This window comes from Lacerta agilis, chromosome 6 (assembly GCF_009819535.1).
Source record: "Lacerta agilis isolate rLacAgi1 chromosome 6, rLacAgi1.pri, whole genome shotgun sequence".
NCBI lineage: Eukaryota > Metazoa > Chordata > Lepidosauria > Squamata > Lacertidae > Lacerta > Lacerta agilis.
Genome location: NC_046317.1, coordinates 60,600,883 through 60,656,593, shown reverse-complemented (window position 1 = coordinate 60,656,593; position 55,711 = coordinate 60,600,883). Strand labels below are relative to the sequence as shown.

At 44.8% G+C, this 55,711-nt stretch overlaps 1 protein-coding gene across 4 annotated transcripts; it reads left to right on the top strand.

Moving 5' to 3' along the window:
- The first annotated feature begins 21,030 nt into the window (after nt 1-21,030).
- PPM1J (protein phosphatase, Mg2+/Mn2+ dependent 1J) lies at nt 21,031-48,028 on the top strand. 4 transcript variants are annotated; one of them, XM_033152966.1, is made up of 10 exons: nt 21,031-21,057; nt 30,384-30,510; nt 31,057-31,380; nt 33,784-33,896; nt 38,017-38,101; nt 41,618-41,736; nt 42,433-42,496; nt 43,585-43,692; nt 45,095-45,246; nt 46,223-46,370. In XM_033152966.1, the coding sequence occupies exons 3-10, from the start codon at nt 31,126-31,128 to the stop codon at nt 46,368-46,370; spliced, it is 1,044 nt and encodes a 347-aa protein (XP_033008857.1). In that variant the 5' UTR covers nt 21,031-21,057; nt 30,384-30,510; nt 31,057-31,125. The 4 variants fall into 4 exon arrangements, with proteins under 4 accessions (XP_033008857.1, XP_033008855.1, XP_033008854.1 ...); XM_033152964.1 differs by lacking the exon at nt 21,031-21,057 and adding an exon at nt 22,437-22,736 and having other exon boundaries at nt 46,223-48,028; XM_033152963.1 differs by lacking the exon at nt 21,031-21,057 and adding an exon at nt 28,022-28,224.
- Nucleotides 48,029-55,711: the final 7,683 nt, after the last annotated feature.

The window sequence follows — 55,711 nt, the reverse complement described above, 5'->3', positions numbered from 1 at the left end:
TTAGGTTCTTGTGCACTTTGATTGTATATATAGTTGCTGAGAACACAGACTGGGCTGGGCTGTTTTAATTTCATTAGTTCTTCCGTATTTCTAGAGGAAATCAATAATGACGCTGCTTGCTTCTGCCACCCCTGCTTTCCTCCCCTGATGTGCAGAAGCATCAGTCTTTGCATCCATGCACAGTTGAAGCAAAGATTCTCTATTGTTATCAATTCACAGCAGCACTGTTTGTTTTTGGTAAAGCTGATGCCCCGAGCAATTTTTTTTTTTAATCCTAATTTGCTTGGCCTTATCACTGGGGCCAGTTGCAGGAGCAGAGAATTCAATTAGTTCAACACAGCTGGAAGCTTGGTGCATCTCGGACTCAGGAAAGGCGACTGTGTTGCGAGTTCTTTTCAAACTGGAACTTTGTGGCTTTTCATGCTGGCATCGCAGGGGGTTGTATCAGCAGTAATTATCTGGATCTGCCTCTGTGTATTTTCATGCTAGTACTTTGACACTGCTTTGCTGTAGGAGGTGTACAGGAAATGCAGTCATCAGAACTTGTGAAAGCTCTCTAGCTCCCTCCCTCCCTCACACACCAGCAGCGAGGGAAGGAAGTCAGGTAAGGTAAGGTAAGTTAGAAGGCATGGTTACTAACCATGATGGTTATGCTCCGAATACCAGTTGCTGGGAACCATGGGAAGGGAGTGTGCTCTCATGCTCAGATTCTGTTTGCAGGTTTCCCACAGGCATCTGCTTGGTCACGGTGAGAACAGGGTGCTGGCCTCAATAGGCTACTGGCGCAATCCAGCTGACTCTCCATAGGCATGTGTATAGGTTTAGAACACATTAGATAGTTTCAGAACAGGCAGAAAAAGCACTCTGAGATAGTTGGACACCTTGTAAGTGCAGGGTTTTCTCTCTGATTCTGGTGCCAGAGAGCACACCTGCTGCTAATGCCCTCCAGTGATGTACTATCTGTATATTTGTGAACCAAGCAAATATTACAGAAACACCCAAGTCCCTAGATTTTTGTCATATGAAGAAAGCCAAACCAGCTTCTGCCTGCATCTATCTTCTGGAAGTGGTAGTGTGGTGACTGGATCCATTGACAGCTGTAAGGGAGGGTGGATTCATCTTCTGCAGGCAGAAGCTGCAGGTCAATTCCAGCCTCTTTCTTCTGTGTCTGTCTCTGTCTCCGTCCAAGCTCTATGGCCACCTTCCGTGGAGAGAGATCTGTGGGTGTGGGGGACTGCTTTTGTGGCACACCATCAGCCCTCAAAATCTGCCCTGCTTGGCAAGGTCAGCTTGGCATGGGTCTTTTTATCTGCAGGTAAAATATCTTTTTGGGGCTTGTTGACCAATCTTGTTGCCATTGCTTTGTTAGCTTTTTACCACTTTACCTCTTCCTTGTCCTTATCTGTTTGTCTTGTCATTTCAACACCCATCCACCCACCCTTCTTCCTTCATTGAAATAAGTGAGTAAATGAATAATTCCTGAGTGCAGACCCTAATGGAATGTGCTGGGCATACCTATGACAGCAACCAATACCTGCCATCTATCTTAGTTGTAGCAGGAGTGCCTAGCCAAATAGTGAATCCAGCAATGCTCTGGCCAGCCTGACAGTGAACATGTCACTGTGGCTTTCCACAGATGTGTTGGCATCAGGCCTTTCCTATTTCTGCTGTTGTTACAATACAATAACTGCAAATGCTGCCTCTGAGCAAAGAAAGCATTAAATAGGGCAAATAAATAGGGATCAAGAGAGGCTCCCAGCACTACAGGCGCCGGAACACTGATTGCAACTCACCAAACTCGGAGCAATTCTCACTCCTGGTTGCCTCATTAAAAAGCATTTCGGAGCCCAGCAGTCATCCCGGCTGCCTGATTACATTTGCACATATGCAGGGCTGTTAAAAAAAAGGAAAATATTTAGAGAACGCACTGGTTTGGCGCCTTTTGCAGTCTTGCATTTTAATCAGCATTCCCGTGCAGCCCCTGGGTGCTTTGCAGAGTTGGATGTGGCAGCTCTTCACTACGAGAGACGGGCTTGTGAGAATTAGTGTTCTGATTCAACCAGCCTGTGTGCCGGGCATCTACGGATTGGCTTAGGGAAGGGCGGGGTAAGAGATGATCATTACTGGGAAGCAAAGAAGAGTGCACTGCTGCTTGGATTCCAAAGCACATGGTTAATTAAACTTCAAGGCATATGCCTTGCCATTAGAGAACCCACCAGGAGCCTGAACCTCAGTCCCACATCAGAGGCTGCAATCAGTGGCAACATTTAGGAACAGGCCATGAAGCACAGCAGCTGAGACCGCAGGCCAGGAAGGTGGGTTTAACATCTGAGAGAGAAAGTTAGATGCTTGTTAAAGGGCAAGGGGGGGGGGAAAGGCAACTGGACATTTGATCCCTCCACTTGTCTAATAATACTAAAATGTATAAGACAATGTAACCATGTCCTGCTAGTTTGCCTAGTGCTTCACCAACAGCAAGCAGTTGTGTGGGACGAAGCACCTTGCATTAAACAGGTGAGTGCTGAAAAATGGCACCTGCACATTTACTTCCATCCTCTAAACTGGGTGTGAGGACCCTTTGGCCCTCCAGATGTTGCTGAACTGCAACTTCCATCAGCCCCAGCAAGCATGTCCACCAGCCAAGGATGATGGGAGCTGCTGCAGTTCAGCAATATCTAGAGAGCTAGTCCATCTGTGGACTAAGATGGCCTTACCTGCCACTATCATCCTCATCTCCCTCCCTGCCCCACGCTGATCATTGCAATGTACAAATGGTGCACAAATGTCTCAGGGAACCAACTGCTTGGTGGTTTAGCAAGAGATTCTCTGTGCAACAGTTTCTACTCAGGAGGAAAGACACTTTGTTCCTGCACTGTTTAAACGGTACATTGTTCTTATTTTATTGTTCTCCACCTTGGGAACTTGCTTTTTAGTTGAAAAGCAGGCTATAAATACACATGCACATGCATGCATGCCTCTCAGCCTAGCCTGGCTCACAGGGTTGTTAGGAGGACAAATGCAGGGTGGGGTGGGGGTAGAACCTGAGTGAAGGTTGAATATATGTGTGGAATTCCATGTTGCACTATTATGACTGTTCCATAGCACAAACATTTCTGCTTTCCAGAGAGTAATCTCTCCTCTCCTTCCCCTTCCCATGTTTCTGGGGGTTCCCCTGATCCCCCAGAGGTGATGGGGGGTGGAGATGGATTGAGGAGAAGGGAGGAAAGCCCCATTGTGCTAGCAGGACTTGTTGCCCTGGCTCCTGCTAGTGCAACAATTGAGTTGAAACCAGCCCAAAATGTGTCAACACACACACACACACAAATTACCAGTACATACAAATGCAGCCCATCTTACACTCTAAGGAGAGCACTGCTGGGTCACACCAATGGTCCTGTTTCCCCCGGTTGCATTTGGGAAGCCCACAAGCAGAGCACAAGCACAATAGCAACTGTCCTGCTCAAGTCCCCCAGCGACTGGTATTCAGAGAAGTGTGCTGTCTCAGATCTTGGGGGGTAATATAAATCTCATGATCATGACTAGCAGCTAATAACTCTTTTAAAACCACCCAAGTTAGTAGCCATCACTACATGCGGCGCCAGCCAATTCCTCAAACTCAGTAAGTACATTGGATGACCCTGAGTTCTAACATTACAAAAGTGGGGAGGAGACAGGACATCCCTCTGTCTACTTCCTCCAGCAGTGCCTTGCACTTCTTGTTCATCTATATGAGTGTTGCATCTAAAGTATGATGTGATGTGGAAGATGTACTTTGGACAAGTCAGAGGCATTCCTGGTTTTCACAGTATAAGCATCCCTCTCAGCATGTGCTGCCTATTGTGGCAGGAGAAGATGGCTAAATGGCTTAAGGCTGTCTTGTGTTTCTCCATTTATTTATTTAATCACATTATCAGGGAAAGCCCCTTCAGCTCCTTATTGTATTTGGCTACTCTGGTGCTGGAGGAGACTCTTGAGAGTCCCATGGACTGCAAGAAGATCAAACCTATCCATTCTCAAGGAAATCGGCCCTGAGTGCTCACTAGAAGGACAGATCCTGAAGTTGAGGCTCCAGTACTTTGGCCACCTCATGAGAAGAGAAGACTCCCTGGAAAAGACCCTGATGTTGGGAAAGATGGAGGGCACAAGGAGAAGGGGACAACAGAGGATGAGATGGTTGGACAGTGTTCTCGAAGCTACTAACATGAGTTTGGCCAAACTGCGGGAGACAGTGAAGGATAGGCGTGCCTGGTGTGCTCTGGTCCATGGGGTCACGAAGAGTCGGACACGATCTGAACGACTGAACAACAGCAACAACTCTGGTCAGATGATGTTTCCGCTCTCAATCTAGCAGCTCACCAAATATTTTCCAAGAAGTAGACCACATACACAAGCCCCTTCTCAGATCATGAGAACATCCAAAGTCCCAAGTTATTATTCTTATTCTTATTTGCTTTTGATTGCTTGAATTTGTCTATCACTCCTTTCCCTCACTCTTCAGAGAGATCTTCTGTCCCATTCAGTTTGCAACTTCATCTCACATCCACAGAAATAGGCTGCGGGTGGATTTCCTCCCACTGCGTGCACAAAAATTCACAAATGCAATACTCCCAAGGCTGTTCGTCTAATAGTAGAATATTGCTTAGTCTCCATCAAATGATTCCCAAATCCCAAATAGGTAAGGATATTTGGAATAAATAGCCTCACCCTTCATTCCCTTCAGATCTCTTTGGCTGCCTGATCCTACTTCCAATAACTGCTTCTGACAGCTGTAATCTAAACCATCCTGCCCTGTTTTGCTCTGGGACCCCACTTTGGGTCTGCAGGGGACCATCCAAGTAAATTGCAAAGCAGAACAAGCTAAACAATACAAATATCTGTCATCACATAGCTCAGATATCCACCTTGCCAGGAACAGCTCTCTATTGTCAGTGGAAGTAAAGGTAATATAGCAACAGACTAATATAGGCTGACTAAATGCCCCAAGGCGTCACAAAGTGCATTTAAGTCCGTGCTTCGTGGCATACTGAGAGGCCAAATGACCACTGGTCTTCACGTGGGCATTGCTGAAAATCTAGCTAGAGAGCACCATGGCAGCAGCTGAGCAAGTTACAACAAATAACAAACAGAGTTATGGGCATCCCATAATAACTAGTGGGCTTATTAAAGTCCTCGTCAAAACTTGTCAGCCCTGGAATGCATAGTTTCCCCCAATGTACACAGTGCTATATGCAATCTTGCCTAATGTACATATTGTTATCACTCCACCCCAGTCTCCAAGTGCTGAGAGACTCTGGGGGTTCTGGGTGCTTTTCTGGGGTTCGGTTCCCTTGGAATGAAGGAGAGGGGGATGCCTACTCCCTTTCCTAGAGAGCACCATCACTTAGCTCATTCTTTGAGATGCCGATGAGCTCTCAACTGGCCAGCTAAAGCCATTACTTTAGAAATACCCTTTAACTGCATACTTGCTCCTACAAGGTTTTATTTACAATCAAGCAATATTATAGAATTGTAGAGTGGGAAGGAATGCCAAGAGTAATCTAATCCAATCCTGTGCAATGTAGGAACCTCAACACAAGTCGCCCAACCAATTTGAAATCATACCGGACCCTGCTTAGTTTTGCAAATGTGCTAGCGGTTTTACTGCTGCACCACTAAGATTCATACGAATAACAGAGATAAATAGGTGGTTAGGCGCATAGATGGCATCATATATGGAAAGGCAGGGGAAGGAATTCGGAATTTTATGGACACAAAAATTAGGTTCTGATTTGCTCCCTATCAGTCAGTTCCCTCCCTGCTATTCACTAGAGAGCTAGGTCGTGGTTGCTTTAAAAATCAATCTCTTGTTGCCGACCCTTCCTGCTCAAAGGCTCCTAAATTACCAGCATGTTAATCATTGATGAACGTGGCGCCATCTGCTGGGAACGTTGATTCATTGATGCTACAAAAGTTCTGGAACAGAATTGTCAAAGACATATTCAAAATATCATGGAGCTCAAGGGTGGTTCTACTGGGAATTCTGGGTGCAGAAATAATCACCAAGATTAGATACTAACTTTTACATGTGCCCCCCCCCACAACTGCTTTGCAGTGGCTAGAACTCAAAATGCACTTAAATGGAAAAGCAATGGTCTGCTTTCATCTTCAGGTAGGTATAGAAAGCATCGGGAATATTTACTAGGAGTAATATATCGACTGAGCTAAAAGTGATACCCAGCCATAAATGTAACCACACTTTCATGCCCTGTGCAATTGTCATGCAATTTAAAAATATCTCAAAACATATGTGTTAAAATATAATAAGAGTTTTGTTACCATGTCAGCATTCGAGGGATGAATGGAATAGAAAGAGTTTGCAGAAAGAATGAGGAGCAATGAAATATTTAAGAATGTATTTGAGAGTTGATATAAGAGATTGTAAGGGATTGTAAGCATTCATATTAATTATAGCTTAAGCAAAGGGGTTTGTCAGGAAGTCGGTTTAGGGGATTTGGAATTTATGGTATGGGATGATTAAACAGGGGAAACCATGTGTGGATTATTATTATTTTTTTGTCTTTTTCTCTTTCTCTTTCTCTTTTTTTTCTTTTTCTTTCTTTTTTCCATTTTTTTCTTTTCTTTTCCTTTTCTTTCTTTCCTTTATTTAGTATTTATTTTCCTTTTTTTTCTTTTTTTTCCTCTCGGTTTTTTTGGTTTTTTTCCCCTTTGTTTGTTTTTGTGCAAAGGTAAGACATAGACAAATATAATATCATTGTAAATAATTTTATTGACACTGAAAGGTTTTTTTTTGTTCATGATTGCTGTTTGATGTATTTGAGATTTTGGAATTTTGTTTGTGGAAACTTTAAAGTATGCAAATTATATATATATATAATCTCAAAACAGGAGTGCCCCCACCAGATTTGAAATGGCAGGCTGGGTTGGGTAGGGGAGTCCCAGGATGTGGTGCTCATTGAGGGCTGCATCACCTCATTCAGGGGCTGATAGCATCAATTCCCTGCCCTGGGCTTGTGCTTTCAGTTGGGGCGCACCAACCTTTCTGAAGGAGCCCAGAGAAGGGCCACCATAGCAGCTCTCTCAGGTGGATGGGAGTCAGTTCAGGAGTAGATGGCCTTTTCTCTCTGATGGCCTGGGCTTCCTGGGACATGAACACACGGCTGACAAGATCATGCTGTGTGTTATTCTGCCCAGTCCCAACAACTAATGGGGGGGGGGACAGGAGGTAGGTACAGAGCAATAGGGAGAGAAACGGGCAAAACAGAGAAGTAGCAGCTTTGTGGGTTCAATTTCTTTGTACCCAGTGAATGGAATAGTCTGCCTTTCCAAGTCAGCCTAAAATTGGGCTTGGAGGTAAAAGGGGCTACCCTTCTATAACAAGCTCTGTGTTGATGCATGGAGGCCATTTTCTTCCCCCCTCCCCTCCTGCACACCTTAATGGAGCATGAATCACCTAGCTTGCGAGGAATCACTCCTCTGTGCAAGCCGTTTGCAGGTGGGTGGGAAGAAAATGGGGGGGGGGCACAGCCATTAAATACAGGTTGAAAATGGAGAGACATCTGCCCAAAAAGAACATAAAGAGAGGGGAAAATGAGTTCCTTGAGGCCCTTTGACTCCGTTCTTCCCCTTTTGAGAGAATGAAAGCTTCAAGTACTTTGGAGTAGGCAGCCTGGAAGGGGGAAATGAGTTAGCTGTTTCAGAGTTGGTGCGCAAAAACCTCTTGCTAGTTACAGGCCAGGGGTTGCTTGCCCGTGAGGGGTGGACTTGCCACGGGCAGTCTGGGGGCACCTACCACAGTGTGGATTGAGTGGATCTGAAAGGAACTGCCTATTTTCCTTGTGGCAAATGGGCCGGGTGACTGATTTGTCCCAAACAGGAAGCAGCCATTCAGAGCACACAGGGTGGACACTGGTCAACACAAAGAGGTCTGCTCTGCATTGCCCTGTGAAAGTGGGAGATGCACGCTCTGAAAACATAGGGCACATCCCCGTCATACCTTTGAAGCACTTGACTTCCACACAAGAACCCTGGGAAATGCAACTTATTCCCAGTACTAATATAGCATACTATATTTCCCAGCATTCTTTGGGGGATTTGTGTGCTTTGAAGTGCGATGTGATTCTGACCATACATCCCAGTTTTGTAGTTACTTCCATTACCTCAAGTTCTCCCTAGTTTTGAAGCTAGAGGTATTTTGACGTTGCTGGGTACTTCAAGTGCAAGGAAGTGACCTTCCTCAAATAATTCCTCCTAGCCACCGGCTGGAGTCTTATTATGTTACTTCCATGGTCCTCACTTACAAATCTGTGCCATGGTGCCCAAGGCCATCAACTTCAGCCTTCTGGTTTTAACAATTTTATTTCACTAAAGAGGAGAAAGAAATAGGTTCCACTTAAAAGAAATTAGGCTCATATGGTTCTTTTTTCAGCACCTGATTGATGGACAGCATTATTCTAACACGCATGGGCATCAGTTCCAGAAAGAAATAGTCAGGCAGAAGGAGAGAGAGAAATGCAATTCCCCAAACTCTCTTTCCAAGCTGAGTTCTCAGAGCACGGGCAAAGGGGCAATGGAGAATCTTGGAGGCTCACTCAATCTAGCATGTAAGCAGGAAACAGTACTTAACACTTGGCTATGCTGGGGAAATCTCTGGAAAAGCTGTAAAGCTGTGGCTTCTCCCTTCTTCCTTGCCAGACAGGAGGAAAGACACGTCCTGTCTCTTCAAGCAGCAGCAACATGCAAAAGTTCTTGTGTTTGCTCACTTTGGGGGTTGTGGATAAAGAGAAGCTTCCTTGCCATGGAAAGAATTGGCCCCTGACAAATGAGTTTCCAAGTGTTGTTTTTTGTTTGTTTTATTTTTAAGGAGGAAAGGGGTTAGGGTTCACTCTGTGATAGTTACTTGCTTGAAAGTCAAAGAAATACATGCAGAAAATATATTTTTGGCTTCAATAGTTATAATCAAGTGTTTTGGCATTCTTTAGTGTTCCTGTTCTTCTTTGGCTCTCTTCATTGGGTGAATTTCCCTCAAATTAGTGGGAAAGTTGGGTTTTTTAAAAACAAAAAACAAAACAAAAAAACTACCTGGAGATCTGCACACTCTGTTAAAAAAAAAGTGTTATCTATAACACTGGAACTACTTAAGAATTGGATTGTTCCCCCTCCACACAAAAAAATAAAAATAAAAAATGTTGGGAATCTGAGGCGAAATACCCAGGCAGCAGAAGTTGCCCCCAGTTCTAGTCACCACACGGAGATAGCTTAAGGTCCAACAAGTTTACTGTTGCAGGACATAAAAGCTTCAGTAATACAGTTCCGGACATTGATACCGTGTTTCTCCTAAAATAAGACACCATCTTATATTTTTTTTTGCTCAACAAAACACAGTATGGCTTATTTTCAGGGGATGTCTTATTTAACCGTGTCGCATCGGTATGCTGCATAGCCACGCCTCTCCAGGCTGTTTTAATGGGAGGTACCATGTCACTATGGCTTATTTTCGGGTATGGCTTATTTTTGGGGAACGGCTTATATTTCGCAAATGCATAGAAATCCTGCTATGGCTTATTTTATGGCTATGTCTTATTTTAGGAGAAACAGGGTATATACATACAGCTTGTAACCTTTGTAGATACAGATATATACAAAGCACAAAGTATTTCTGTTCCAGCAATTCCAAGACATAACACAGACTTCGACTCACTTCACAAAAACTCAGTGACTGATGATGAGCTGACATGATTCATTCACTTATATAGGCTGTTGCCATAGCTACTGGCTCGGCTGCCCCTGCCCCTGTTGTCTTATCTCATACATGGATAGATTTGTGCCCATGAAAAAAAATTAACCTCCATGTCATGTTCTACAAAACGTCAGGGCCGTATGTTGAAATGTCTTATCCCTGGGTCCATATTCAACAAAACTTCTTTTGTGGTTCCTTAAAATAAAGAGAACAGAAGTCCAGCTATGCACAACTTTGCTTGCCTGAGGCATTGTTAGCAAACGTACAGGAATTCTAGCTTTTACTGTAATAAAATCCCCTGCGGTTTGATTTCAATGCAAAATCCAATTCCTCTGGGGAGGACGGAGGCAGGACAGAGGAATAGGGGAAGCATGAAGATCAGTTCTGGAAGGACGGGGGATGAGACTGACACAAGAGTGCTGACTCACAGAAGACATTTGAAGGGAAATAGGAAATTGGAGCTGACTCAAAGGGGCTTGCAAAAAAGGAGGCAATGGGAGGCATGGGAATGGGGTGGAAGATGAAAGCAGGGCCACAAAAGGGCTTGAAGAATAGGAAGGGATGGTGAGGGTGTTTAGTTTTTGGGTTTTTTGCAATGTGCGGGGGAGGAAGATTGGGTTATCGTGGGGAGGAGTTGTGTGCAAGGGGAGTTGCACAAAAGGAGAGGAGGAGGCATGGATGTGAAGGTGAGAACAAGCAGGGCTGCAGAATAGCAGAGAGAAGTAGCTTCAGAAATGGAGTTGGGAAGGGGAAAAGTGAACTTATTGCTTTGAATACTACCCTGCCACCCCCCAAAAATATTAGGTACTTTTAACTGCTCCAAATTTAGTTATCCAGAACCCATTTATGCTGGGAAAACTTCTTTTCAAAAACTGAAATCTTGATTTCCCGCAACGATTTTTAGGCAACTGTGCTTGACCCAGGTCTAGAGTGGAATAAATAACTGCATCATAGGCATACATTAGAATACAGATCTCCTAGTTATGAAATGTGCCCTTCTGGGTCATTGAAAGACATTTTCAAGGTCATTTAGAAACAGACTGAACAACGCAGGAGGAAATAGATTGAGAACATGGAACCGGGAGAGACAGGTTGTCTACTCCTCAAGGCATTTCTTCAACTTGAAGATCCACACACACACCCCTACCTGATTTTAGTCCTGGAGTGGAGAAAATACTGTGTTAGTGAGATCATCTAAGAACCCACTCAGAATTTATTTCTGGTCCTGAGAATATACTTCCAGTTAGTTAGGTAGACATATCACGCCAGAAACAGTGGCATTCCTCCTTCTGGCCACTAGATGGTAGCATACAGCAAGACTGGAGGTAAAGCTCCCAAAACAACACAGTATCTTAAGGCTTTAGAAACCTGATTGTGCCATCTCACACTAGGCAGTGGCAGTGAGATAACAATATTATGCGTGTTTAACAGCCTCTACTACTAGCTTAACCGCACACATAATAAGGAAGTAGGATACCTTGTGTTCCAAGTCTGAGGACTGCAAGGACAAGAACATGCAGACAGTGGTGCCCCGTGTAACGCTAAAATTTGGCTTGCTCCTCCGCCTCTCATGCTCCATTCTATAGCATTGTTATAGTGTTCCCTGCAGTGTGGCGCCCAGTGCAGCCGACACTGCTCATGCTACCCTAAAATCACCTCTGATGCACATTAACAACAAGAGGGTCCCTCCAGACATCATTTTCATTGTGCATTTCATTGATCATTGTGTATTCATAATGGACTCCAAGAATTCAGCCCCCATCTAGCATGGCCAATGGTGAAGGAACCAATCCTGCCTTATATCCTGCTGTCGGTTTCAAGGAAAAACTCAGCATGAAAGGATAATTCCTAGATGGCGAGATCCACATTTGAGGCAGGTACACTTCTGAAGTTTGCATACCGGATGTGTTCCTTTGGTTTGATCGCACCTTGGGGCTGTTCTATATAAATCTCTTTTGAGATCCGGCCATGCAAAAATGTGGTTTTAATGTCCAATTGTTTGGAAGCTTCTATGCTCAAAAGCAGCCTAACGGTGGTGTAACTGCAAAAGTTTCATTGTAGTCTTCCCTATACTTTTGTGAGCAACCGTTTGCCACAAGTCTTGCTTTGTAGCACTCAGTTTCCCCTTCTGCCTGCTTTACCTTAAACACCCACTGGCTTCCAATTGCCTGCTGCCAAGGGGCAGCTTGGTGAGGGTACCGGTCTGCTTCTGATGCAGTGCATCAATCTCTTCCTGTGCTGCATGCCTCTGCAGGCAAGCTTCAGCAGCTGGCATCTGCTCAATCTCTTCCCAAGTGGAAGGTTCTCAGGATTGCACTGACTTTGTGAGGTGGGGCAATTGCAGGGCTGGAGCACCTTTGCTGAGCATCTGACACCTCACTCTGGAGTCTCATCAGTCTCTTCATCACTCTCCATGCAAGCATCTCTTCATCAGTCTGCTCCCCTCTAGCTCTGCTGCTTCTTGGAATCTGCTCTTCTGCTCTCCTTCCTGTTCGCATCTGTGCTAGGTGGTGTGACAGTAGATATGGACTGTTATACATCAATTCAGGAAAGTTCAAGGGCTTGTGTTTCCTCCTCTGAGTCACCAGAAAAGTCTATGCAGTTCCTCTCTTGTTAGCTTTCCTGTGTTCATCAAAATGAACCACACGTCTTGTGCTGACTTTCCCTGTCATTCAAGTTCATTACTCGTATCCGCTGCTCCCTGGAGCATAGCCAGACATAAGTCTCTTCTGCTCTGGAATCTAATTTCTGACTACTCCTCTTGGGTACATGTAACATGCCAAGCACACGTATGTGACACACGTTAGGTACTCTTCCATGTCAAAGTTTAAATAGTGTATGTGTGGTTCCCTTGCTTGGCAGTCTATTTTGTAGATATATTGCAGTGGCTTTTGGGAGGTCGGAGTCGCTCAACATGCTCCTAGACATTTCCAGAAGAGATTTAATCTTTCAATGCTTTGTTGTGGGATGTGGCTAATAATACTCTTCATATGTGTTATCCTTCCTCACTCAGAGGAATTTCATGCGGTGCAAGATAAGCCCATGTTGGTTCAAGGAAAAATAGGTATAAAAAGGATATTCCTGAATGGCATGAGCCAAGTACATTTTGGTGAGAGAACCCCAGCAGAGATTAAAATCATAAAATATGCAGCAAAGTAAAGTGTGGAAATATAGCTGTTAGACCTTTAAAACATGTCCTTTGCATTCCAAACCTCCCCCTTCTCCCAGCATAGGAAAAGACCGCACTTTCGGTTAAGAGAAAAATTGGTTTACGTAGAAACTCTTCAAAGGTTAGGTTCATGTGCGTTCCATACATCGGCCAGAAAAGTCACACAGTCAGTAAAATGTAGTTTAGTTCCAAAGTGGTGAAAGTTCCTAAACTATTGGTATAGGAACACAGGAGTGGTTGGCAGGAGCCATGCAGTCAGAGCTGGAGCAACCAGCTCAAAACCTCTTCACACACTGAGTGTCTCATGGAGATGGGGTGGGGTCAGGGCGTCTTAGGCAGACCAGCCACCGTGGCGCAGGATCCCTCCGGCACCCCTGACGTGCCGCCTCTCCCTCTGGGGCCACCTCCCTCCCGCGCTGGCTGCCCCTTGGGAGAGGGGCGAGCGGGGATGAGGGGCGTGACACTGGAGCGGCGGGGCTCTGCGCCCTTCCAGCACTCCAGCTGGGGTTCCCTGCGTAGGATGGGAGACGAGGGCAGCCGGCTCGCAGCCGCCCAGGAGCAGCATGGGCAGCAGCAGCTACGCCGGTGGGGCGCGAGCGCCCGTCCGCCTGCCCACCCATGGGGAGGGGGTGCACGGTATGCGGCGGGCTCGCAGGGGTGCCCCTGGGGGGCCGCGCCCTGGCGCACCGCGCCAGTAGCCCCTATGGATAAGACGGGGCTGGGTGGGGTGAACAATTGGCTTGATTTCCTATATCCTTTGGGGGGGGAGTGGACATAAGTAAGCCTGGCAGGACAACTTAGTACCGGTATATAGTATTAACCCCTTCAGACTTAAGCATGTTGGTTATGTGAGGCTGGTTCTCTGACACTACTTTCTGTCTCCCTGACTTCTAATTATAAACCACATCTCCAAAGTGAAGATGAGGAAGGTGTTTCATGCACTGCTCAGTGTTGTCATGGAAACCCAGATATTCACACAGGTCCTAGACACAAAAACGCAGGAACATCGAGAGAAACTCCCAGTTACTAGGAATCCAGATTGCACAGTGAAATGTCCATTGGGAAAATATCACTAGAGTACTGCCTTTTTAAAAATGTGACTCATCCCTTGGGGGGGGGGAGAGAGAGATGGCAATGAAAAGACAAATTAATGGTCATTTCCTTGTGGCCTATAAGGAAGAAATTTACAGCAGAATTGTTAACTGGTGTGCTAAATGCTAGTGACTATCTGAAACCATCCATCTCCTATAAACCAAAAAGAAATATGTTATACAAGGGTGCTAAATTTGCAGCAGTTGCACAGAAGCCAGAAAGGAAGTGTGTTGAAATATCTGTTATAAATCGCCAGCACGTCCATTTGCATCATTTTATTTATGTCTGCCGTTTGGCTGGAAGGAGTTACATAGTAGCTTCTGCTTTTATTGTTATTGTCTTGTTTTAATCTTGCATACGCATGATACTGCAGTGACCTTGCGGATTAAAAGCTATAAATCTGATTTGTAATTCATTGCCATAACACACACATTTGAGAATCCATGAATTCAAAATAAACATGTGCTGTAACAACAAACAGGCAACAAAGCAAATGAAATCACCTCTCCCAGGACAGGCTTTCCTAGGCTTATGAATTTCAAGAGCATGGCTCTTTGTTGGGTGAGTTGCACCCTGAATGAGGATGGATCCAGGCACCAGGCACGCCACCATTTTATTTTGGACTTCGTTTATTTGGGTGTGTTTTCCCTTAAAAAAAGGCAAATGGTGAGGAATTATAATGTGGGGTTGTGGAAGGAACGGAACTTTTTCTTCATAAGGGTGGGAATGTACTGTTGTGGGTAAGTTCTGGGATAGTGTTGTGGAAGAATATAAAAATAATGAACCAAAGTAGGACTAAAGACCCACAATTACTGCTTTTTGTGTGTGTCAAAGCTGCTCAACAGATAGTGGCAAAAAGGTGGCAGCCAGAAGAGCACTGTTTGAAAGCGGAGATTTGAAAACATTGTTATTTACTGTAATAGAGTAACTGTGCAAACGTGAAAAGCTAGAAATGAGGACATATTCTTATTATTTAATAAATTTCTATAGCGCCCTTACCTGAACATCACAGGGCAGTTTACATATGCTTATAGATTTGGCAAATAAATGGCACCCTATTATCGACCTTGTTAATAGAGGAAACTAGCTGGATACCATCAAAGACTCATGGATAGCTATGGTATGATATATTTCAGAAATGAGCTTTGATTTTTTAATTATTGGTTTTATACAATGTTGTTGTTGTTCAGTTGTTCAGTCATGTCCGACTCTTCGTGACCCCATGGACCAGCGCACGCCAGGCACGCCTATCCTTCACTGCCTCTCGCAGTTTGGCCAAACTCATGTTAGTAGCTTCGAGAACACTGTCCACCATCTCATCCTCTGTCGTCCCCTTCTCCTTGTGCCCTCCATCTTTCCCAACACCAGGGTCTTTTCTAGGGAGTCTTCTCTTCTCATGAGGTGGCCAAAGTACTGGAGCCTCAACTTCAGGATCTGTCCTTCTAGTGAGCACTCAGGGCTGATTTCTTTAAGAATGGATAGGTTTGATCTTCTTGTAGTCCATGGGACTCTCAAGAGTCTCCTCCAGCACCATAATTCAAAAGCATCAATTCTTCGGCGATCAGCCTTCTTTATGGTCCAGCTCTCACTTCTTACATTAAACTGGGAAAACCAATACAATACCTTTATTGGCATAAATAAAACAATAAGCATAAAACCATCAGTATATATTAAAATTCTAGAGCATACAATAAAAGAAGGGAAAGGGTTTTAATTTTCAATTTTGGTGTAGTTTTATAATTGTATTATAAAGGTTACAAGCCGCTTTGGTATTTTCTAAATACTGTAAATAAAATAATTAAAAGTGAATCCCATAATGCAGGTGTTGTGCGGTGTGGATGGGTGCAAAAAGTTAGCTCTCAGGTCTTAAAGTGGTGGAAGACTGACAGGCAGACTAGATAATGTATGACATGCGAAGTGCATCGCTTCTAGATAGCCTAAGTGCATATTATGTTCCACAACAGTGCAGCCCTAAAGACTGCACCAACTTTTTCATTACACACAAGGGGCAATTTACAAGGCAAAAACACAAAGCAGCTCTTGAGAATAAATGTTGGCCATCCCTAAGCATTCACAATCCAATCCGTGTTTACTCAGAAGCAAGACCCACTGTTTTCAGTGGGCCTTACTTCCTAGCAAGTGTGTTTAGAATGGTAGTATAGCAGCACAATCATATACATATCCACACAGAGCCAAGTCCCATTTGCTTCAAAAGAGCTTACTCCTAGGGAGCAGAGGATTGTTGCGATCTTCATCTTTTTTTAATGGAACTGAATGTGTACTTCCTGCAGTGAATCTTAAATGAAAGATGCCAGAAGATGGTTGCATAACTGACAGTTGTAGTACTATTAGTCTGATATTTATCATAGATCAAAGAATGTTCAAGTAATTATGATTATCATTGCTGTTGCAATAAATCGCTACTGAGAAGATGATGAGTTGTCTGCAGTAGTAACACAGCTGTAAGAAGAAGTAGCCCTCTGGGCACTGGGACTTTATTATTTTTACTGCTGCTGTCCCTTAGCAATGTTTGGTCATACTTTCTGTCTGTCAGGATGGGTCACCAATGAGGATGAACATGCCCTTTCTCTGGTCTGAGGGTGTGTGCTTTCCAGAGGCTTCCCTTGCAATCGTGGGATGTTAAACAGACACCCTATTAAGCATCCAGAAAATCCAGACTTTCTGCTCTAAAACCCTAACCTCATAGAATCATAGAGTTGGAAGAGACCACAAGGGCCATCCAATCCAACCCCCTGCCAAGCAGGAAACACCACCAAAGCATTCCTGACAGATGGCTGTCAAGCCTCTGCTTAAAGACCTCCAAAGAAGGAGACTCCACCACACTCAGTTTGATTCCAGTCCCTCTTTAGTTTCAGTTGTTTAAGAAAATTAGATTCATTGGTAAAACTGAGAATAATTGTGCACACTAAATAAATGAATGCACATTAACTCAATTTTCACAATTCATTCAGCATGTGTGTGTTTGTGGTGCACACACAGCAGCAGTGATCCTTGAGCCTTTTCTAAGAACTGGGACATGCAGAGTGCTAATGAATCTGCAAGTGCCATTTCTTTCTTAGGATATGCAAGCAATTCCACCTCGTTTCCCTTGTTATGAAAATCCATCTTCTCTATTTTGCAGAAGGACCACTAGAAATGAAAAGTGCAAATTCCATGCACGCTTCATTGGCTAACGTTTTAGTGGGCTGGAGCAACAGCTCAGATCCCTTTTGTAGCCGACTTCTCCTTTTCTTACTGAAGACACTGGCAGTCACGTTCCCCGCAACTTTCCTGTCTACCTCTTTTCTTAACGAGGCGTTTTCATAGCCTTCTCCCATTACCCTGATGGTCCAGCCACCATTGTTTTGTTGTTCTGCAGGGTTTTCACTCCAAGAAAGGTGCTGCTTTAGCACATTTCTCTCTGGGCAAGTACAGCAAGGGCATGAGGAGCACACAATGCTGAAGGATCAGAACTGGGCTTGGTGGGGAAACAAACGCCTCATCATTTTCTTGCCTGCACTCGCAAGAAGGATGCCAATTTGTTCAATAAAAAACTTTGTATGCCTGTTTCACGCTGGCCTGCGCACCTAACAGGCACCAGTTCAAAGCAACTGGCCAGAAACCAGAGCTGCATATGAAAAGAGAATGTGTCCAGTACTCTTCTCACCTTGAATGTATTATTTCCTCTTAGGTCTGGCAAAGAATTGAGTCATTAACAGTGTCCTTACAGTGTGATTAATGGCAATTGAGGAAGCAAACTAAAATGATTTTTAAAAACCTCCAGGCAGGTTCTCTGTGAAGGGAGACAGACACATTTTAAAATACTAGCACAGTATTCTCCAGAACCATAAGAAAGCTTAGGGTGATGGCTACCTTTCTCCATCCTACTCCCTTCCTCCCAGGGTATGGGGCCATGTGCAGCCTTGCTGCAATCTGACAGCAACACAAGAAGGGATACATACACAAGCAAACTATCACCATGTATGTCAGGACCTTAACCACAATTTGAGTGCAGCAGCAAGCACCAGCATTTCACAGTACAAATCCTAGAAGCCCTATTGAGTTCAACAGATCTTGCTTATCTTAGCTGAGACGTCTTATTCCCAGCTAAGTGTATACCGTACTACAGACTTAGCTTTTCAAAACCAACAGCAGGCATGCCCTGATCTCTTGTGCCTTTGGAATCTAATCTTCACCCTGACTGAATTTTGCAGAATTGCTGGGCCTTTCCTTTGGTGTGTTGCCACACACCTTTCCTCCAAGGCTATCAGTGGCTGTCCTGCTTATCCCAACACATATCTGATGCCGGTTAGGTAGACACTAGGTCAGTCACTTATAAGGTGACTTGCCCAGGATCTTCCAATTATTTAATGGCTCAACAGGAATTTCAACCCACACCTCCCTGGTCCACATCCCATATTCTTTCCACACCAGCTCTCACCAGTGAGAAAAGAATGGAAATATTCGCACCTCTCTAAAATGCATTAACCATTAATTCATTGGTCTTTTGTCAATGTTGCTTAGACAAACCAGAGTGATATGCAACTAAGCCAGACTCTGAGCAGAGTCACTGAAAGTGGTGAACATGCCAGTTAGGTCCATTAATTTTAGCTGATCTACTCCAAGTAAAGTTTAATAGAATACCACCCATAGTGATTGTCGTCAACTCTCTGTCTCCACTTCTGGCTTCCAAAACTTGCTTGCTCTACCAAGCCACACTGCTGCTGACTTGGGTTTTGTAACCCCAGCAAAACTTTCTGTGTAGGCAGGAGATTTGTGTGTCATGTTGAGCAAAACCAACTAACAAGGTAGACCTACAAAGAGGACTCAGAAAATACTGCTCCTTTTAGATAAATCAAACAAGTACTCTTTCATGAATTCCTGAGCTACCAAATGACTCAGCTTCACAAGGGGAGCTTGCAATTATCCTTGTTCACTAGACTATCCAAGATCCAGCAGCCAAAGACTCCTCTCATCCCTTGCAGTTCAGCCCTCCAGGTGGAACCCAGAGTCCCTTGTAAAACCAGAACAGAGCAAATATTACACACTCCCAATTAGACAACAACTCTGGCACAGGGGAAACAATAAAGAAAGGTGCTAAGAACACTGTGTGTGAGCGCATGTGCGTGTGTGTCTCTTGGCTAGGCAGTGCAATACTAATGGAGGAGGAGGGTGACAATGTCAGTCTATAGCATGACATCTTTGGGGCCAAGACAATAAGTATTACAGTGGTACCTTGACTTACAAGCGACTCGACTTCCATATTTCAACTTCCGAATAACCTCCGGAAGGGAAAAAATGGCCGCCGCTTCCGAAATTTTCGACTTACGAAGGGAAAGCAGCAGCACGATACCTTGACTTACGAAGTTTTGAATGCAGTTTTTTCGACATACGAATTTTTTTCCCGGTCTGAGATGGCGCCTTTGACTTACGAAGATTTTGACTTACGAGCGCACCTTCAGAACGGATTAATTTCATAAGTTGAGGTACCACTGTATATAGGAAAGGTCAGGGGGGCGGCAACATAAAATGGAACATGATACAGTGGAGTCTGCAGGATAGTCATAAAGGAGTGTAGTAACATGGTGCTGAGAACAAAGGAAAAAACACAGGGTCACTTCAGTAATGTACAACATTTCTGTTTCTAAGGATGCAACCTAAACTCATTTTGAGCATCCTTTGGGATCTGGCTGTCTGAGATGACCAGTAGCTGCTGGGGGCATGTGTGGTGACTCTAAAGCAGCGAAGAACTAGGATGCCCTGTCTGGAGTAATGGTGATTTGGATGGTACAGTAGTGCTTACCAGAGGTGAAGTGGTTGTGGGAGGGAGGCAGGTTCAAGATCTGTTACTATTTCTGCAACAGGGGCCCTGTTTCCAGCATCCTAGAGCTACCTAATCAGCATGAAAGAGGAGCTTTTGGGGAACTTAGAAATCTTCACACCCTTTGTATAGATGGGAGTTAATTGGCACAAGTGAATGTGAGTCAGTCACTAGGGACTGGCTCCTAGACCAGGGGTCAGCAACCTTTTTCAGCCGTGGGCCAGTCCACCATCCCTCAGACCATGTGGTGGGCCAGACTATTTTTTTGGGGGGGGGTGAAAACAAATTCCTATGCCCCACAAATAACCCAGAGATGCATTTTAAATAAAAGCACACATTCTACTCATGTAAAAACACACTGATTTCCAGACTGCCCGTGGGCCGGACTGAGAAGGTGATTGGGCCGCATCCAGCCCCTGAGCCTTAGGTTGCCTATCCCTGCCCTAGAGAGATGCATGTGGGGGGAAATATTTGAGTCATTTTGTTTTGTCCAAACATTTAGGAATAGTGAAAACCCAAGGTACTTCATTGTCAAGAGAATGGTGTGCAAGTTCAGTTACATACAATGGAACTTCAAGAAACATAGAATCATAGAGTTACTTCAAAACCAGATAGTGGAGCACTCCAAATCATTTGTCCATGTACATGCACAAAAATTAGTACTTGTAGAGGAAAGGCAACCCATGGATAATGCATCCCTACTTATAATCATTGTGTAGTCTCAGAAGCGACTATGCCTGTGATATCACGAAGCGGCACTGCACTTCTGAATTTGCTGCCACACTACTGGCGCTCACCTTATTGAAAACTGAGGCAACAAAGGGCTTAGGGAACTTGGATATGGTAGGCTGCAATAGTTCACTGGTGTGTCCGACACAAAAAGAGAATCTCTTCAGAGACCAGCAGCATTCCCCCTCCACATTCCTTGCATTTTTATAACACCCTCTAAATTGAGGTCCTTACACTACAAAAAAAAACTAAAGCAGTATAGCTATGATCATATAGACATCACTTTCCCCTTAAAATTACTGTGGGTTGCCTGAAGATCATCGATGCTGTGTGTACCAATGTAGTAGCATCGAGAGCCCACAAACATTTGGCCCACTAAAGCTCAGTCCATACAATAATAAGCAACGAGGTGCAGCCTCTCTGCGGCGGGCGAGGCTCTCCAAAGCAGCCAAGAGCTATGCCCGGACCGGTGGGGGTGGGAAGGGCGCGCGCAAGAGGGACTCCTCCGAGGTGAGGTGCTAAGGAGTCGCTTTCGCCCCAGAGGCCATTGGGGTGGTGAGGACACCGAAGGACGGGCTCTGAAGACGCCCGGGAAAGGGAGGCCCTTGCTATGCTCGGGCGCCCCGAGAGGATGCTGGAAGCTGGTTGGGGAGGGGGAAGGTGCTCGCTCGGAGATTCCCTGACTTGGCGGCGGAGCTGCTGCAGCCCGAGCCGAGCGGGCGGAGGCGGAGGCGGGGCGGAGCCAGGCAGCGCGCCTCCCTCTCCCGCCTCCCCGAGCCCGCGGCGCCCGGCAGCGGCTCCTGCAGCAGGTTGGGCAGGGTGCGCTCCGCAATGGCGCAACTCGTCGGGGGCCTGGGGGGCGGAGGAAGCCCCTCGAGCCCGCCGCCCGCCTCGGCCTCCTCCGGCTCGGCGGCGGCGGCGCCTCCGCCTCCTCCGCCGCCCCCTGCCCCCGGACCCAGCTCCAGCACCACCGCCGCTGCTGCCGCCGCCAGCACCAGTCCCTGCCGGGAACCGCCCCGAAGCAGCTTCTCCAGACCGGCTTTCCTACAGCTCACGCCCGAGGAGCTTTTGCGGGCGGATGATCACACGGGCCGAGCCGTCCAGAGCCCCCGCGAGAGCCGCCGCCGCCTGCCTTGGAGCACCGGTTACGCCGAGTAGGAGAGGGCGAGCAAGAGGGGAGGGCAGGCGGGGAGAGGGGTGCTTTGCGGGACCGCTGGGTAGTACACCCCACCCCGATATTATTATTAAGTGGGGGTGCGTGCTTGTGGGTCTTGTAGTTATGTCTGTCTGTCTCTCCCTCTCTGCCCTCCACAATCTCGGGCGTGTAGCGGATGGTAAAGTGTCTCTGAGCGTGTTCAGACAACTTTGGGATTTAAAGATAAGGTTTTCGGAGCTAAGGCGAGCTTACGGTCTATGTATGATTCGCAAAGCGAGCCTCCAGCTTCGGGGGCAGTCTACCACTGAAAACCTGTTGGTGAGCGCGTGTTTGTTTCTACCACGGTAAGGGCGCACGGCAGTTTACCTTCACGTGGTGCTTGCGGGCTTCCCGCATGCATCCAGATGGTCCTTGTGGAATACGGATCCAGCACCAGAGCCCCTCCTATAATCTAACCTTTAACATCAGCCTTTCTTAATCATTCTAGCCATAGCTCCCTTTGTATGAGGGTGTCGTGTCGAGAAGGGAGGGTGTATTCACGTGTAGATGGGGTAATGCGATGAGACTAGGGCTATGGCCTTTCCAATCCGCTGATCAATTGATACTGGCCCTTTCCTCAAACGCGATCAACCCCACCCCACATTCCCCACCCTTGCGCCGTAGGTCTTCGTGCAGCTGCGCCGCTCACCCTGTTGCAACTTAGACTGGCACGCCCCTCTCTCCGAGGACTTGTGAGCTCAGGTGCGCGGTCAGGTGGAGAAGCCCCGTCGCGTAGCTAGTCAGCTGTCCAAGATGCTTAACTCACCTTGGACGGTCTGAAGATGCTCTGCGGCCGCTCATGGAGAAGGCGGAGCGGGGCTATGGGGCTGGGAGTAGTTCTTTAAGCTAACCAAGCCAAGCAGGGTGCTCCGTGTCCGGTTTCGCAGAGGACAATCTTCCTTTGTTGGGCAGTGAAGAAGAGAAAGAAGATACAGAGAAGGGAGGGTGTTTGAAGTTGCCCATCACCTGGAGAGTAGACAGAGCAGGCATACAGGTTAGCTCCTAGCAATCTTCCCTGCTGTGCTTAAATTGTAGCAATTACCTGTACTTTTAAAGTTTGCATTTAGTTATATGCAACAACACATGCAAATTTTATGCAGTTTTTTTTATCCAGTACTGTCTGTATGTTTCTTCTTTTTGGGTGATGTGCAGGAGGGGAAATGTGGAACACTGCCTGTGTATCTATTTTCCGCTTCTGCTGTTAAAGGCATATTGGGGCTGTTACCTGTTTACATGCAACCTGATCCTTATGAGGAAGTGAGCTCAGCTGTGTACAGCAGAGCTTTCCAAACTGTGTGTCGAGACACATCAGTGTGTCTGCTGCAGTGTGTAAGTGTTGCACAAATTCTCCCCACGCTCCTCCCAGGGCTGGAAAAGGCGTTAGTTTCACCTCCAGCTTGCTAGTAAAACTGATTAACTGTGTCCTGAAATGATGCATGTTTAAAAAGTGTGTCACCAACATGAAAAGCTTGGAAAGCTCTGGTGCACAGTGTGACATTTTTATGTTCTAGGAACTGTGCATAGGCTTGCTGTGGGAGAATGTCTCTCTTGAATCACTTACATTAGGTGCAGCTGAGAGTACCAGGAAAGGCTTGAGCTCTATGGTGCCTTCTTTAAAGGTGAGGCGGGCAGGTGTTGGATTAGTTGCTGGGAGAGGTAGGTGCTGCTATCAGACTGAGTCTCCTAACATTTTCTTCAGAAAGTTTGTAAATGATCATTTCTTGCAACAACAACACCCACCCCCAAAATTTGTCATTACAAATGGACAGCTCCTGTCTTTTTCTTCAGCTTTGTTAATAATAAATACAATATGGGACAATATAGAGAAGATTATTACTGTATAGCTCGTAAGGGAGGACGACATTTGAATTCATGAAATATTCCAGATTTTGCCATATACGAGATGGAGAGTTGTGATTAAACACTGAAAATGCAGAAATCGGGATCTCTCGGGGTCAAGCCAGCATGGGTTTAAAAATAAAACTCCCCATGTTCCACAGTCCCAGTCAGGCTACCACCCTCACTTTGCTACTGTTAAAGGAAAAACAGACATTTTAAAACAAAATCGAAAATTCTTTCTAGTAGCACCTTAGAGACCAACTGAGTTTGTTCCTGGTATGAGCTTTCGTGTGCATGCACTTCTTCAGACATTTTAAATGCAGTCATGCATTTAATGTTAACCCACTTTTGGCTCTCATGCACACCCACACAAGCAGCTCTCTTGTCCTTGGAGTTGGGAGAAAAAGCTTGAAAATATGGCTAAATGTATTTTTGGAGAGAATCCAGAACGTACAAAAAGCAAACTACTTTAAAAGAAAATACACCCTCTGATGTCTAAGGCTTGTGTGGGTGAATTTTTAATTTTTATTCTCACTAAGATCACCACACATTATTCTGAACAGGTTCCTGTAGACAGAAATTCAGCAGCTAAAGCTTTTTATGGGGTATATAGTGAGATGCAGTGTTTGGGTAAATAGGCATTTAGCTGATGAAATATAGGAGTTTTGACAGACAAAGGTGCTCATGCTTGTTAGCTGGGTCTCTTTAAAAAAAACATATAATTCATAAGGTTTATATTACAAAACACTGAAACTGCATAAAAGAGAGCTTTTACTCCTTCCCTCTTTTATTCTATTTGTATTCCTATGTACATTACACATATCTACATAAAATTATAGTTTCAGTTTCCAGTAAGTTAAACATTCCACTTTTCGTAAAGGTGGATGACTCCTTGCTGCTCTGTCCCTGACCTTAGTTTGCCTTTCTTTGGCAGGAAAACACATCTTGGTTATAAGAAGGTTACTAGGGCTCAGCCCTGAGATAATGATACAGGTTCTAAAAATAATTATCTAGATAGGGGAGGTGCCATTTGCTGATCTGGTTTTCTTTTCTTTCTGAACTTTTTATTTAGGAGACACCTTTATTTAGGAGACACCTTGACCATTGTGGTCAATTGAACACTTGGAAATGTTTCCTCTGGAGAAGCCCCCATTAAAATTTACTGGTTACTCTCAAAGTTGCAGATTGTGTTTATGCAGTGAATATTTACTTAGATAAATGCTACTGAATTCAGTAGGGCGATTCTCAACTTAGCATACATAGGATCTCAGCCTGAGGTGTAAGTGCACTTAACATGAAGGCTGGATTGAAATCTGCTTCCAAGTAAAAGTGTTTTAAACGGGTATTGGCTGTAAATAGAAACATATATTTGTAGCTTTGTAGAAACTGTCCGGGCATTACCATTTGCAGGATTTGGAACTTCCTAGGTGAAAGTGGTATATAAATGCAATAAATAATATAATAAAAACCACCATCTTCTAACAGTTGCACATAACTATTGTACATCAAATAATAACTAATAATAATAATAATAATAATAATAAATCCTTCCAGTAGCACCTTAGAGGACCAACTAAGTTTGTTATTGGTATGAGCTTTCGTGTGCATGCACACTTCTTCAGATACATCGCTTCAAGATGCCTCATGAGAAGGATTCAGAAATAAAATAATTAAGAAGTAAATAAATAACCAGGACTGACTCAAGGCATTTTTGCTGCTTGAAGCAGAGGGCCAGGGGCATAGCAAGCCTTTTGCCACCTGGGGCGGCTGTGCGCGGAGGCACCCCCCGGGGGGCGGGGGGGCCGTGACACATGCGCCGTGACATCACGCCGCACGCGTCATGGCGGGCTGGGCAGAGCGGCAGTGCGGAGAAGGGGCGGGCCAGAGAGGGAGGGGTGTTACCCCTCCTCGCGGGCCCCTCCACCTCCCCTCCCTCCCCTCTGCCGAGCCACCACTGAAAAAAGCCTTTTACAAAAGGAGAAGGAAAGGAAAGCAGGCTGCTTTCTTCCTTCTCCTTTTTTAAAGTGCTTTTTTCAGCGCTCGGTTGGGCGCTGGCAGATAGCGCGGGGTGGGCCGGAGAGGGAGGGTGTCACCCCTCCTCGCTGGCCCCGCCTGTCCCTTACCTCCGCCGAGCCAGCAGGAAAGCAGGCGCCAGCGCAGGCCAAGGGAGGAGCCGATCGCGGGGGCGGGCCCCCCGCCCAAGTGTAACCCCACCAGGGTGGTACCCAGGGTGGCCCGCTCCCCCGCCCTCCTCGCTCCGCCCCTGCAGGAGGGCAAGGTGGCACATCTTCATTCTATGCCCAAAACTGACCGGACTTCAACTCTGGCAATGGGATGACTTCCTCAGGGCACATGAGGGCAGCAGGCTTGTTTAGGATGTGTGTGATAGACCTAGGGAACATTTAGGTCTAATGTCAAACAGTGAGGAATAGCCAGAGTGTTCTGGAGGAATAGCTGGGTGTGGAAGACTGCCATTGCTCCCCACAGCACCTGGCCATCTGGGATTTATTGCCTCTCTCTGCACATAACTGTCCAATGGTGCCATGACCCTGCTCAAAATGAGCCACCCTAACTCCACTAATGCCTGTTTGTTTTGCATACTTTCATCATGCATTTCTGGAGAATGTAGGAAGTTAAGGTTCTTTTAAGGGTAGAAATTTACCAAAGGACCACTTCATAGGTAACAAATTGTAAGAAACACAAAATCTGGGTTTGATTCTGGCTTTCTTAGAATCTTAATCATATAATGAACAATGTTCGTTGCAGTTATGCTTTAACATTTGTAGATGCACATTTTCTTGGTAATGTCTGAAGCTGCCCACAAATCTGTGAAGGCTGAGCTAAAGCTCAACACATTTGGGTGACATTATTGCTGTGAAGGAATCTAGGTGTGCCATTGTAAGCTGCAGTCTTAACTATGGCTATTCAGAAGTATGTCCCATTGAATGCAGTGGGAGCTACTTGCAGATAAGTGAGGTCAGGATTGCAGCTGTAGTCTTTATGGATAAACAGTAAATTGAATCGCCATGATATGTACCAAATTCACAGCACTGCCAAATTTCAAGCAGCCTCTGCAGCAGTTTTTCTTGCCCTGGGATCAGGGAGAAATTTGATTCAGTTCACAATTGGAGGATTACTTAATTCCCGCTTTCCAAAACGAGACATGAGCTGAAAACAGCCCTCTTTTGAAATTCGCACGTCTCCAAATTTTACTATGCAAGTTTGTCAGCCAAGTAACGCGTACAAAAATTTATATGCTAGTGTAACGTGTGCATAGAAATCATATATTAGTGGAAAAATAACATACAAAAATGCATCATATTAAGAGAAACAATTTGCAAGTTTTGATGTATTTGCCCATCCCTGCCCTTGACAGTGGCAAACAGCAGGGAACCCCCAGGGAAAGCTTTTCGCAGCTTGGAAGTGATCTATCTCCATCTTCAGGAGTTTGCTGTCATGCAGTGGGGCCTGCACCAGCTGGCCCTGCTCCTGCCATTGTGTTCCTGAAACTTGCTTTCATTGGGGGTTGTTCATAGAATCATAGAATCATAGAGTTGGAAGAGACCACAAGGGCCATCCAGTCCAACCCCTGCCAAGCAGGAAACACCATCAAAGCATTCCTGACAGATGGCTGTCAAGCCTCTGCTTAAAGACCTCCAAAGAAGGAGACTCCACCACACTCCTTGGCAGCAAATTCCACTGTCAAACAGCTCTTACTGTCAGGAAGTTCTTCCTAATGTTTAGGTGGAATCTTCTTTCTTGTAGTTTGAATCCATTGCCCCGTGTCTGCTTCTCTGGAGCAGCAGAAAACAACCTTTCACCCTCCTCTATATGACATCCTTTTATATATTTGAACATGGCTATCAGATCACCCCTTAACCTCTTCTCCAGGCTAAACATACCCCAGCTCCCTAAGCCGTTCCTCATAAGGCATGGTTTCCAGGCCTTTGACCATTTTGGTTGCCCTCCTCTGGACACGTTCCAGCTTGTCAGTATCCTTCTTGAACTGTGGTGCCCAGAACTGGACACAGTATTCCAGGTGAGGTCTGGAATATAGTGGTACTATTACTTCCCTTGATCTAGATGCTAGATGATCTAGATGATCTAGATGTTGTTGTTGTTCAGTCGTTCAGTCATGTCCGACTCTTCGTGACCCCCATGGACCAGAGCACGCCAGGCACCCCTATCCTCCACTGCCTTCCACAGTTTGGCCAAACTCATGCCAGTCACTTCGAGAACACTGTCCAACCATCTCATCCTCTGTCGTCCCCTTCTCCTTGTGCCCTTCATTGGGGGTAGCTAGCCAAATTCATGTAGTATCTCTGTGGGCTGGCATCCTATTACATCACTGGTAGATAATTTCCCTATGTATAGAGGCAAGATGGTAGGGACAAAGCTGGCCAGGATAGGCCCACTCCCCCCCCCCCTTCACATAATTGAAAGGAACTATTTTTGCCTGATGATTACAGCAGATCCGCAGGCCAGTTGAAAAGTTGACAACCCCACTAGTTGTATGTCACAGACAAGCAGATGTATGACAGCTGAGCTGGATTTAGCCTGCAGGCAAAGAACACACCACCTGGATCTGTATCCTGATACCTGGAGCAGGTTCTGTGTGCTCCACTTCCTTCTCATTTTCTGAGGTACTATGTATCTTCCAAACTCTTCTTTCTGCTTCCTGCCTTTTCAGAAATGCTTCAGGAGAAGGAGGCATTGTCTTAAAATATATTTAAGTGGACAGGCTATGGTCTGAAGGCACATGAAACACAGGCAGAGCATCTTTGCTAAAACGGGGGACTGAACTATGTGGGATACCATGTATATTAGTTTGATGGCAGAATAAAAGTGTATTAAATACTTGATTTTCTTAATTTTTCTTTCTTTCTTTCTGTGTGTGTGGGTATTTGCAGTTTTAAAACGATGACATTCTCCAGTTTGTTTGTACCTCCAGTTCTTTATGTGTTTATAAATATATTATTGCTTCAGAGGCACGTGGAGGGTTTTGCTAACCTCTTGGCACTGGGAAAGTGTACGTGAGAGGAAGTTTGAGAGTTTTAAAACTCTCAGACTCTGTTCAACACACACTCCTCAAACGTCAACCCATTTTTGCTCTGCAGACAGAATTTCTGCATGCTCTTGTCCAGGGAACGTTCCTGTTTCACATTTCTACAATTTCCTCCCACAAAGATGGGTGTTTTGTTTCTGTTTTTTGCAACTGACATTGGTATTGCCCTCATTTCTGTTGCCAGCACAAGGAAAAACAGAGAGACCGCTTAATGACTGATGGGAAAGGTGAGGGATGAGGGTGATTGCCATTGGTGTCAATCTCTTCTCTTCCACAGAGGGAGTAAACAGCCATGTGCTCTGAACTGATCCAATGTTTCCAGAGTGCCTGCAATAATAAAGAAGACCCAGGAAACATCAGCCCCAGATCAGAGCTCTTGGCTGCCTATTTTCCCCATGGAGAAGAGAGGAGGAAAGAAAATGGCTTCCAACAGGTTCTGCCCCGTTGGTTTCCCTCACTATTTTTTTATTTGTTTTGATTTTATATACTGGCCTTCAACAAAAGAGCTCAGGGCGGTTCACAAGGTAAAAATACAAGATAAAAGCGCAAATAAATAGTTAAACCAGAAGCAACAAAACAATAATACCCCCCCCCCAAAAAAACCCCACATTTAAAAGGCTGTAGGATATTAAATCAGCCAAAGGCCTGGTTGAAGAGGAGTGTTCTTGCCTGGCACCTAAAAATATATAATGGAGGCACCTAATGAACCTCTCTGGGGAGAACATTCCAGAAACGGAGCCACTGCAGAAAAGGCCCATTCTCGTGTTGCCACCCTCCAGACTTCATGTGGAGGAGGCACACAAAGAAGGGCCTCAGATGATAAACATAGAGTCCGGGAAAGTTTATATGGGGAAAGACAGTCCTTCAGATATTGCGATCCTGAGCCGTCACTAGACTCTGAGCCGTTTTCCTTTCCTCTAAGGACAATGCTGCCACTGATGCTGCTACCATCTCTATGGAACTCTGGTTTGTTATTTTTAGTGGCAGTGCTGGTGCATGTAAATATGGATGGGGGCTGCTGGGCCACTAGAAATGGCTTAGTGGACCTGTTGATGCCCACAGGCCACCAGTTCAACAAGCACTAAAGAAACCAGCAAAGGTGGGATAAGTGTACACACCACACATTGCCAGGGCCAGGTCTTCGGCAAGGCAAAGTGCCCAGTCAGCAGACAGCATATTGTGCAATGTGTGGAACTGTGACTGCCAAATATGCCCTCTTTCAGATTGTCTTCCACTTTCCTGGAAGAATTGACATGACACTTCGTCTTCAGCTTTGTAAAAGAGCTGCTCTTCTTCCTCCTCCTCCTCCTCCTCCTCTTCTTCTTCTTCTTCTTCTTCTTCTTCGATTACTCGTAGCTGAGTAAGACTGTCTTCCATGAACACAGTCTTAACAGTGAGTCCATAAGTGACTGTAGAGACCAATTCTGGATCCACACGTCCTTCCACAGTGGGGACACAGGTTTCTGGGCAAGACTTGGTCACGGTGCGGGTTTGCCAAACATGCCTTCCTCTTAGCTCATTTCTCCTTTTCGCCCTGAGTTTGTGCTTCTTCAAAGTCCATAGCACCTTTGGTAAAGGCTGTTCTCCAGTTGGAGCGCCCGCAGGCCAGTGTTTCCAAATTATCAGTGCTTATGTTACATTTTTTAAGATTTGCTTTGATCACATCTTGACGCATGGGAAAAGGAAGTTCACTAATCTAATCAAACACTGCCTGTCTGCATCTTTCTTTCTACTCAGGGTGATAAATGCTGGCAAGAGCCAACACAACGAGGATCAAGCGTGCTGTGAGGCAGTGTATGTGGAAAAGAGACGGGCTGTGAGGAATAACCCAGCCCCCAAGGAAACCTCTGGAGATCTAGAAGGGGTGAGCAACACAATGACTATAGAGTTCCTTCTAAATGTTGGCTCTCAGTCCTATATCTGCCTTCTCTATCCAGGTTTGAGGAGAGGAGAAAGTGATTCCAGTCACAGCTGATGCATTGACACAAGACGTTTGGAACTTCAGAAGTTCCCTTGAGATTTGTTCCATTCTCCCCTGGATTATTTATTGTCAATGTTGCTGTAAAAGGAATGAGTGGCACATGAATTTGCCATACATGCCCTTAAAGCTTTTTTCCTCCACAGCCTTTTACACACAGATCCTTCCCTCCGTTTCTCATCCTCCAGTTGCATTACAGTAGATCAGGAGTCCGGGAAGAGGATGTCCTCTAAGCCTCTATAAATTTGCACACTATGGTTTAAGTTAACCTGTGGTGCAGAAGGAGCTGAAACTTCAACAATTAAAGTTTATGGCATTGTTTAGTGTTACTGCCTCGTCTTCTTTTGGCTTTTAACATGTGTTTTGTTTCCTTCGGCTCTTTGGGGCAATTCTCTCTTATATTTGATTTGATTTGTACCTCGTTCCCTGCAGGGCACCAAAGGCCTGACTTTTTACTACTGGGGCTTGTTTGATGGGCATGCTGGAAGCGGAGCTGCAGTCATGGCATCCAAGCTGCTTCACTTCCAAATCCGTGACCAACTCCGAGACTTGGTGGACATCTTGCAAGACTCATCCCTTCCTCCAATCTGCCTCGAAGATGGTTCCAGGACAGTTGTAGGAGAACCAAACAGGGTTCCTCTGGCTGAGGAAGATGCTGAGGTCCCAAACAATGCCCTGCCACGCTTCCATATGGAAAAGGCTGTTTCCCATGAGAGTTTGGTGGTGGGAGCTATTGAGAATGCATTCAAGCAGATGGTGAGTGTGCTAGGAAAAAAATATGGGGGGGTATGCTGGAGAAGAAGGTCTGATTCAGTGCTATAAAAACATTTTAAAAGATTTTACTGGCCAGAAGTGGAGTGCAATAGATACAAAACTGAGTTTGCACATGGGAGATTCTAGGTGAAGAATCCTACTTGACCTTGAAAATGACAAAGTGACCTTGGGATAATTATTCACTCCCGAATTTTCCTAAATCTCAGATTTAAATTAGAAAAGTACAGCTCTGATACCAAGCTGGAATCATTTGGGGTCACAAATGAAAGAAACTTAAATTAATTGTTGTTTTTTAACCATTTTCGATGAGCCCACACAGTGACAGGCATGGCATGAAGTGCAAGCTGGAGAGAGTCCTAGGATCTGGGGTGCGTTCCGTTCCTGCCTGGCTGTCCTCCATCCAGAATGTGGATTCACTTCCTTTTGCAGCCAAGATGCTGACAGGGCTACCCATGACTATTTGGTCTGACAGGGTATTTGCTTACCCAGCTTTCAGATCATGAGTTTGCTCTGCTTGGCTGTTCCTCTGCAGCTCAGCCTTGTGAAGTTCAGGCCCCCAGGCTCCATTGCTGCAGCACAGGAAGTAACATAGTCAGAAGCTGCATACACTGTAAGCATATAATTTGCCATGGCTTCCCACATGACAAACTGGGTGTAGGTATGTGTCCTGAGAAGTCTAATAGTGATCCCCAGACCTTCAATGCACAGAGTAAATGTGCTGTTGCTACTGTTTCACCTCCACTTTTTAAATAAGTTAGCAATAGAAACATGTGAATCTGCCATATAAAGATCATTTGTCCATCAGTGTTGTCTACACTCTGGTAGCAGCTTTCCAGGGTTTCAGACAGTGGTACATTCCAAGCCCTACCTAGAGATGCCAGGAATTGAACATGGGACCTTCAGCATGAAAACAGATGTTCTATCAATGAGCTACAGCCCTTCCCCAAATGCCTTTAAAAATATTTACAAGTCTCTCCACCGCATTCCTTTCTACCTTGCTGTAATAATTAATCATGTATATTTGCAGATTTTAAACACTATTGTTCCTTTTAGTAGTTGTTGTAAACAATACCTGCAGGATAGCTCAATTGGTAGAGTATCAGACTCCTAATCTTTGGGTTGTGGGTTCAAGCCCCATGTAGGGTAAAAAGATTTCCTGCATTGCGGGGGGTCAGACTAGATGACTCTCGTGGTCCCTTACCATGCTACAGTTCTTTTATTCTAATAACGAGGAAGTGAATAGCCCTACTGAACTGATTGTGTGTGTGTGTGTGTGTAAAAAATCTTATCCCTGATCCTATCTTGGAGAAATGCCCAGTGCATTCTGGGATTGATGTGTGGGCAGAAACTTCCTCAACAATGCTCACGCACCATGATATTATCATCTTGTGATGAGAAGCTACCACACACAAACAAATTACATCACTGGAACAGCACACAGTCGTTTGCAAGATTGTATATTAAAGCCATGCAAACTCAGATAAGGGAGCTACTTCAGGAGAGGACGGATGCACTGTTGCTGAAAAGCAAATACGTTCTGCAGGATTCCTAACCGCTGGTAACCTTGGGAGCTAAGGGAAGGGAAGCTTCTACAGATGTTTGTTGGGTTCATGGAGGAGGAGGAGGAGGACAGGTTTAACCCTTCCTCTTAATGTACTGCAGTCCCAATCCCATTCCTTTTCCTTTCTGTGGCAGCTATTTTTTTTTAAATGCATGTTAATTATTTGCATGCAATTAAAATCCTCCTAGCTTGGTCTAAATTGGAAGAGGAAGGGAAGGACTAAAGGTCTAAAACAGATTAGGAAAAATAGGCATTGATTGCCTTTAAAAGCAGATTAGGAGTTGATGTGGTTCCATTAGTAAAATAAGGAATGAGTCTGAGGGTTCTGCTGCTCTCCTTGACCCAAGAGGAAACCAAATGCCATGAAGCCAATTTCAGAGATTTATTAAGTTTAAAAGATAACCTCAAGTGAGTATATCAATACACTAGAGTATAGAAACATCAGCATAATCATGTCAAGTACGTATTTATCTGCAAATGCTTCCCCATTCCTACCGAGGTAAGTGGGGATTGGAAAAAAATGTCTGCATTTTTAAAGGAAAATGCTTCAATTTATATACACCCTTTAGAACAGAAGCAATACATGTCTGTTTTGTTCTTGACTGAGGTATATGTGCTTCCCAAGAAGCATGTTGGAAGTGCAGGTACCTATGTGGGAAGCTATTTGCGAGAGCGACAAAGTGGTGAGTGGGTAAAGAATGAATCACTCTCTGCTCCTGATAGCTGCTTCCCCCACATGGCTTTTCCACATCTTAAAACAGATTATTGGGCTACCATTGCATGCATTCACACCTCATGTAACATCTGTTCTTCTGTCTCCCCAGGACATTCAGATTGAGCAGGAACGGGTGGCTCGGCAAGCATCAGGAGGCTGCTGCGCCCTGGCTGCGGTTTATCTCCTGGGGAAGTTCTACGTGGCCAACGCAGGTGACAGTAGGTAGGAGAGAGAGAGGGTGGGAAAGGCTACTCTGCTGCTTGCTGGGTCGTGGCAGCCCAAGCCATGTCACCAGGGGAAGGATAAGATTCCTTGACTGCCTAGCGGAAATGAACCGAAGTCTTTCCCCGTCATAGTTGCCAGTTGGTCACGGAATGGAATGCCCTCATGTAAGCAAGTGAGATTGGAAAGGTCATATGAGAGCCCAGAAGAAATATGTCTTTCAGGAGCGTTAGAGAGAAAGCCACCTACCCACCAAAGTCTAAGTAGATCTAGAAATATGCGCCCCTCCGTGTGCTCACCTATGCCCTATGGTGGAGGCAGTAAACCACCAGGGAGGTATACGTAGGGTGGCACTAGGAAAGGAATCATATTCCCTGGCCTTTACATAGTCATTATCTGAGTTACCGAACGGCTGTGATGCCAAAAGGTGTTTGCAGAACCCCCACCAAGCGCCTGCATTTTTTTAAAAAAATAATTTTGTTTTTCAAACACTTACCTTTTAAAAAATCATATATTGCCTGGTTGCTCCCATTGGTACCCAGCTGCTGATACTGTGAGGCCAAAGGTCCCATTTGGACCAGCCCATAGCATTTTTTTAAAAAAAGAAAAGAAAAAAAGATTGGCCACACCAAGTTTTACAGTTTGAGCACACCCATTTTCACAAGTTGGCCTTGAAGGATGGACCATGAGTCAATGAGAACAAAATTGGGACTGCCAGCCCTGCTTGTGCTCTGTCTGTGTTTTCAGCAGGTAGAACAGCATTAGGTGTAGAGCTAACAAGTGTTTTCCCATTTCTCTCCCCACACACGCAGACTTTATTGTACGGGGGAAAGGGGTGCTGTGTCTTAGGCATGGAACAATCAATGTTTTTTTGATGTGTTTTTAAAAAACGTTTTTACTGCTTGTCTCTTTACCTTGGCCTTGCAGCAGTAATTTTAAAATAAATCTCTCTTTGATAATCAGGACATTCATCTAGTACTAATGCCAAATATGAAAATAGCTATATTTCAATGAGTAACTGTTTTCTTTATTTTTAACCCAAACTCTTTAGTAAACATTGAAAATAAATGAAAGTATTTTGAGAGTACCAGCATCTGACAGATGCTTTTCACTGATTTAAAACAAAAAACTAGTACCTGATTTTTTTGGCCAAAACCCTCCACAGGATTGTTGAAATCCTGCTCAAAATGCCCTTCTTTCACCTTTGGGTTGCTGACACCCTTTAATCTCAGGTCTTATTGATTTCGGCATGCGAAGAGGGAAAGACAATAGTAGGGGAGTCACCGCTCTCCCTCTCCCCCCCCCTTAAGGCCATACTGTACCTTTTTTGCTATTTCTGAGTCTTTTTATAGTCCCCTTTCAATCCTAATCAGTATGAGGAATAGGCTTTAGTGTGCAACAACTATTCTTTTATGTAGATTCCATCCTGATGAATGTGGGTGTGTTTTGAAACTGTTTTTGTCAATCTGTGGTCGCTTTGGTAGGAAATTAGGTTAGAGAACAGGAAATCAGGAGGTTTGCTGATGGTACCTATAAACTGCAAGGAAGCCATGCTCAAAGTCATAACCAGCATGGATGTACGGTGTGTGTGTGTGTGTGTGTGTGTGTGTGTGTGTGTAATCAGTGAGATAGTGTATTGTAACCCAAGTGTGGAGATGTCTGGGTATATCTACGTTACAAACTTTCATTGGTGGTATACGTTTAATAGAATCCTGGGACTGCAGTTTGGAGAAGGTTGTGATAATTCTCCAATAGAAATCCTTAGCTCTTCTTCCTCACTGAACTGTAGTTTACGGAGAATAGCCCCCATCATTCACAGCGAAGGGGCTCCATGAGTAGAATAGGCAGTGAGGCTGCATTTGTGGCACTACTCCCAACACTGTGAGTATTCCCGGAACCAGCCCTAGGCACTGGTGGGAATGTCTGAAGAGGAGGAGCCTATGCACATAGAGTTCCATGTGCATAGGCTTCCACATGATCTAGAACCACAATTGTGTAGCACCCCTAATTTCATGGAAGCCAATGTGCACACATTTTCCCCTTCAGGGGCATGGCAGGGATACCATACAACATTGAGGCAGGGACAGCAGTAGATAATACATAATGTAGGCTAAGGAATAGTTGCTAGGCCACGTTTAGACTATAGAGCAGTGTGGATATCTCCAATTACTGTAATCCATAGTTGATACAGTGCCCATGGTTACAGTTGCTGTTAGTGATTCATTTCTAAATGTGGAATACCATTACTTTCTTGGTGTGTCATCTTTGACTTTTTTCTCATCAAATGTCTTTTTGTCGCCTTATGAACCTTTGAAATATTGATGAATGAAAAGTGAAACAAGGATGCTAATTAGGGCAAAGGTTCCCAAACAAGGGGAAATGATTGTAGGCTTTTTTTTCTTTTTCTTTTTGGAGTTGGCAAGTATAGGTTTTGTTCCCCCCACTGAGTCTTCTGCTTGTTCTGTTCTTCATTCTGATTTCTCTGTCAGTCTTCTTTGTGGTTTTGCATGAAAAACAGAGATGCTACCCCCTGCTCTATGCATGCGTGTGGGGGGGAGGGGGCGGGGAACCAAGTAGGAAACAATGAATGGCTAACAAGATAGGAAGGGCAAATTTGTTGGGAATGTTTCCCATGCATCAGTCGGGAGCTCTGGGCACGTGGCTGTGGCACAGCCTCTCTATCACTGTTGCAGTCAAATGCAAGTTTTTCATCAAACCAGAATAATTATTTAAATATGTCATAGTCCATTCTTTAGTGGAACAGAACTGGGATCCTGATGGAAGACTTAGACAAAGTTAGAACTGCCACTTCCAGCAAACCTGGAGGCTTTGGGAGTTAAGCACAGTTGTTGCCTACCATTGCAGTTCAGTTGAATTTTGTGTCTTCTTTTGTTCATAAAACCTTTTTTGTTTGAAAACAGCAGCACTTCTCTTGCTCAATCTCAGTATGTCAGCAATCAATAGTGTTGGCTGGAGTGAGAATTGTGCATATTCAAATTTATGTATTGAGCACTTTGTATCTTATGGTTTTGTTGATGGTTACCCATTATGTTGGCCATGCTTCTCTTCTCATGATCACCTCCCATTCTTTCTGCTGTTTTCTAGACTGATTTTTCCTAATGCTCTGCTTCCTTTCATCATGTGTTTGTGTTGCCCAATGTTGCACTGTTCAGGGCCGGCCCACCCATGAGACAAGGTGAGGCAACCACCTTGGGCAGCAGGATCCACAGGGGCAGCAGGCCTTGGAGGGCTAAACTGGCTAGGGTGCCCCGCCAGGGACCTGCCGGACTTAGGCTATCATGCCAAGAACATCCCAGGCCTCCCAGCCAACCGGGGACTTCCGCCCCGGACTTCAGACAAGTTCTGCAGAGGCCTGCTGATCGGAGTTGTACTCCAAAATATCTGGAAGGCATCAGGTTCAGGAAGGATCTAATCCATTTTACAGAGAGGTTTTCTTGAAGTGGGAGAAGAATCCCAAATACCTGTGCCTGCAATTTCCCGCACAGATAGAGAATTTCTGGTACTGAGCTGAAATGTGACACTTGTGTTCAGATCTCTTCTCCATGGACCTCACTGAATGGCCTTGTGTAAGACAAGGCCTCTAGATGTAACCTTCCTTATGAAACAAGAAGCTACAGCAATCCTTAGAACACAGCAGGAATGAATTCTGCCTCTTTAGATTGAAAGGGGTGCAGCGAGCTAGAGGATCCTCTCCTCCAATTGTGGTAGCGCAATTGAGAGGAGGCTATCAAGGAGACTTTGACCGATAGGTCTCTGAGCTCCACGATGCAATTGCAAATGCCTCATAAGATGGCATTTTGGGAAGAGGAATCTGTGGGAGAGGGAGCCTCTTTAGGCCACTTAATGTGTGACAATGCATTGCATTTATCAGCTGCCTAGACCTAGACCATTTTCTCGTGCCACACTTCATGCTTATTCTTCTCCCCTAACCACCTGCACAGTAATCACCTTTCTGTATAGAAAATAAGCATACGCAAAGTGGACCTTAGCTAACACTGCTGCTTCCCTTTGCCCACGGATGTACTTTCTGCTTTCCCTTCCTATACTGTCTCTTTCTCTCACATGCTCTCTAATGTCCTCATTCCATGTTTCATTGCAGGGCCATTATCATCCGTAATGGGGAAATCATTCCAATGTCCAGGGAGTTTACTCCAGAGACAGAGAGGCAAAGGCTGCAGTTTTTAGTAAGAAATAACTTTTTTTCCCCTATCTGATTTATTTTAACCCACTGCCCAACCAAACCCATCCAGGAATAAAAGTGAGAAGGTGTTTTAATATGAACAATGTCTTCAAGCGCCCCTAATAGCTCACCAATAAATGTATGTCTAAACCTACATACTTAACAGCCATATGTACATGTACAGCCTAACAAACTTCAAAATACTGTTTTGTAGTAATTGAAAATACTATTTTGTAGTATGAAATTATAGATGGAAATTTAATTTGAAAAACAGAATAGCAAAACAGAATCCACTCAGGAACCAGTTCTGATAATGGAAGCTGTACTGCAGTTATTGATGGAGGGGGTATTACCGGTAATTACCCGACCTTGTGCTGAATATTCAGTGCTAAAAATGAACAGCAACCTGCGTGAACAGGATTGATGTTTTTAATTGATCTGGCAATAAACCTTCGGAGGTGGCAGATATTGTAGCTGATAAACATTCAGTCTCTTCCTTCCATATTTCCAGGCTCTCTTAGTGAAGGTACAATAAAGAGAGGACCCAACTAGAAGTGGTGTTAATTGCATCCATCCACATAACATGTGTGTTTTCCATCCACTGCCATGGTGCTAAAGAAAATGCACCACAAACTGCTCTTTGCATCAGGAGGGAAGCAATGGAGACTTTCCCTCCAGAGCACAAAGCAGCTTTGAGGGGCAGTTCCTCTTGGGACCATCGCAAGCAGGTGGTGGTGGTGGTGAGGGTTAAATTCTTCCTGCTCACTGCCTGTGGTCATGATGCTGCTCAGGCTTTCCCCGTGGCTGCTATTTTACTAGTGTGTGTGTGAACTGCATTTATTTAACTAACGGTCATGCCTAGTTTGGTCCAGAGGCTCTGGTGGTGCTGGGCTCCTGCCTTTCTGCTTCCCAAATGCTCCTGAGCACTGCACAAGAAAAAATAATATAGGCCCTGCTCACTTCCATCCTTTCACTTTGCTCCCCCTGCTGACCCCCAGATTCTAGAGTCAGACTTGCAAGGTAAGGTTCACACACCCCACACCCACAGAGAGAGAGAGAGAGAGAGAGAGAGAGAGAGAGAGAGAGAGAGAGAGAGAGAGAGAGAGAGCACTCTTTTCCCTAGAAGAGGAAGAAGCTGCCATGGTTTTGTTAAAATTATTTGCATATTGCATGAGTTCTGCCCTAAGGCAGAGGAGGGGAAAGAATCCACGGGAAGCACAGTGAGAGACTCCAAAATGCAAGCAAGCAGAGGTGCTGCTGGCAATGCTTCCTGGCTCAGAGTGGACCTCCTTGGCAAGACACCAGGTGGAATCTTATCTGCTGTTCTATATCCAAACAGCTTCCATGTCTTGGAAGGGAGGAAATTGCACCGAGTAATAGATCCTCTTCACTGGCTGCGATAAAGAAACTGAGCACTCAGAAAACCAATCTTACACTTCCCCCCGTGGGCTTGAGCAGTTTGCTCTGAGCCAAAGCCCTTTTATAGCTTAAGCCCTTTTCTGTAAGTAGTGCCAGAGCAACGATCCTTTGCACTGTGCCAGTGTGATCTGAAATGCCCCACTTAAATCATTGCAAGAGGGAAACCTGATGTATATAATCTTCTGTAGCTTTGCTTTTGTGCCATAAAAAATAGAATTTCTTCTGCCCATTTCCTCTTTTCTCTGGATTAGTTACATTCAAAATACACAACGGGGTGAGTGAAGGGGATTCACCGCATAATTTGCTGCCCATTTGAGTCCTGGGCCCCATTCTTGTGAGGTTTAACCAGGTATGCTGAATGTAGATACTGCCTTCTGTGCTTTTGTTGCTGGCTCTTTGGTTGAGGGTTTGCTTGGTGAGTAATGGCCTCTTTTTAAAGACATTGGCAAGTCATGGAAATCACAGATCCAGCTCTGAAAATTAAACCCTGATTAGGGCAGCAGTGCCAGGAGGACAAAGAAAGCCCTTTTCCTTTGCAGGATGAAAAGGCAACCAATCTCAAAGCCACCTTTAATTTCCTCTGAATGTATGTGCGGAAGAGAATGAATTGCTGTAGCAGGAGCATCTAACCTGGTATCAAAATGGGGCTCTGACATCTCCAGACATAGCATAGGATTCAGTCTGTATAGGATTTAGTCTAGTAGGTTCCCCCCTCCCCCCATTTGCACAGAAATAGGAAAGATTGTCCAGGGTAATGGAAAATTATTGCCTGTTCAGTCAAACTTTGGTGCTTGCACACTCACTGAGATTGGTGCATTAGCCTCCCTTAAATATATATTAAATAATTTCAGCTTCCGTTTTCACTTTTGGATGTTTTTTGTGCCTGGAAGCTTTTTCTGCACGTGACTCATTCTTGTTAATTCATGCTTCAGCTAGTAATTAGGTAGCTGCTTGATAAAACTGCTTGAACCTTTGCAAGTCACAGAGGTCTAGTTGCTCTCTGCTGAGTGGCTATATTATTAACCAAATGTGACTTTATAAGGTTTTTCAAAACTGTTTGTGGCTTGGGGGAGATCCTTGTCAATTCTGCCATGAGCAGAAGATGCAAATGTGCCTTCAAGGTTCAACTGTAGTACTGAAAAGAAAGTTTTGGCTCCAAACAAGATGAGATATTATTCAAGACTGGGCCTTGGGGTTTTTTCTTTATTGTATAATAGCTGCAGGAGTGGGGATCCAGATATGATATGTTGGGCAGAGTAGGGATTTAACCCATGGTCCTGATCTAGATTGCCTGTCCCTTGGAGATACTATTTGCTCAAGCAGTAAAACTGCCACTATTGACAATGACAGTTTCATTTCTAGGGCAAATAATTAAGGTGCTTAAAATTGTGGCTCATCTTTCATCATGGCAGCACCTACACTTTTAAACTCCCTGCTTATTGACCCTCACAATACTGTTTTAGATGCCTACCAATAACTTTTTCACCTCAACAAGCCAATCCCAACATGCAATTTAATATTGCTTTTCTCTCTCTCTCTCTTCCCCCCCCCCGTTTTATCTGTGTATTGTTGATAATGATTTCATATGGTTTTATTGGCACCACTTAGAGATGTTGTTGTTAAGCAGTTTAGAAACATTCCCTAAGTAAATCCATAAAAATACAGAAGATACCATGAGACATTGTGCATGAATAACATTTTCAAATGGTGTACTTCCTGTGTCAGGTGTGTGGGAGAGAGAAGCCTTCTCCCCAACCAAGGAGGTTAATAAGAGCCTCCTGAAAGTGGTCCACGTGGGACCTAGATGCTCCTGTGTGTGAGAGCGAGGGTGGATGGGTGGGGGTGGGAAGGGTGGGGGTGGCAGGATCTGCACTTTCAAATGTTCCCCAAATTATCTTCTCTGTAAGTGTAAGACATACAAACACACATACATATATATGTGAAGGGATGCATGTGGAACAAATCATAGAAGGGTTTGTGAATGCTCAGTGCGCCCCCATGAGGGTTCTTCGGGATCTGGGGCTTACGGATTTCTGTTGTTTGGGTGGAGAAGATCCAGGCAGTGCTCATCACTAAACTTGCTCTTCCTTTCCTCTTCCAGGGCTTTTTGAGACCTGAGCTGCTGGGGAATGAGTTCACTCACCTCGAGTTCCCTCGAAGAATTCAGCATAAGGAAGTGGGGAAAAAGATGCTGTACAGGGACCAAAACATGAATGGCTGGTAACTCTTTTCATCTGATCTAGATTACACTGATTGCCAGAATCAATCAGAAATGCAAGATGAAGGAACTCGGTGTTCTAGTGGCAGCTAGTTACATCACCACTGCCCTAGTCAGCTGGACTAGAAAAGTCCCTTTTTTCTCGTTGTCATTTTACTAAAGCTGGAGACCGACGATGGAGGCTTTTCTTTAAAAGGGAGTTTATTTTGGTATTATAGAGGAGTATGATGTGCACACTCATATGGCTATTGCTTCTACTAAAGAGTTTCTGCATATTTTTGCATGACTTAAGTAATCCTGCTTGGTCAAAGATAACAGTGGGAGAAAAGCATGTATTCTGTGTGTGCTTGTGCAAATGCATGCCTGTACACTCTGGGAAATTACCTAAGTGAAATGGTTCTGACCTGAGTTTGTTGCTTGCTTGCTTGGCGTTGGGAGGAGGATATCCAGTTGTGCTTTTCACAGCAGCCAGAGCTCAGTGGTAGAGCATATGCTTTGAATGCAAAAGGTCTCAGATTCAATCCTCAACATCGCCTGGTAGGGTTGAGACAGTCTGTTGTCCGAAAACCTGGAGAGCTGTTGCCACGCAATAGCAACAGTACTGAGCTTGATGGACCAGTGGTCTTACTTGGGCAGCTTCCTATTCTAACTTTCATCTGCACTGCAACACATTTTGTGTGATTTCTTTTTCTAACCAGGGCATATAAAAGGATAGAAGAAGATGACCTGAAGTTTCCACTTGTTTACGGAGAGGGTAAAAAGGTGAGGCACTGAGCACATTTGAAAATCGTTGGAGAAGTGGAGAGAATTTTCATTAAACCAGGGCATGAGGATTCGGAGTAGACCTAATAATATAGGTTGAGGTATGCGATATTGGTGTCAGAAGTGCACTTTGGCTTTGACAGAGACGCCTCATTGGTAAGTCTGCACCGAGCAATTTTTGTATGATACCTACCTGCTTGTTCCCCCACTCCATAGTACGCAACGTATGTTATGTTTAAAAAATTTAAACCACCTTTCATCCTAACAGGTTCTAGGGTGATACAATACAATATAATATAATGCAATGCCATATAAAATAAGAGAAAGCATAAAAACACTTCATACAACACTAAAAACAAGATGACAACACATAATAAAACTAGAAAGCGAACAAAGCCCATAAAAGCAATTTAAAACAATGAAACAAAAATGTCTTGGCCTGGTGCTGAAAAGATTGCAGGAAAGTGTTCTGAAGTCAAGACACCACCACAGAAATGGCCCTCTCTTTTCTACATGCATAGTTCACCAATTGATTGCACCCAGGCAAAGGCTTCATCTGCAGATCTTAATGTATAGCCAGGCTGGTATGGGAGGAGGCATGTGGCATGCTCAAAAATTGAGTCATTTCTTTTAATTGAGGTCTATATTCTACTTTATATAATCTACTTGAGAGCCAGTGTGGTGTAGTGGTTAATAATGGTAGACTCGTAATCTGGTGAACCGGGTTCACTTCCCCACTCCTCCACATGCAGCTGCTGGGTGACCTTGGGCTAGTCACACTTCTCTGAAGTCTCTCAACCTCACTCACCTCACAGTATGTTTGTTGTGGGGGAGGAAAGGAAAGGAGATTGTTAGCCGCTTTGATACTCCTTAAGGGGAGTGAAAGGTGGGATATCAAGTCCAACTTCCTCCTCCTCCTCCTCCTCCTCTTCTATTGGTGACTGCCTCTGATCGTTCTTTCCATACTTATGAACCTGGGACCTTCTGCATGCAAGGCAAGCCAGAGTGCTAGGAGCCTATCCGAGTTGCACAAATGCTCATTATGTTGCTATCCTATTAAAAGGCTTCCCCCCTTACTTTCCTCCTAGGCTCGAATGATGGCGACTATTGGGGTGACGCGGGGTTTGGGTGATCATGATCTCAAGGTGTACAGCTCCAACATCCACATCAAACCTTTCCTGTCTTGCACCCCAGAGGTGAGTTCATCAGAGCTAAGATTCTATTTCCTGGAAATACAGCTGCTCAGTAGCAGCATATTTTTATTTTTCATCAAATATTCCAAAACTCAAAGTTGTTGTGAGGGGAGAATTTTGGAGCTGAGCCCCTCATCCACCTCAGGAGTTTTTTGATCACCCTTAGCTCTCCAAACCAGGTTTGGCTGCAGGCAAGATGCTTCTTTCTGTCACACTCCATTCTGATTTGCAGGATTGTCACACACACCTCCAGTGCACACACACACCACTCATGTGTCCAGCCTGTACAACACACACACATCCACACAGGTGGTGCTTTTAATTCAGGCTTGAGCGTTTGGACTGGGGTCTCGTCCACCACCATCAACAAATCTATACAGTAGTCCCTTTAGGACACTGGAGGGAGGGCTTGCAAGGGATCAAATTCTGAGGCAGAAAAATTCTGGGGCTTGTGCATGGGAGAGAGTACATTATAGAGAGGCTTGAAACAGTGGGTAAGATTGGTGTAGCTGCAGAAGACAAGAGCTAGGCTTCAAGACAGCAACAACAATTTATATGCTGCCCACCTGACTGCGTTGCCCAGCAACTCTGGGCAGCTTTCAACAAATAAAAACATCAAACACAATAAAACATCAAACATTTAAAACTTCTCTATACAGGGCTGCCTTAAGATGTCTTCTAAAAGCCAGATAGTTGTTTATTTCCTTGATATCTGATGGAAGGGCGTTCCGCAGGGCGGGCACCACTTCTGAGAAGGCCCTTTGCTTGGTTCCCTGTAACTTCACTTCTCACAATGAGGGAACCACCAGAAGACCCTCAGAGCTGGACCTCAGTGTCCAGGATAATTTTACTGGGTAGCTATAGTGCTGCTGTTCCAAGATTCCTGTGCACGCTTATGAATGGGGTGTCTAAGCGTAGATGTTTTCTCACTTCTGGGGAGTGACAGGACTCAGAAAGTACTTCTCCTTAGTGGCAGACGAAGATGGCAGAATATGCTGAACTTGCAAAACTGACCAGCAGGGTCAGAAACCAGGACGACTCGAGGTTTCAAAAAGAATGGAGTAAATTTGTGGAGTATTTAAGATTGAACAGAGGAAGTTTAAAGACACTAGTAGGATTGGAATAAACCTTTGACATAGGTGAATATGGTGAACAAAAACTGCGCGATAAGATTGGACTAGAAAGCCTGTTGACGTGGGGGAGGGAAGTCGTAGCTCGGCGGAGCGATGGTTTAATATAATTTGTATTTGATTTTGAATTGGTTGTAAAATTGGTATATTTGAAAAATGATAATAAAAATTTATACAAAAAAAGAAAAAAAGAAAGTACTTCTCCTTGAGGAAAAGCAGTTGCAGAGCCTCGCCACCATAGCAGTGAGGCTGCATCCCTTACGGTTTTTTTGCAGGTTCGCGTTTATGACCTCACACAGTATGAGCACTGCCCTGACGATGTGCTGGTGCTGGGCACAGATGGCCTCTGGGATGTCACCAATGACCGAGAGGTTGCCAATGTGGTATTTGATGTCTTAATGGGCTATGAGCCCAATGACCCTTGCAGGTGAGTGGGGCAAGGTTTTGCACCTGTGTGCTGAGGAATACTTACACCAGAGTGGTTGAGCAGAGACTATTTCTTAAGATTTTGAGGTCCATTGTCTGCTCTCAGTCTGGGGTTGGTTTGTTTCCTTACCTCTTTTCTATTCTGGGACTTGAATGATTTTTGTTTTTCTTACCTTCAAGTCCCCTGGTGGTGTTAGGTCTTGGGGGCAAAGTACAGTGGTACCTCGGGTTACAAACGCTTCAGGTTACAGACTCCGCTAACCCAGAAATAGTACTTCAGGTTAAGAACTTTGCTTCAGGATGAGAACAGAAATCGTGTGGCAGCAGCGCGGCGGCAGCGGGAGGCCCCATTAGTTAAAGTGGTACCTCAGGTTAAGAACGGACCTCCAGAACAAATCAAGTTCTTAACCCGAGGTACCACTGTATGTGTTTGTTGTTCATGTGTGTCTGTGTAATGAAGCACCAATTTCTTGGAAATTAAAAGCAGCCTTAAGAGGTTGCAGTTTTGAGTACTAGGTGTGGGGAGAAGGAGGGGTTTCTTAACCTTTTAAACTGGCAGCTGTTTTCCCGTTCAAAATCCCATCTTTATGCTAGAGGTTCCTGCCCACTCTCTTGCTCAAAATTTCAGCTTCCCATTTTATTTTTTTTTAAGTTGGAACTTCATTACATACATTTGAATATAAGCAACCAACCGTTTGCACTTTACTGTTTGAAAACATGAGTGGGGAACCTTTTCTGGCCAATAGGCCAGATCCTTATATCCCCACCCGCTGCCAGGCCAAATTTGAAAGATGAGTGAGAGTGAATGACTGGCCTAAGATCTCCTAATTAGTTGCACAGGGAATGAAGCGGGATCAGATCATTATTGTGAACACCATTCACACTTAAAAGAAGTACTTTTTAAAAAAATAACTGTACTCTACCACGTCTCTTGGCATTGTGCGTGTGCATTCTGATGGGCTGGTTTTGTTTCCCAGGTACACAATGGTGGCCCAGGAGTTGGTGGTGAGGTCCAGAGGGGTTCTGAAGGAACGTGGCTGGAGGCTGGCCAATGACAAGCTGGGCTCTGGAGATGATATCTCTGTCTTTGTTATTCCCCTCGGTGGTCCAGGAAACTACACCTGAACCTCAGGTCCCAGGGACACAGGGTTCGTGATTCTAGACTTTAAAGAGAAGAAGAAAAGCCAAGGGAAAGAACCACCATCTTGCAGCAGGACAGGAGGCTGTAGATTCTCCCTACACCTGGAACATTCATGATGCTGGAGTCTTCTGAAGAGGATTGTGGGACCTTGGGTTCTTGTCCCACTCGTGTCTCAGCTTGCTGGGTTCCAGCTAGGGACACAAAGACGTAGCCCTGGTCCACACTTCTGTTAACGGCAAGAAAGTCAAGGCAGAGCCGTTCCTCTCAGGATTTACACCCATCGGCCCTGGAGACCTGTAGAAAATATCGCATTCCAAGGGCTGTGTTAAATTTGGGCTTTTGGTCACATGGAGATGTCCTCTAAATTGGGTAGCAGCACTGGAGTCTCCCCACAGTGTTTAGCCATTTTGTGCGTTCTTCTTTCCGTCTGCCCCGTGGTTGCAAAGGGGCAGCTGAATTTTGCTTTGTCAGATGCCAAGGACACCTCACCATCATGACAATTATGCCTAATTGCCTAGAACATATTTCCCTTCCCTTCCATCCTTGATGCTTATTGCTAAAGGGAGCACCAAGGAAATGCGGCTGATTGGTTGTTTACCATTCCTCCGGCTTGCCATAAGGCGGCCCCTGAACCCTTCACTCCAAACCACTTGCTGCGTAGTAAGGAGGGGATGCATCCGTAGGGATTTCTTACACTAATCCTGGATGTTGCTGTAACTTGGCCAAGTTGGTTGGTTCTTCATGAATGCATCTCCAAATGGCAATGAAGGAAAGGTGCAAAAAATATTCCTTTCGTAGAAAATATCCCTGGAGAAAATCAGCTGTGCCACACTTTCACCAGATGGGGGTGCACTTAGAAGAACAGACAGAAAAAAATGACCGTGATGAGACATCTCTAGTTGGTTTAAACTACTGACCCTTAAATAATAAGATACAGAAATCCAGTGCAGCGTAGGAAGTTATCCCATCCCAGACTTACGCCCCGGAAAGATCACTTTGGTGCTGGAAACGCAGCAGAAACATAGAAGACAGCTATTTCTACAGAGGGAAGAACTGTACTTCTGGTCTATTCACCTTCCATGAAAAGTAATGTACTTCTTCTGGAATTGAAGCTCTGCCTCTGAAGCCCAAAGCATTGAGTTCTTTGTTCAGTGAATAAGAAGCCTTCAAAATTTGTGACAGGGAAGAAATGGATTCATTTTTTTTCATGGAACTGTCGTTTTCTACTAGCTGTGCTGTGCAAAAGCAAGACCATCCCTGGCTGGGGGAACTTGCACCTTAAATTTGCCCTTGTACTCTTATCTAGCTGCGAGTTAACTGAGTTTTAAGAAGAAATTAATTCCAGGCTTCACAAAAACGCCTGCCACCTCTTAAGCGCAGGCAATATACAGTGGGACTTATTTCTGAGCAGACACGTGTAGGATCATTGTGTTGTGCTGCAGCCCTATGCACAATTACTTAGAAGTAAGCCCCTTGGAACTCAGCGAGACTTCTGAGTAAATGTGCTGTTACACAGTTCTTTTATGTAAAGGCAGATCCTGGAAGGTTGGATCTCTTTGTAGAGTATGGCATTAGTACCTGAGAAAAGATTAAAGAACCAACTGAAAAACTGCAACTATTAAGTTGCCATCGCTAAGTAAAAGCTGGCTAAGGCTCTTTCTTGCTGGAAAGCACTTTGGTATCAATTGTCGTGCTGTCACTTTCTGGCGATTGTGATGTTTACTTTGTCACCAGTGAGAGATGAGAGTCAAGTGAATGCTTCTCATGGGAACCAGAGGGGAGGGTAGGGTTTTTAATTCAATAAGCATTCAACAGATTTGGCAAGGAATGTGTATATATAGCTGTTTTTGCATGTTACGCGGGTGGCGCTGTGGTCTAAACCACTGAGCCTCTTCGCCTTGCTGAACGGAAGGTTGGGGTTCGGATCCCCGTGATGGAGTGAGCTCCCTTTGCTCTGTTCCAGCTCCAGCCAACCTAACAGTTCAAAAGCACACCAGTGCAAGTAGATAAATAGGTACTGCTGCGGTGGGGAGGTAAATGGTGTTTCCATGCACCCTGCTTTCCATCATGGTGTTCTGTTGCGCCATAAGCGGTTTAGTCATGCTGGCCACATGACCCAGAAAGCTGTCGGTGGACAAACGCCGGCTCCCTCGGCCTGAAAGCGAGATGAGTGCCGCACCCCCTAGTTGCCTTTGACTGGACTTAACTGTCCAGGGGTCCTTTACCTTCCCTTTTCACTTGTGCATAGAGGGCAAGCAAAGTGAATGGGGCTGTGGGGCCATGTGTTTGGCCCAAACCCCACATTCATTCTACTCTTACTATTCTTCCACTGTTGTGTTGAGCCCAATATCTACACCTATCTATATAGATATATCCAGATCTTCTCCGTGTGTGGGGGCTTCCCATGGAGTTGGAACTCTTGATTGCTCAGGGTTCTAAATCATGTGAGGATCCTCCACACAGCAAATAGGTTAGAACAGAGATGCAGCCCTGCAGCCTTTCTTGCCACCCTAACACATCAGTGATGTGTTGTCTCGGCAGCCAAGGACCACCATACATACTGCCCAGGCTTGTGCCCCAGGGAGACTTTGGTGATGCTACAACTTGGGTGCTGCTAACACAGTGGTTTGGCTTCCCCCTCAGAGGCACACTCCATTGTCTCTTAAGACAGATGAAAACTAACAACAATTTTCTACACAATTCTCTACTGTGTGAAGAGGACCTGCTGATAGTCACATACAGAGCTCTCAAATTTAGATAGGAGATCTACACACCTTTACACATTTTGGTTATTAAGTGTACATCTAAGATTTCTTTGAATGTACACCTAAAAATGTGAGATTGAACACCTAATACTTGGAAAAGAGCTGCATACTCCAAATGGAGCTAATTGAGTGTACACATGGCAGCAATTTGAGATTTGTTGCTGTGTAACGAATGATGCTTCCCTGTCTTTCTTCCTCCACCCCTCTCAACTGCTAAGTGAAAAGAATTTTCTCAGGTCTTTCTTACGCTAATCTGGTTTTGTGCCAGCTGAAATGTACAAGGTGTATATGCCCTTTGCTTCATCCCTGAGTAAATGCAAAGCAACCTATTCTCTTTGGAAAGGTTGCCGTGCTGCATGGTGGACTACAAGCTGAAAAAAAGGAAGCTTGATTGATTTTATGCCAACTCAAACAATATCCTCCAATCCCAATAAAATTCTGGGTGCGGATGCCATGTTGCAACCATGCTAATGTTACCTTAGTTGCTAATGGGACTGCTAATGCAACCACATAGCTTCTGTTGTCAAATGTCAGGGCTGGGCCAAAGTGCTCATTCAAGCAGCAGCTCTGACTGCAAAAGTGGTAATCTTTAGACTAACCTTCTCCAGCTCTGTGCCTCTCAGGTGTTGGACTATGACTCCTATCATCCCATACCATTTGCTAGGGCTGATAGGGACTGTAGTCCAACAACATCTGGAGTGCACTAGGTTGGGGAAGGCTGCTCTAAAAACTTCACGGTAGCCAGTCTTGCCATGCTGCTCAACAGAGGGCAACAGTGTTGTTTTCCCTCCAAATTGCTCTGCCTGCAAAGGCCCTACTGTACTATCCAGTCCACATGTAATGATTAGTGGAAAACATATTAGCTGCAAGGGAAAGCCCTCTTGCTATTCCCCTTCTGCTGTTTCAGTATTTGCCCCAGTGGGTAATGGGGAGTGCATTCCCTCCCTGAAAAAGGGGAAATTTCACAGGTACTAAAATGCCTGTGTTTCAAAACATATTCCAGAGAGGCCTTGCCAGTTTCACCTGGACAGCAAGTTCCACCTCAAGTCTCTTAAGCCTGAAAATTCCCTATTGTGAGATGCGGGTGTGAGGAGGAGCAACTGGCAAGACACCAAACACAGAGGACTTGAAATGAATCGATTTCTGCATCTGTGTAAGTGCCTATGTTGTAGACAGAGATCTGGGTCAGAAAATGACACAAGTATTCTGACTGGGGTGGGTGTGGAGATCACAGGCCCTATTGTGGAAGTGGACAAAAAGGCATAAGGATCACTCCAACCAACAACGCATAAAGATACTGTAGCACAAATCCGTCAACAACTCCTGAATGCAGTCTGCAGTCACTGATGGGATACAAATGAAGGTTGCTGAAAATGCTGCCCCTTGAATAACTGGTTAAATGTCAAAAGCTTGAAGGCGGCTCCCCTACATCCTCCCTTGAGGAGTATCTAATGCAACCACACAGCCCCACTCTGAAGGTAAGTGGTGCTGGAGAAGGGGGAAATTACATTCCCCCCAGCAATAATATATTTATGTTTATATCTGAATGTTAGCTATGATATCCTTCCTGCCTCCCACAGATTCTGGAAGGAAGGTAGCTCTAGAAACATGGGTGCCCTGCAGATGTTTTGAGTACAGCCTCCATCCTCCTTGACCACTGCTGATGTTGACTGGGGCTGATGGGAGTTGAACCACACCTGGAGGGCACCATGTTGGCTATCCCTGAGGTAAAACCTGTGCAACAAATTGGCTACAGCTGTGCATTTGTGCTATAAACTAGCATGATTTGTCTAGGGAAATCCTATGAAACATTGTTCTCGAGGGGGCTTTCTAAATTAAGAGCATGCATTGAAATCAATCAGTGCTAATGATACTTGTGAGCTGTGATCGATGGCCAGCTGATGAACTATTTTTTGTTCCTATAAGCTTCTTGGCAGAAGCTTCGCTAGCATCCCCATGGCATTTCAGCACCCAGTGCCAAGATTGTTCTTTCAAAACATTTCAGCTCAACAGAATGCCATGGAATGAGCAATGCAGCTCCACAGAATCCCTTCTGCTTGAAATAATCAGCCCACGTAAGAAAAATATATGTATGGTAGGAGAGTATTTCCATTCAGGGGTTGCTGAGAGCAGCCAAAAATGTTGGTTGCAAAGGCAAACAACCTACTTGCAAATTGGCTGTGTCCTATCTCTGCTCCCGGAGGCAGCATGCCTCTGAATATCAGTCACTGGAAATCTCAAGTGAAGAGTGTGTTGTGGCATTCAGGCCGGGCTTGTGAGTTTCCCATAGGACTTGACTGGCCTTTGGCCTGATCCAGCAGGGCTCTTCTTAAATTATAATTTTGCTAGATGGTAATGTTACACAGGGTAAGAAGGAATGTGACTCTGCCATCCTGTTTCAAAATCTGCAAAGGTAACAGTTTTAAATGTGCTTGAAAACCATATTTTTTTCAGAGCTGGAAGCTTGGTCCCATAATTCCCGATGTGCAGTGACAAGTTATTACTGTAGTAGCTTCACCGTGAAGCAAAGTAGCTTCACCGTGCTCTGCAGTCCCAGACACTTTTGGTTTTGCTGAAGCCAGAGTTGTCCACACTGTGATGCAGATTAAATAACTGCTGTTACAACCACAAACCCTGAGACCATGAGTCCAACCATTACCCACCATTGCCTAGTGGCAACGCTCACTACAGTGAGCTACTACTTGACTTACAAAAATGAACGCCTTGTTCTCCCCTGTTGGGACATCCGAGTGTGAAGTATCTCAAAGCATTATTTGTTCTGCTTCAATGCTCATCTTGTCTCTAGATTCTAGATCCAGAAGTGCACACAGCAGCAGTGATGCTAGGAATATCACAACAGTCCATGCTGTTGCTTTCTGTAAGGAGCTTGCAGCTGAGGCAGAAAAACTGGATTTACTGTTTTCCTCAGCAACTTGAGGCCCAGTGGCCACAGTCATAGCTGGCATGCAGACCCTAATAATAATAATAATAATAATAAATTTTTATTTATACCCCGCCCTTCCCAGCCAAAAACCGGGCTCAGGGCGGCTAACACTAATTAAAATCACAGCAAAAACATAAAAACTATCAATTTAAAATACAGATTAAAATACAAATTTAAAAATTCAACATTAAAACTGCAGTCTCATTTCCAAATAGCCCACTAATAAAAGAATGAAGCATAACTATCAAACAGAAACCAACCCAAAGGCCAGGTGGAACAGCTCTGTTTTGCAGGCCCTACGGAAAGATGCCAAATCGCGCAGGGCCCTGGTCTCTTGTGATAGACTGTTCCACCAAGTCGGTGCCAATACCGAGAAAGCCCTGGCCCTAGTTGAGGCCAACCTAGCATCTTTGTTGCTCAGGACCTCCAAAATATTATTATTTGAGGACCTTAAGGTCCTACACGGGACATACCAGGAGAGGCAGTCCCTTAGGTATGAGGGTCCTAAGCCGCAAGATGGATGCCAAGGATGAATGCAGCTTACTTGACTCCAACCGTACAAATAAGTCCCATTGAGCTCAATGGGGCTTATTTCTGAATAGACCAGAAAGTATTTCAGCAATTAATGTAAAAGAAAACAAAATATGGCATATCCTGAGACGTGTGTCGTGCTGTATATGTTTGACAAGGGATTTCTAGCACCATTTCCTCTTTAGAGAAAGAAGCCTCTGTGGTATTTATTTCCACTCTTCATGCCTCGAGAGAGAAGCATGTCATCATTTTTTCCTAAGGCTGATGAACATAATTGCTTTGCTAAATGTTAATAACAGCAGCCTGTGAGAATGGAAATACATAAAATAGTGACTTGGACAGTTGCCACCCTTTCCCAATATTTCTCCAGTGCCTTTGACAACCGCATGATGGGAGGAAGTCCAATGAGTGTAGCTTTACCTATCGCGGCACATCCATGCTATGTGAAACAGCAGCACTGAATTCCAACCTCTCATGCACAGAACACATATTAGGTGCCAAATCAATCATTTTGATGAACCTCTCTCCATCTCAGAAAGCACCATTTCCATAAAAGATACGTTTAACCCAAATGCAATAATTTTTTAAAAAAAATTCAAAAGAATAAGTTTTCAAGAATCTTAAACAAAAACGAAAGCATCTCAGTCCTCCTGTTGAGTAGCTAGAAAACACCTATGCACATTTACGCATTGGCAGAGGATGTATAAATGACCTTTGAGGTCCCTTCCATTTTAAGGAGAGCCCACTGAATTCAACAGCACTGCCAAGTAAATGCTTATTATGCTGTAATCCTGTGCACATTTGACAGAAATGCTGCTAAACACAGTGGGACTTTGAAGCAAACCTGCATAGGATCAGGACTGGGCTGTTAGTTAATAGTTTTTGTTTGTTACTATGCTATGCATTTTTATATTGTAAACTGCCTTGTGATCGGATAAAGAGCGGTATAGAAATTAAGCCAACAAACAAACAAACAATAGTCCTAGCAAGTAAGAACTGGTAAAGGATGGCAGGTCTTCTGTATCTTTTGGAAAGCTGTTTATCTTTTCACTATGCATTTGGACACCTCTTAAGATAACATAACCAAATTTTTGCAGGATGGTTCCTAGATCAAAAACCAGCAGAGATGGGACAGTTTGGAGGCTTGGTATCAGCCATATGCACAGCTCATGCTCTTCTCCAGCTGGAAGGCTAGATGAGTAACTCCCAAATGGTTATATTCAATGGCAAGATCAGAACACAATTCATTGTACTGAGCAGCCAGCATTTTAATTCTGCAGAGCCTCCCAGCTGGTACACAAAACACATCATCTGAGCATTAGATACAACAGATCTCTTTGTTGTGGTAGAAGGAGATGGGGGATCTTCTCCCCCTTAGGAGTTAAGGATGACAGAAGACAGCTCCAAAAATGGAGCAAGGTTCAGGCTGAATATTAACAACGGACACGAGGGAGCAGCAGAACGATATATTGCCCCATTTTCAAAAATCAGGAGGAATCAAGTGTACACTGAAAACAAGGGTTGAATATTACATTTACTCTCCTCAGTGCTCACATATGAGAGTTCATGTTGTTGTTCAGTCGTGTCCGACTCTTCGTGACCCCATGGACCAGAGCACGCCAGGCACTGCCTCCCGCAGTTTGGCCAAAGTCAGGCTAGTTCATAGGAGGTTGCTAATCCTAAATATCTGGGAAAGGGAGGGGACTGGAGATTAGGCTGCAACCAAACATGAATCCAACTTCAGGCAAGGTGCAGAACATAATCATAAAGCGCACCAGGAGTGGGGAACCTCCCCACACACCATGCCCACAAGTGATGGCAGGGATGGGGCAGGTTAAGGACACAGATACTAAAGAACAATCAGGAGCTTAAAGCCAGCAAAGATTTCAGCAGAAGAAAAAGAGAAGATGGAGGGGATTCCAGGGCAGCTTACAGATACTGGTAGTAAGACAGTCCCATCCATCAGGATAATATAACAGATGCAGCACAAGCAGAAAAGAGGTAGGGAGGAAGGAGGAAAAAAGCAGATACAGACATTAAGTTCTGAGTCCCTGAAGTGAGCATCTGGAAAGGTAAGTGTTTAAGGAAAGGAAAGGACAAGTTGCTGGCCTCTCAGCTGAGTCAATAGAGAAGCCTTTGCAGGCTCCTCTATGGCCTGATGGAATGGTTGTTCCTAGATAATGTTGAGGAGATCCCCCCTCCCCAAGATTCCAGTTTTGCACAGGCCTCTGATACTGGCTGGGAGCTGCTACCCGAATGAAAGGACACATTGCTCACAGCACACACAATTCCTTTCCTTTCTATGGAAGCACCTCCTTTGGAGTACAGTACATGAAACTAAGAAAAAGGATTGGATGCTGAACGCTTTTGGAACATAAATTGTTTTGAGGTCTGACTGGGTTGAAGCCAGAGGCCTGGAGGGTGCTTTCTTTCCTGCCTGAGTCATGGGAGTTTAAGTCTATAGCTGGAAGGAGGATAAGCTTTGTTTCCCTAAATCCCCGTGTGAAACAGAGAGCCTTTCATCCAGATTTAGTAGGGTTGGTGCAGGGCTTGTTGCTGCAGGCCATGTGAGTGTGTGTAGTTAGCCTCATCCTCTAGTATTTCTTCCTTTGATTTTTGTATTTTAAATGCATTCACACTCTACTATTTAATTCTGGAGCTGGTTGGTTGGTTGGTTGGTGTTCAGTAAACTTTGATGCAGCCAAGAAACCCAACAGCTGTCAGGTGAATTAGATGAACACATGTGAGATTTGAGCACAGAGGTGAGGGAAGAAGTTGTTGCACTTCAACTCCCCTAATCCCTGACCTATAATTGGCCATGGATTCTCGGGCTGATAGGAAGTGGAGTCCAGCAACATCGGGAGGACCACCCCTGGATTAGAACAGGTTGGCCAACTTGGTGTCCTCCAGATGTTTTGGACCCATCATCCTCAGCCACAGGGGATTTAGCGAGACTTCCTTGTGTGTGTAAACAGGCACAGTGGAAGTATTTAAAAGACATCACCATGCACCCTGGTCCCCCAGTTTCCAGACTCGATGTCTTTTTTTTCCCTTCTTTTTTGCTCTTGGCCCTTTTGCCTGAACT

Excerpts from the sequence above, each read along its gene's own strand:
- PPM1J (XM_033152964.1), top strand. The coding sequence starts at position 31,126 with ATGGCATCCAAGCTGCTTCACTTCCAAATCCGTGACCAACTCCGAGAC. Across the intron at positions 33,897-38,016 it reads GCCAACGCAGGTGACAGTAG|GGCCATTATCATCCGTAATG; the intron begins GTAGGAGAGAGA and ends GTTTCATTGCAG. Across the intron at positions 42,497-43,584 it reads TTTACGGAGAGGGTAAAAAG|GCTCGAATGATGGCGACTAT; the intron begins GTGAGGCACTGA and ends CTTTCCTCCTAG.